The 71,680-nt window shown below is 46.9% G+C and overlaps 1 protein-coding gene across 1 annotated transcript; it reads left to right on the top strand.

Annotated features, from left to right (window-relative positions):
• The first annotated feature begins 20,870 nt into the window (after positions 1 to 20,870).
• KL (klotho) lies at positions 20,871 to 70,750 on the top strand. Its single transcript, XM_004449662.2, has 5 exons — positions 20,871 to 21,683; positions 61,215 to 61,725; positions 62,489 to 62,757; positions 67,110 to 68,211; positions 68,645 to 70,750. Exons 1-5 carry the CDS (start codon positions 20,871 to 20,873, stop codon positions 68,980 to 68,982), a joined length of 3,033 nt encoding a protein of 1,010 aa, XP_004449719.2. The 3' UTR covers positions 68,983 to 70,750.
• Positions 70,751 to 71,680: the final 930 nt, after the last annotated feature.

Raw genomic sequence — 71,680 nt, 5'->3', positions numbered from 1 at the left:
GAAAAGATCAAATTATTTCTATAGTTAAGCTTCTATGGAAAAGAAGAGAATGACTACAACTGAAAGCAGGAGGATTGCATCCAGCATCCATGTGGAATCTAAGCCCCCTCTTGACATAGATGTGGAGTGGACACAACCATTCCAAGGTCCACAGGATGAAGGACTAGATTATGGATGAGAGTGGACTTACTGATATTCTATTCATGAACTATTGTGGTTAATAATCGAGAAAATGTGGCATTGGTGTGGAGAAAGTGGCCATGGTGGCTGCTGGGTGTGGGGAATGGGAGGAAGAGATGAGATGTGGAGGTGTTTTTGGGACTTGGAGTTGTCCTGGCTGGTGCTGCAGGGACAGTTACCGGATACTGTATGTCCTCCCATGGCCCACTGGGTGGAATGTGGGAGAGTGTGGGCTATGGTGTGGACCACTGACCATGAGGTGCAGCGGTGCTCAGAGATGTATTCACCAAATGCAATGAATGTCTCATGATGATGGAGGAGATTGTTGCTTTGGGGGAGGAGTGGGGTGAGGGGGGTGGAAGGTATATGGGGATCTCATATTTTTTGAATGTAATATTAATAAAAAAATAAAGACAAAAAATAAAATCAAATAAATGAAAAAAAAAAGATTAAATTAAATTATGTATAAAGAGAACCTGGCATGTGGTAGGCCCTCAATAGTTTTTACTTCTAAAAAAAAATAAGAAAGAAAACCTTAGAGGTGTATTTTGATATTTCCCTTTGTAAGTTCCAAGTTACCCCAAACTCAAGTCCTAATAAAACTAATCTTTAGTCTTCCCAAATGATTAATTCAACAAATATTTACTAAACGTCTGCCATGTGCTGGATATTGAGGTTCAATTGCCATTATTACACCATAATTTCCCAATTTGTATCTCTACCCCAGACTCCTCTGAATTCCAAACCAAAAATCACACAGCCTTCTTTATAGTACTGCTTGACTGTCTCAAAGTTTGCTCAAATGTTCAAAAACAAACTTGTGCTTTATCTCGCCACCCCCACTTCTTCTTTCAGTGTTTTCTCCCAGAGGACAGCTCCACCATCCGTCTGACCGCCTGCTGCGCACCGAGGGCACCACCCCCGAGTCCCTGTCTATCTCTCCCACGTATCTTTTCCATCACTCGCTGAGTCTGATGATTTTGTATTTTAAATACTTCTCAAATCCCTCCACTCTCCTGCCCCTGCGTTACTGTCCCGGCCCAAGCACCTATAGCTCTTGTTCATGACTGGTCTCCCCTGCCAGATCTGCCCAGTCCTCCGCCCGTTCTCTACACTGATGCTAAATCTGCTCATGTCACCTCCTGCCCCTTCCCCTCCCTTAAAAATCTACACCTCTTCAACTGAGACCAAAATCTTTAAGGGGACCAGTGATGGGCTCACGGCATGCTTCCACCTCTCCTTCTAGCCTCGTCTCGTCCACCTTCTTCCTCGCTCTCTCCCCTTCCACGCTGCCCTCCGGTTCCCTTACACCCACCTTGCCCCCTGCTGCCGCAGGAGCGTGGCACAAGCTATCCCTGCAGCATCGAAGTGCTTGTCCTTTCTCCCTCCTTGCTCCTCTTTCCTCTTTTTTCCCCTAGTTCATTCATTTACACAGATACTTATTGAGGAACTACTATGTGCCAGGCATGGAGCCAAATGTTAGCAATTTGGTGATGAAATTAACAAGGTCCCTGTCCTCTCGGAGCTTTCGTTTTGGTGGGTTGAACTCTGGCGAATTAAATCTGACTTCACTCAGCATCCTTTCTCCAGAGAAATATGATCCCCCAGACAAGATTGGTTCTCCCGGTTACGAGTTCTCAGAACCCCCTTCTCCTTCCTACTGAAAAGCACCGCTTGTACTTACGCATTTACTTGAGGGTTTACTGGCTTAGTGCCTGGCTCTCCATCAGGGCCTGGGAGGGCAGGGTGTGTCTGTTTTCACTCATTGCAGTATCCTGGGAACCTGTCACACTGCTGTGGAAGAAACTCGTACAGAAAATATTTGTTGGTTGAATAGAATGTGAAGAGGAAATGGCCGCCGTGCTAAGGCTAGTCTACTCCAGGCCTCGACTCCCTCTCGGCACCTATGGGGTTGACCAGATGCCCGAGTTGATCTGTGGCTTGTGTCCATGGGTCCTTCTGAGGTACCTCAGGAGAGTGGCCGATCAAGGGGTCCCCCAGCTGCCTGGCATGGCCTTTCTTTCTTGACATCCTGGGGGACTGGACCGCCGAAATGGTGCTGGCATGCTAATTTGGGTGACTGTCACTCATCTGATGTAGGCCCAAGAGCCTTCATGTGCCCTGACTGGACAAGAGACAAACATTCTTCTCGACCCATTTTTCTAAATTTGTATTGACTCACTATGTCTTACCAGGCCCATGAATTTTGAATAAATTTAAAAATCAAATTACTTGCATAGACCGGGCCCCAAAAAACTAGTTGCCTGGCTAGGCAGCCTTGGGTGAGGGTGTTGGGAGATGGGAGGCGACTGGTAAGATACTCAGAGAGCCATGGCCAAGTGAGGTGAACATTTTAGGGACCAAAAAGCTGAAGGTTTTGGTGTAATTTAAAGAGCTTCAGGAAAGTGGATGTGGCTCAAGCAATTGGGCTCCCATCTACCATACAGGAGGTCCAGGGTTCGATGCCCAGGGCCTCCTGGTGAAGGCAAGCTGGCTCAGGTGGTGAGCTGGCCCATGCAGAGTGCTGGCCTGTGCAGAGTACTGCCCCACGCAGGAGTGCTGGCCCACACAAAGAGCTGGTGCAGCAAGATGACGCAACAGAAAGAGACACAGAGGAGAGACAGCAAGAGATGCAGCAGGTCAGGGAGCTGAGGTGGCGCAAGAGAATAATTGCCTCTCTCCGACTCCTGAAAGTTCCAGGATCAGTTCCAAGAGCTGCCTAATGAGAAGACAAGCAGACACAGAGAACAGACAATGGGGGGCGGGGGAGGGATGAATAAATAAATAAAAATAAAGAGCTTCAGAACAAAGTTATAGGCTTGTCGAGGGAGAGCATTTTCCTTATCCTATAAACTACTGTATCAGGTGCTCCAGGGAAACAGAACCAACAGGATATATGTATAATTACACAGATTCTGGCACCTTCCAGAATGTGCCAGAAATGCCCACTATGATTTCATGCCCGTCGACTCCAGTGCTGACGGCACCTTCACCCCTGACGTCTGCAGGGCCCCTTCGTAAGAACAGCTCTCTGACCACCTTGGAAGCTCCAAGCAGATATATATTTTTTTAATCCAAAATTTTTTCCTTTATTTTCTTTTAAATGTTACATTCAAAAAATATGAGGTCCCCATATTCCCCCTACCCCCCTTACCCCACTCCTCCCACATCAACAAGCTCTCCCATCATCGTGGCACATCCACTGCACCTGGTGAATACATTTTGGAGCACCGCTGCAGCACATGGACAGTGGTCTACACTGCAGTCTACACTCTCCCCCAGCCCACCCAGTGGGCCATGGCAGGACACACCAGATTTTTAATTTAACACTTTTTTTTCCCTGATGGTAAAAGTATGAATCTGGAAAGCCTGGAAAATATAAAAAGAACCAGGAAAAGATTAAATTACTTGTAATGTCCCCGCAAAGAGGGAAGCACTGTTAAAGGGCTGCTGGTTTCCTTCCAGTCTTTTGGTTGAAACACACGCGCGTGTAAAGGCAGACGTGTACGGAACCAGGGATCCCGGGGAGCCCAGATGGAGCTCTTCCGATTTGGGCTGTTTGGAAATCAAAGAGGCTGCAGGGCTGGGCACGGGGGGCACAGCCTGTGGGGGCGGGCTGCATCTGTGTGCGGGCTTGGAGGCGAATGAAGGCCCCGGTAAGGACAAAGGCGGTGGACGGGGCAAGCGCCGACCCCTCCGCTGGCCTCGGGTTAGGGGGAGAGCATGGCAACGGCGGGCAGGGCCGTTTGGACGAGATTCTGAGCTTAGGGTCGCCAGGGTGCTGCTTCGGGCCTGGGAGACAGCGATGGACTGGGCAGGGGCGCGTCTCCCCGGGGTCGCGCGCACCCGGGCCCTGCCGCGGCGGTTTGGGGCCCCTGCCCACTTTTGGGCTGACACTGGCGGTCCGCTATGCGCACACGCGGGGCCCCTTCTGTGGGGACCTTTAAAGGACACTCGGGGCTCTGCACGTGCAGTGGGAGCAGAAGTAGACCGTAGGGCGCCCCGTCCCCGAGCGGCGGCGCTGCCGTGGGCAGCTGCTGGCATCCCGGCAGGCCAGCGGCGCATCTCTTGGTCTCTCTCAATCACACGTTCTCTGTTAAAATAGAGATACGGTCTGTATATGCTATTTTGTATCCTGCTTTTTCTCACTCACTAGAATAACTTTTCCCATACCATTAAATGCCTTTAAAATTGTTTTTTTTTTTCAAAAAAAAAAAATACCCCTGCCCCCACCTGAATAAATTACTGGATTAACTAAAAAAATAAAATAAAATAAAATAAAATAAAATAAAACTGTTTTTTTGGAGAAATGGTAAGCATATAAAGCAAGTATCAGAAAAAGCAAGATGGTCCCTTCTGGTCATCGGTCCAGACAGAAGGAACTCTGCATCCCCAGACCCGGGGACAGGGGAGGACAGTGACGGGAGAGGAGAAAGCGAAGACCCCTGCTGGTTAGAAAGCACCCGACGTTCGTCATCGGTGAACTGAGTTGTTGGATTCCCACCCACAGAGCCTGGGGGGGCGGGGAAACAAGGTAGAGCAAGGAACAGAGCTGGTCTTAAGAAACTCCAAACCAGGTTGGGGAGACAAGATGTGAACTTCAAACAACTAGGTGAAAAATAAAGAGTTGAGTGATATTCGATGGCGCCGTGACACAGCCGGCAGGAGCGTGCCTGCTCCGACTGTGAGACGACAGGCGTGCTGCGGGACGCTCTGCGGACCTGGGGCCCCCCCACGCCCCCTCCGACCTCGAGATGGCTGTGCGTGATGGATCTGGCAGGCGGTTGTTTGTCGGGCTCCTAGCTGAGGACTTTGCATGTGGGAAAACATGTTTCAAGTGCCCAGTAAAGTTTGTGGAAATAAAATTGAATGGCACGTGCCATGCACACCTTTGTACCCTGCAGTACTTTACAGTAATGCATGATAAACCCAGGAAGGAGGGAGCAAACGAGCACCGGGGGACGCCGTGGGAGGAGGGAAGAGCGTGTGCTCCGAGGCTGGGAAGATGCCGCTGGGTGTTGCTCACACTGATCCGTCAGCAAATGGCCCTGGCCCCCACAGCCAGCGTGTGCGGTGGCTGTTATTAATTCCTAGCATCCTGTAGGCTTATACGCGTTGGCCAGCCTGAGTCCTAGACCCACTCAAAAACCCTACCTTTCCTTTCCTTTTCTCTTTAATGTCATTTCATTATTGTCAATTCACTTTATTCCACCAGCAAAAGTCTATGTTACTTTAGGGCCATTTTGAGCTTGGATAACCATGAGAATAGAGGTCACAATAATGGAAAAGGAGATACCCGTAAGGGAAGCTGGTTCAGGAGGAAGATCAGGAGTGGCCCAAGTACAGAGCATCTCATTACCCCCTTCCCCTCGTCATCCCTCTGAGGCATGTATTATAATCCCCATTTTGCAGATGAGACTCAGAGAGGTTGAGTAACTTCCTAGGGTCACACAGCCAGTAAGTGATTGGGCCACAATGCTCACCAGCCAGCCAGGCTCAAATCACCCTCATCACTTGCATTCACTATCCCTCAGAGGAAGGTTTTCTGAGTGTCACTATGCGGCAGGCCCTCTTCTAGGGGCTGCAGAGGTGGCAGGGAAGGAAACAGGTAAAAATTCCTGCTTACGTGGAACACATATTCCTGTGGGGAGGACAGGCCTGAGACAAGATAAGGGACGAACGGCATGTAAAGAGTGATAAGTGATAAAAATCAAGGGGGAAGAGGAAAGGAGGTGTTGGAGGGGTCTGGTAGGTTTGAGGATGCACCGCAGAAAGAAGCGTGCTTAGTCTTTATCCACTCCTGTGGGTGTGAACACTTGGAAAACAGGGTCTCTCGTGGTAGGGGTCTTAGCAATTTTAGAGCGGGAGGCCTCGCTGAGAAGGTGGCCTCTGGGGGCAGACCTGAAGGAGGTGCAGCCCCCGGCAGGGGGGAGGCGATGGTGACCAGGCAGGGGCCGGCGAGGTGGCGAGACGAGCTCGGGTCCGGGAGGTGTTTTGAACGTAGTCGGAAGGCTCCCGAGAGCCGGGATGTGTGGTCTGAGGAACAGGAAGAAGGAGAAGAGGGCGCGAAGGACTCAGCCCGACAGCGGGAGGAACGCGGCTGCCAGCGCTGGGCTGGGAAGGGCGCCGGCTTGGAGAGGAGCGTGGGGGCGCGTTCCGGGTAAGTCGCTGTTGAGAGGGGAGAGGGAGTCGGACGCGGCGGTGCGCGTGGCCAGGCAGGCTTCCGTGGAGGGGTCCGCAGGGCAGGTGGCTTGTCCAGCCTGCGCCCGGGGGCTGAGCCGTGTTTCGGGGAGCGGGACCTGGAGGGCCCATCTCTGCCTCCCTGGTGCCCTCGGGGACTCCCCTCTCTCGGAGCCAGATACACGGCAACATCTTGAACGAATGGATGGTGCCCAGTGGGAAATGAGAGAGGACCCCAGCCCACATTTCCCTCCTGGTCTGGGGGCAGGTGTTACTCTTACCCTTAGAACAAGAGCCTGAACCTAAGCCCACCCAGCCTGAAAACCTGGGACTGGTGTATTCCTAAATTTGGGTTTCTTCTGCTCCCTCTGGGACTTGGGTCCAGAGCACTCCAGGTTTGGGCGGAGAGGGCCCCCGAAGGCGCCACTTGCCCGAGCCCTTTGGGGGCCGACGCCTTTGGAATTCCATTGCTTCCACGGACCTGCTGCATGAGCTGGGGCAGGCACCTCGGCCCCGGGCCCGACCCCCGGAGCCGAGCAAGCGTCAGCCGGGAAGCGGCCACGGGCCTGGGCGGGCACCCCGCCAGCCAGAGGTGTTTCACCTTCAGTTTCCTCCAGCAACTCTCAGCACCACCCGCAGAGCAGGCACCCATCATTGCTTGTCCAACGAGTGATGGGTTTACGTAAGGAGGCCTCCAGGGTGTAAGAGGAGCATATATGTGAAAAAGGAAACTAATTGGTATTAATAAATCCATGCCAAATGGAATCAGTGTACATTGTCTCCAGCACAAAAGAAACAGGTGATGATTCGAAACGCGGATGCCAGCGGCTGACTGTGAACCCACGACGCGAGCAGCCCCAGACACAGTCCCGCCTCCAGAACCTGCTACTGAATCAGGAAACTTCCGCGGCCGCTCGAGCCTCAGCTCCTGGGAGACTGGTCTGCAGTAGAAGGTACAGGACTAGTATAAGATCACCAGCGATTACGGTGTTGTTGTGAGATTGCGAGAGCGTCATTACACGATCCCTAGAGGTTATTTTCTGCATTTAATGTATAACTACTAGATCTTTACCAGATATGAGTTCTCTCTAAACAGTGGTCAGTAATAGTTAGGGCTAATTACCTTTCCCATTTATATCCATATATTTGGTAGAAGAGCAAGACAAGAAAAAAGAGGAATCAACCTGGATGACCTATACAAACACTTGGGTTTAAGTGGAATTTTTGACATACCTGCACCACCCCCTCCCCAACGTCAAATAAAAATTTTGTGACCTAATTTGCTAGTAGAGAGAAGCCCATCGTCAGGCTGTATAGGGAACTTCGTGAAACGTTTTCCTGGACCAAATATCATCTGATAAAAGTGAACACTGCTATACTCATAAATATTGGAAGGAACACTCAAAAGCCTATTAATTTAATCATTTTATTTCAAGCATGACCCAAATCAAAGGCTAGGAAATCTAGGCTAAAAGCAACCTTGCAAATAAATGTGAGTGCTCTGGATATGACTTTGAGGAGAAAATATAATCATATGGAAATATCCTGTTGAAAACGAGCACACAGTAGGTCCTTTTAAAATAAAGTCATCAAACACAGAGGGCATACCTATTGTTGCCAACATCTGCAAGAAAAGTGAAAAGTTTAGGTGAACATAAAATTTTTCAAAATCAGCAATTTTAACACTGGTTGCATTAATTAAAAGATTCAGTGATTGTCTGGAGGCTGATTGTGAAATGATGGCAAATCTTAGTGGAGATGCTTGTAGAAGAGTTTTAATTTTCAAAACCCATACAGTTAACTAGCTTAAAATATAAATTCGTGAGGACCTTCAATAATTCGGTGTATATTAAAATAAATTGCTCATATTTGTTTCCAATTATGGGCTCCATTCTTTAGTCAAAGTCCTGTGTTCCCTCTGTTCTGACTTTTATTCATCACAAGTAGGTAAATGGCTGGAATGTGTGGTCGCGGGGGCCCTGGCTCTCAGCAGGGGCGGGCAGACTCAGTGAGACCCTCTCTCGCTTTTGATTCTCACCTGGGTCCTTTCCCCACCATTTCTGGTGTCCTCTTTCTCTTGGTCATCAACTCATGTTCTTTCAGGACTGGCTTCTAAAAAGAAAAATTTCCTGAGCAAATCCGTTCCATTCTTTTTATCACTCTCTCCTTGCTTTTTATTTCCTCGCTCCCTTTTCACTCTGTGTCTTTGACTCTTTTTTTCTCTCTTCTCTCTCTCTGTGTCTTGCTCTGCCTCTCTCTCTCTTCTATTTCGCAGTACATTTTACCTTAGTGCACACGTGCTTGTGTTTCTAAGTGTCTTTTTAGGGATGTATCCTGCTTCCTGGATCAGACAACAAGCTCTGTGTGCTTTTTCTTATTTTTGCACTTTTCTGCTCCTCAGAGGACACCCTGGAACACTCTGAGGTGCTCCCTTGCTGGATGTGTATGTGCAGTTGCCCCGCTGGCTCCCCCAGCGGTGAGTGGAGAGCAAGGAGGAGGCGCCATCATGGGTTGTTGGCCAAGCTTTCCGGCGATGGCTTCTGTAGCCCAAGGAGAAGGTCAGTTATGGAAGAGGTCCCTGTCCCTCACAGAGGACAGTTTGACTATGGAGAGACGAGTGGCTGACAAGATGACGAGTCACACCGTGGCCAGGCCAGTGCTAGAGTCAAAGGGGCAGGGAAGGTCCGCTCGGTGTGATGCCTAGCTCTGGATCCCATGCGGTATCCATCAGTGGAAACGAAGTAAGTTTCTCGATGTAGCTTACACCTCATTTTTAGAAGCTTCTGGAAAATGAGTGTAAGAAGCCACTGACCTACTTTCTTTCTCCTATTTTATAGTCTGAAGACAAGCAGAACTTTCGGGGGAGAGGGGCTTGGAAGGCACCACCTGCAGGGTCCTCTCAGAGCTGTGGGGGCCTTGGGCTCGGTCTAGTCCGTCTTGGGGTGAGATGGTGGATTTGGAAGTGGCTCCAGTGTTCTGGGGGCACCCGACAGCTGGCAGCCTGCCCGGCGTGACCGCTGCTGGCGGCTCTGGCAGGCACTGGATTGGCCTCCTGCCCCGTGGACTCTTCTCCAACCACTGCACCAACTTCTTGTGAGAAAGCCCTGAAATCCCAGAGAAAGGAAATCCATGTACAAATGAAAAGGCGGCTGTTGTATCAACAGCTCATGACACAGTATTTTTAGCTTATGCTTCATCCTCCTAATTACATTAGGACTTTCCTCTACCTCAGAAATTCATGCCCCTCAGTGACAATTATCTTCGTTACATGCAGCTCCTTAAAAATTAGGGTCACACAAATAGTGACATTGAGGCTTTCAGAGCCTCAGAGTTATGGGCCTGGGACTGACCAGGGATCTTTGGTGAAGCGGATGCAAAGATAGGTAAAACTTTCCCTACTTGCAGATGACATGAGCTTTTGTATAGAGAATCCTGAAAAATCCCCAAGAAAGGCACCAGACCTAATAAATTCGGCAAAGTGGCAAGGTACAAGATCAGCATGCAAAAATCAGCAATGTTTCTATACACTAGTAATGAACAATCCGAACAGGAGATTTTAAAATTCCATTTTTAATCGCAGCTAAAAGAATCAAATATCTAGAAATAAAATTAATCAAGGATATAACTTGTACACAGAAAATTATGAAACATTTCTAAAAGAAAATCAAAGATCTAAATAAATAGAAGGACCTTCTGTGCTCATGGATTGGAAGACCAAATATCATTAAGATATCAATTCTACCCAAAGTGATCCAAAGTGATTTACAACTTCAACACAATCCCAATCAAAATCCAGATAGCCTTCTTTGGAGAAATGGTAAAACCAATCATTAAATGTATATGGAAAGGTAAGGGGTCCTGAACAGTCAAAACCATCTTGAAAGATAAGAATCAAGTTGAAGTACTCAAAATTTTTTTATTTTAAAATGTATTACAAAGCTCCATTAATCAGAATAGCATGGTACTGGTACAAGGACAGACATATAGAACAATGGAATCAAACTGAGAGTTCAGAAATAAACACTCACATCCATGGCCAATTAATTTGTGACAAGGGTGCCAAGTTCACTCAAGGGAAAGGAACACTCTAACAAATAGTTCTGGGAAAACGGGATATCCATATTCAAAACAATGAAAGTGGGTGCAACCTTATACCATATACAAAAAATGAACTCAAAATAGATTAAAGACCAAAACTACAAAATTCCTAGAGGAAAATGTAAGTAGATGTGTTCAGAAACTTGTGTTAGGCAATGATTTCTTAGACTTTCCACAAAGAGCAAGAGTAAGAAAAGAAAATACAGATAAATGGGACTACATGAAAATAAAAAAACATTTGGGCATCAAAGGACATTATCAAGAAAATGAAAAGATAACTAGCAAAATGGAGGAAAATATTCAGAAACCATGTATCTGGTAAGGGTTTAATATGCAGAATATATATATAAAGGGGCAAAAGACTTCATGAGACATTTCTCCAAAGAAGATGCACAACTAGCCAATAGGCACTTGAAAATATGTTCAACATCATTAGCCATCAGGGAAATGCAAAGTAAAACCCTGATGAGATGCTATTTCATATCCACTCCGTTTTAGGCTATATTTTTAAAAAAATGGAAAACAAGTGATGGAGAGAATGTGGATAAATAGGAAAACTGGTTCATTGGTGGAATGTAAAATGATGCAGGCTTTGTGGAAAATAATTTAGTGGTTCCTCATAAAGTTAAGTACAAATTTATCACATGACCTGGCAATCTTACTTCTAGGTATATATCCCAGAGACTTGAAAGCAGGGACATGAACAGATATTTGCACACTGATATTCATAGTCACATTCACAATTGCCAAAAGATGGAAGCAGTCTAAGTGTCCACCAACAGCTGAATGGATAAGCAAAATGTGATATATACATACAAGGGAATATTATTCAATCATGAAAAGGAATGAAGTGAAATAAGGCAGACACAAAGGGACAAATATTGTATGATATCACTGGTATAAAATAATTAGAATAAGCAAATTCATAGACTAAAAACTAGAATACAGGTTACCCGTGGCCTGGATAGGGCAGGGAATGGTAAGTTAATTTTTAATTGTACAGTTTCTGTTTGGGGTAATGGAAATGTTTTGGTAATAGATGGTGGTGATGGTAGCATGACAATTGTAAAGTAATCAACACCAGTGAATTATATTTTTGAAGGCAGCTAAAAGGAGGAAATTTTAGGTTGTGTGTGTTACTAGAATAAATTTTTTAAAAAAGATTTAGTTTTATTTATTTCTCTCCCCTTGCCCCTGTTGTCTGTTCTTTGTGTCCATTCACTGTGTGTTCTTCTGTGTCTGCTTGTGTTCTTGTCACATGGGACCAGGAAACTGTGTTGCTTTTTTGTTGTGTCATCTTGTGTCCATTTGTTGCGTGTTCTTCTTTGTCCGCTTCTGTTGTCGTCAGCGGCACGGGACTCTGTGTTTCTTTTTTGTGTCATTTTGTTGTGTCAGCTCTCCATGTGTGCGGCGCCACTCCTGGGCAGGTTGCACTTTTTTTGCATGGGGCTGCTCTCCTTGTGGTGCACCCTCCTTGCACATGGGGCTCCCCTATGCGGGGGACACCCCTGCATGGCACGGCACTCCTTACACAGCAGCACTGTGTGTGGGCCAGCTCACCACACGGGCCAGGAGGTCATATTCATTCTTTGAAATGTCATTTCTGTCCTTTAGAGAAAAGGAGGACAAGTGAAAGGTGTCCTCCTGACCCTGATGCACCATCTATGCCCAGGGCTGGACCTAGGGAGGGGAGTGGGGCTGCTCAGGGGGACTTCCGGTGGAACCCGGGAGCAGCTGGCCAAGAAGGTGTGTCTCCCATCAGACCTGGAGGCAGGGACTGGGCCAGACGGGGCAGTGGCTCAGTGCCAACCTAGCGTTTAGACTTTGACCTCCAGGTAAGGAAGGTCACCGAAGGCTTTTCAGGTGAGAGCAAAACATGGTTTTGGAAGATTAGCCAGCAGAGACTGCAGCGAGGAGAGAAAGAAGGCAGGGAAGCCTGCTAGGTAGCTTTGGCAATAGGTACTAGGACTTGAAGTGGGAGAAAAGGTATGGAAGGGAGTAAGAGATGAATGTAGGAGGTATGATGTCTCCCGATGTTTGAATATGGGAGACAAGGGAGAAGGAGCAATAAAAGATGACCCTAAGTGATGCAAGGACCATCAGCACCACTTAAACCAATAGGGAAATGAGCAGGTGCATGGAATTTGGAAGCAAGATTTTTTTCTAATATATTTTTTTATTTATAAAAGTAAAATGGCACCATTGGGGAAACTTAGGAAATGCAAGGAAATAAAAAGAAGACAATCATTTGAGGCATGTAAAATTTGGATGTGTATTTCTTCAACTATGTGTGGATGTCTGTAGTGTTAAGTATAAATTAAATCATGCTTTACCTATTTCATAACATGATTTTTAAAAACTTAATAATGTTGCAAACTGTCTTTCACTTTCCTTTCTCAACAACTCCCAAACTCACCATTCAATGGGATTAATTACATTCACAACATTGCAGTACAGTCACCACCATTCATTACTAACGCTCCCTCATCTCCTCAAACAACCACTATGCATTAATTTCTCTTTTACCTGGGTCCTCACTCCTAACAACCTGTACTCTAATTTCTGTGTCTATTAGCTTATATATTCTCCAATATTTTCTATGGTAGTTACCATGGGGATTTAATATCCTAAATCTGTAACCATCTCATTTGCTTTGATACCAACTTAACTTCAATACTATACACAAACTATGTTCCTATACCCTTCCATCCCCCCACCTTTATGTAGTTCTTGTCACAAATTACATGTTTATACATAATGAGTCCAAAAACCACCGATTTATCGTTATATTTTATGCATTTGCCTTTTAGATCCTGTAGGAAGTATAAAAAAAGTGGGTTAAAAACCAAAAATACAGTAGTCCCAGCATTTATATTTACCCATGTCTTTATCTCCACTGGAGATCATCATTTCCTCATGGGGCTTCAATCTATTGTCTATTGTCCTTTCCTTCCAACCTACAGAATTCACTTTAGCATCTCTTGTAGGCTGGTCTAGCGGTGATGAACTCCCTCAGCTTTTGTTTATCTGGGAATGTCTTAATCTCACCTTCATTTTTGAAAGGCAATTGTGCTGGATATAGAATTTCAGGTTGGCAATTTTTTTGTTCTTGGCACTTTAAATAACTTATCCCACTGCCTTCTTGTCTCCATGATTTCCAATTAAAAATTGGCACTTAGTTTGATTGAGGCTCCCTTGTATGTGACACATGCCATGTCTCTAGCAGATTTCAGGGTACTTTTTGTCTCTGGTACTTGACAGTTTGATTGTAATATGCCACAGAGTGGGTCTATTCTGTTTGGAGTTAGTTGAGCATCTTGGATATGTGTATTCATGTATATGTCTTTTGTTAAATTTGGGAGTTTTCAGCCATTATCTCTTTGAATATTCTTTCTGCTTCATGCTCTTTTTTTCTCCTTCTGGGACTTCCACAATGTGTATTTTGGTATGCTTGGTGGTGTCCCATAGGTTCCTTAGGCTCTGTCCACTTTTCTTCATGCTTTCTTCTTTCTGTTTCTCAGATGGGATGCTTTCAAGAGCCTTGTCTTCTTGTTCGCTGATTGTTTCTTCTGCCATCTGCAATCTGATATTGAACCCTTCTAGGGAATTTTTATTTCTGTTACTCTAGTCTCCAGCTATGTTTGGTTCCTTTACATAGTTTCCGTCTCTCTATTGATAATCTGTTTGTGTTCAGCTATCATTTTCCAAATTTCCTTCATTATTTGTCCATTTTTTCCTTTAGCTCTTTGAGCATATTTAAGACCATTAAAAAAAAAAGTCTTTGGAATGTTCCAGGTCTGAGACTTCTCATTGATGGTTTCTAATGCTGTAATCTACTCCTTTGCCTGGATCATCACTTCTCATTTCTTTATGTTTTGTAATCTTTCGTTGAAACCTGGATGTTTTGATATCTTAGTGTGTTATCACTGAAATTTAGATAGACTAGGAGGCATCTGTTCCTTAAGCTTGGATCAGCTAGTGTTATGAGTTTTCCTTGAAAGAAGGAAAAAAAGCAAAAACAAAAACAAAAGAAAACTTTGTGAGCTCCTTCAGGGCTTAGTCACACAATGAGTTTAAAGAATAGGTGTCTTTGTGTGTATGGCCCTAGGAAATCCCCCACTTACATGGTTCCAAATGTCCCCGCTTCTCTAGGAAACAGTTTTCTCACAGTTCTAGGCACTGCATTGTTTATGTCCAACATCCTGCCATCCCTTGCCCCAGGTAGAACAACTTGAATTCTCTCCCATAGTGCTCTGTAGGAGAGCCCGGTGAGCCACCTTCCACATGCAGGGCAAGTTCTGGGATTGTGAGTTCCTCTGGCTACCACCAGGCAATTGGGGCTAGACAAACATGCTCCCAGCATGTGCACAAGGATTACTCTGCTCCCTCCAGCTCTGGGACCAGGATCTACAATGGAAGAGAGGACAGCTTGGTGTTGAGATGCTGAGGGGTTGGGGAGGGTAAACCAGGACATCACCAGATTCACCACTTTTAAGCAGCCTTTTTCTTGATTGGGCACTCACCTTGTTACTGCAGTCCTTTAACTGTTTTCTGGAGCTTAGAAAGATGTTCCTGCCATTTCTTGCTGGATGTCCAAAGCCCTGAAGACTCTCCCTCCTCCATATTAACAGAGAGAGCAGTGTCAGGCTCTCTCTTGAAGAGGACCAAAATGCTGGGGGTATATCATCAGCATTTTGGGGGTGAGGATTTGCAGGCAACTCTGTCATCACTGGGTCAAATTTTCAGATCCCTGGCCCAAGTTTTATTAGTCACCCGTGGAGAGGGGTGCACTCTGTATTATTTTTCTATCATGGTGATACATTCCAACTAATGAATTTGCTTTCTGCCCCAATCCATGTGCCTGATGACTCAGGACACCAATTTCAAGGATCAGGGTGACAATCTGTGGGAGTGGACCACAGGAGGGATGCTAATCTAAGCTCTGAACTGTTGGCCTTGGCTCCAGGCAACAGACGAGACTGACCATATTCAAAGAAACAGCAAATTTGTCTTGGTGCTATGTGATAAGTACATCTGTTTGTTATCTCAGTGAAAAAGAGGTCACCCAATTATGGATTTTAAACACAGGTATATAGACAATTTGAATTACTGTATAAGATATTTGAGATAAATGTGTTTTTTCTAGACAGTTCCTTTAAAAATACAAGCTGTGTAGCTTCAGTCCTGCTGGGTAGTTTTATTCCTATCACCTTTACTGACTATTCAGGAAATTTACTTTAGTGGCTGTGGGAGGTTGCGTTATGTACCTCAGAAAAATAGGTTCTTACCTTAGTCCTGCCCTGGGGGCATGAACCCATTGTAAACAGGACCCTCTGCTGTGCTGACTTCAGCTGAGGAGTGGCCAGCAGGATCAGGATGGGTCTTCATCCTCCTACTGGAACCTTCTAGAGAAGCCCTCTGAGCAAGCCACAGGGAGGCTGGAAGTCACCAGAAGCCAGAGGAGAAAGGAAAGGGTGTTGCATGTGCCTCGCCATGTGACGGAAAAGCCAAGGACGCAAGGGTCCCCAGCAGCCAGGAGAAGACCCCAGGCTGAGGAAGGCAGCCTTCCAGGCTCGGAGGCCGTGAGCCATCCTGCTGAAAGCCGATCCACTGTGAGGTACTGGTCTTAGCAGCCAGGAAATGAAAACAGTGGCTATTTCACTTTTTTCATGCTCATTCAGCTTGCTGTCTTAGCAGTTGACCAACCTTTTATTCTAAGGAAGATATGAATCATTAGATTTAAGTGTTATGCCTTTCCCTCACTCCCTCTTTTACCCTCTCTTCTCAAAATAGGTTTGTCTACACCTTCAAATGCCTCCAACTGTCTCAGTAATTCTACCTACTCCTCTTCCTTTCTCTTCTCAAGAATATATAATCTTTCCTCACTTTGGACCAAAACTTGTTGACATGTATTTCCTGTAACTTTCACACAATTTAAAAAGTCAAATAATGTTGAAAGTTTTATTAAAAAACCATCAGTCCCCCAGCTCTGTCCCTTTTGGCTCTTGTAGCTGCTGTTATTTTTTTCTGGGTATTTTACCTTCTTAATTTAAAAAATAATATGCATGAACCATTTTCTCTTAAATCGTTAATGTGACTCCCCAGTATAGTTATAATCATAACTTCTATTGAAAAAAATAAATCATATTATAATATGCACATTTTATTCAAGAGAGATAAGTAGTGTACTACGATAAATTTCCTTTATTATACAACTTTCAGTTTTTCCCAAAGAAGTGATTACCTTCTTTTTTTTTCACTGTTCTTTGAAATGCTGGCTAAATTTTCTTTATATATTCCCCAAAACTGTAAACTCTCTCTCAATAAAATCTTTAGATAGTCTACCTGCTTCTTTTGTTTGTTTGATTCCTGGAGACATTTCTCTTGAAGCTCTGCATCTCCTGAGCCAGTCTGGAAGGCACATGTTCTAAGGTGGCTGCACCCCAGGATTTCTTGTGGTTCAATCTCAGGGATTCCCTTTGTCTTTCCTCACCTGTATCCCCTGTGTCATACAATCCATGTCTTCTTCCTTTTTGGTGTGTTCCCTCGTTTTGGTAGAATAAATTCTTCTATAGCTTCAGAGAAAGTGTGCAAAGAGGATTCTTTGAGCTCTTTCATGTCTGAAAACATCTATTCTAGCATCACATTGGATTATTAACTTGGTGGGGTGCAGAATTCTGGGTTGAAAATAATTTCCATCAGAATATTGAAGGCATGGCCCCATTTTTCTCTAATTTTCAATGGTGCTTTTGAGAAGTCCAATGCTATTTTGGTTCTTTGTTGTTGTTGCTGTTGTTTTAATATGTGAACATTTTTCCTCTGGAAGCTTTAGGATTTTCTCTTTATCTTTGGTGTTCTGAAACTTTACAGTGATGTGCCTGATGATGTGTCTTTATCATTTATTGTTCAACTTTGACCCATTTAAATGGAAAATCGTGTCCTTCAACTCTGGTACATTTTCTGTTTTCTATGTTCTCTCTCTCTTGAATTCTATTAGTTGGATGCTTGGTCTGACCATTTTCCATTTCTTTATTTTTTGTAAGAGTTTCTAAGAGATTTTCTTAACTTTATTTTCCAATAATGTTACCACATTAAAATGTTATTTTTACTTATCATATTCTTAACTTTTAAGAGTTTTTGTTTGTTTGCCCTCTGGTTCCTATTTTTCATTCTCATCTGTTCTTGTATCCTCAATGCAATATCTTCTCTTACCAGATGACATAAATGATGAGTTTTATACTCTCTTTCACGAGGAGATTCCCCTCATGTCTGATTTCCTTGGCGGGTCCTTCGTATTTAAGAATGAATCACTACAAAGCCACCTGCAAGCTTTGTGCACATCGACAGGCCTTGCGACAGGTGGAACTTGACAGTCAGGTGCTCTGCTGGAGTCCTAGAGCCAGTCTGGGGAAGAGAGATGGGGGTCTCGCAGCTTGCCATTCAGTCTTGGATTTAATCTGATGTTCAGCCTCATGCCTCACCGATGTGCTCCTCAATATCTGATGTCCCCAGCTTGGAGCCTCCTTGGATCCTTTTTTCTAGAGAGAATAATTCTCACCTCCTGTGGGGCTAGGGAATGGGGAGTACCTGGCTATACTGAGAGAGGGTAGAAAATTGGGATCTAACTGTTCCTGTTTCCAGGCCTCCTATCTGCCCATCTTCTTTCACAATCTCTCATCTCCTGAAACCCCCTGGAGGTAAGCCAGGCAATCGTATTGCTTCTCACTCTTATCTCCCTTGCCTAACTCACTTACCAATACTCCATCTTTGCTTTTCATACACTAACATCTCAATTTCATTGAAAATAGATCTCTTATTCTCCTCATTGTGTTGGGGGGATTTTTGAGAGAAGCAGGGAGTAGAAACATCTCAACTCCAGTAACCTGATGCCTTAAATCCCTGGTGTGAATTCTCCCCGGTCCTGGATAAGACCTTGTATACAACGTGCCGGTTGGTGTCCAGACCAGTTTCCGGCTGTGGCTGCGGCAGCATGACTTAGGAGGATTGGGGGCGGGATCCAATCCCTCAAGCTCTCTGCTCCACTCAGGAGTCGAGGCCTCCCAGGACCAGGCCAGTTCCACAGGCTGCAGAGGCCACGAGAGCCCGGTCTAGTGACTCCACCGTCTGCTTCGGCTCCAGAGAGCTCCAGCCCCACCTTCCTGGGGCCCACCTGCGGTTGTCTTCAAGCCGTTAGGGAGCTCCCTCTTGTCCACCTCTTCGGCAGCCTCCGTCCATCACCCCAACGTCCTTGCTTACACCCCTTCTCCACCAGTATAACACTCTGGCTGGATGTGCTTGTTTCTTTCCTTACCTCTATTTTTAATGTCTTGGGACCTTAAACCATGGACAGATCCTTTATAAACACCAAGATTTTGAAATTAAGTTTATCACGTAATCTGTATCATTGGGTTCAATGAGCTGTCTTCTGGAAACTTCTCTGATTGCTGAAAGCTTTGATGTTCACCTTTGGAGATGTGTCTGCCTTATTCAACCCTCCCCCCTCCCCAAGGTGAATTTCTAATGTGAAACAACTAACCATCTTGGTCCTTCTTTTTAATCACCGCTCTAAAAATATCCTTTAAAAAAAACCGGTTGGTTAAATATATTTAGCAATAGATACCATCTGCCCTTAGCAATCAGACCATACATCAATAAGTGAATACTTAGCCTAAGCTATTTTCCATGAGACCCATGGAGCATTTCTAATTGAAACTTAACAAGCTCCGACCCAGCAAACGCTCTAATCTTCAGCCCTAGAAGGGAAATGTGATGCTGCCGGCAGACATAGAAACCTTTTAATTTAGCTGGAGAAGAGTGTGACTGCCGTTGTGTGGAGTAACTTCTTTAATTGCTGAAGCGTCATTATTTATTCCATATTTATTGAAAAATGTAAATGCCACATTTAGCAGAAGAGGAAAGTCTTTGTTCCGCTCTGATGGTTTAATCTTATTAATCACGATAATGTATTGGAGCCAGAGTTAGGGCTATTTAATAAAATATGGGAACAAATCTGTTGTACTTACATTTTACAGGAATTAATAAAAGTACCTTCACTGGAAACACTTAAAGCTTTGCTGATTTTAAACTGGCATAAAAGTGCAGCCGGCGCCGAGGCACAAAGAGCTGCGCCGGGTGGTCAGGATAGGAGCTGGACCTTTCACTTGTCTGGGGCTTTCCAAGTTTGAGTGGCTTTGTGCGCTTTCTCTCACTTGACCTTCACAAGCTGCAAGCTTGGAAGACTGCGGGGCAGCCACAGCCACGCCCATGTGACCGACCAGGAACTCCGGGCTCAGAGATCCAGCTGCCCGCGGTGGTCGAGGGTCTCCCCGGGTTTCCCTCCTCGTGGAAGTGTTTATCGGTTATCCACAATTCTACACACCTACCGATGGGCACAACTTGGGTCAAAAGGGCTGCCTGGCAGCTGGGAAAATGCCACGGCTCTGTTCTGTTGTAGGTGGGAGGGGCTGGGTGGCCTCCCCTCGCTGTCCGCCTTCCCCTCACTGCTCAGGTGGCCTCTGCGGGACCCGGGACCCCTGCTCCTGCCACTGCAGCGCACAACTTCCCACGGATAACTGACTGGCTAAGTCGGAGGGAAAAGCTAACACACGTGATCATTCATAAAAGGGAGGCAAAGGGCCAATAAATGTTCTTTTTTTCTTTAAGAACAATCAACAAGTGTGATGTGAAGTTCTCCCAGATACAAGCAAAGAGCAAACCCCGTTCTGAAATAGTTCAAAGATAAGGGTCAGAGGGGAGCAAAGCACACATCCGACACGACCCCTGGCGTCCCTCGCCGTCCTCCCTCGCCATCCTCGAGGGCTTCCTCGCCGGGGGCTGCGCAACGGCCCCGTCGGCGCCACACCCGCCCTGCGGCCCGTCAGGGTCCCTCCGCGCCCCCTTCCCCCTGGCCTTCCCTCTGCAGCTTCAGCCCGGCCCTGACCCGCGCCGGCGACAGGGGTCGCGAGCCTGCCTGCGCCCGCGGCCGGCGGAGCGGAGCGCAGGTGCCTCCCGCGAGCCCCGGCGGGGCCGCTCTGCCCAGGCGCGCCGAGGAGCCGCGCCACCCGCAGGCCGTCGGCCCCGCGCCCTGCCCCGGAGGGCGCACGGCTAGGCAGGAGAAGGCGCTCGGGCACTCAGGCGTCGCCAGGCGCGCCTCGGCGGCCCCCGGGAGCGGCGGGAGCAGGTGCCCGGCTCGGAGGCCCGGGAGCGCCGGCCCGGCCCGCGCCCGCGCTCGCGCCCCCTCTCCGGGCACCCCGCTCCGCCCTCCCCGCCATTCCCGGGCGTCGCTGGCTCCCAGGTAATGATTGCCAGCGGGGCCCGCGGCGGACGCGGGGGTGGGCGCCGGGGGTGGGGTCGGCGCGGGGATAAAGGGGTGCCGGCGCGCGCGGCGCTCACTGCGCCCGGCTCCGCGCACCATGCCGGCCCGCGCCCCGCCGCGCCGCCCGCGCCCGCCGCTGTCGCCGCCGCCGCTGCTGCTGCTGCTGCTGGCCCTGGGCGGCCGCCCGCTGCGCGCCGAGCCCGGCGACGGCGCGCAGACCTGGGCCCGCTTCGCGCGCCCGCCCGCCCCGGAGGCCGCCGGCCTCCTCCACGACACCTTCCCCGACGGCTTCCACTGGGCGGTGGGCAGCGCCGCCTACCAGACCGAGGGCGCCTGGCGGCAGCACGGCAAGGGCGCCTCCGTCTGGGACACGTTCACCCACCGGCCCCCGGCGCCCCCCGGGGGCCCCCCGGCCGCCGCGCGCCCGTCGGGCCCCGCGCCGCCGCCCGCCACGGGGGACGTGGCCAGCGACGGCTACCACAACGTCTTCCGCGACACGGAGGGGCTGCGCGAGCTCGGGGTCACCCACTACCGCTTCTCCATCTCCTGGGCGCGGGTGCTCCCCAACGGCAGCGCGGGCGCCCCCAACCGCGAGGGCCTGCGCTACTACCGGCGCCTGCTGGAGCGGCTGCGCGAGCTGGGCGTGCGGCCTGTGGTCACCCTGCACCACTGGGACCTGCCGCAGCGCCTGCAGGACGTCTACGGCGGCTGGGCCCACCGCGCCCTGGCCGACCTCTTCGCCGACTACGCCGAGCTCTGCTTCCGCCACTTCGGCGGCCAGGTCAAGCACTGGATCACCATCGACAACCCCTACGTGGTGGCCTGGCACGGCTACGCCACCGGGCGCCTGGCCCCCGGCGTCCGGGGCGGCCCGCGGCTCGGGTACCTGGCGGCGCACAACCTCCTGCTGGTGAGTGCAGGGGCGCGCCCCGGGGCGCAGGGGCGGGAGGGCACGGGGCTCTGCGGCGCCCGTCGCGGGGCCCCGGGGAGGCACAGCCCAGGGGGCCACCGAGCAGCTCCGGCGTCCCCGGGCGGGCAGCCCTGCCGCGCGCGCGGGCGCCAGTGCCCCCCCGGGACCCGTCTGTCACCAAGAAATGGGAGCCGGGCTCGCGGGATTCTTGCCCTGGGGCTGAGGGCTTCTTGGCGGTACGAGGCGGGAGGGGTCCCTCGGGCAGCGAAGGGGCGAGCGTGCGGAGGGCCACGAGGAAGCCAGCTTGGGCGGCCGCCGTGCCCAGCGCGTTGCTCTTGGCCAGAGCTCGTGGAGATGTCACGAGCGCAGCGCTAATCCAATCAGCTCTGTCGCGCTGGTGGCACAAGTTCACGTGGCAGCCAGTGGGAAGGTGTCAAGAGCGCAGCGCTGGAGAGCGCTGTGCCCCGACTTGACTTGCGTGTTCGCCGGCGCCAGGGTACCGCTGCGTCTAAGACCAGGAGGGGAGGGACTCGGCAAGCAGTCTCAAGCGGAAAAAGACAGAAACCAAGGGGATGATGATCGTGTGCCCTGACAGCTGGTCTCTTCAGTTCAAAGGGTTCCAGATGTAAGAGATGATTAGCCTGACAAAACTAATTTCAACCCCCTTGTGCAGCAGTGTTTGTGAATTTTGACAGCAGGAAATATTCATAAGTCATCATAAAGTTGTCCCCCAGATCTTTCAGTTTCCTTTTCTCCTTTACTTAGCACATGGTGTCAAGTGCACATGGTGTCAGGTGCTGGTACACATTTAACGGAAGTTTGTATCACGGTAAAATATTTTATGTCCATGTGTAAACATCTGAATAAAAGTGTTTAAACGTGTGATTTTTTGTACTGTATTTTGGTGAATTGTGGCCCTATTGGAAGACCTCTTTTTAAAGTTAGAGTTAAACCACATACTTTTGAACAAATTCAAAGACCACTTCTAAACACTTTCAAACAAACGCTTAGGTAACTGAAACAACAATACCGGGTTGTGGAAGAGTTGGCAACGCTCTGAGTTGCTGGGCATCTATGAAGTGCTGGCACCTGTCGCTCTGATGGCCAAATTAGATCCGATGTCAACTCCTCAAAAGCTGTGACCCACCACTGGTCGTAAAAGAGTCTTGGATTTGTCTGATAAACACATTGTGATTTTATGTTCATCTAGATCTCATTGTATTTTAGAGAAATGACTCACGAGGCTTTTGAGTCTGTAAATCTCTTCAAGGGATCAAAAGACCCTAAAAATCGCCTCTATGCCTATAATATGAAAACTATGAGAAATGTCCCAACTTTGGAAGAAAACCATAAATAGGATCAAGTCATGTCAGAAACAAAGAAGAGATTCATGGATCACCTGGGGTACCTGGTCGAACATTCTTGCAAAACCCCTACTTTATGCTTAAGTAATAAGAGTTTTATTTTTAGAGTGCTTATAATAAACTCCCTAAGTACACAAAAGTAGTCAATCATTGCTACAGTGATTATCCAGCCATTTCATGTAGAAGATGAGAGATTTGGACTGCATGAACCCTCACTCGGATATTTCAAATAATCATCAGATTTTTGGTCCTTTGCACACTCTTGGCTCTCTGATTAACTCCTCTGTTATATATTTTTGAATCCTGACACAAAAAGAGTTTGCCAAACACTAACCATCTTTCCCAGAAATGCAGTGGACTTTGAGTTCATAAGAAATAAGTAAGAGGTAGACCCTTGGTTTTGCTGAGGCTGCAAGCAAAATGTTACTTGCTGTAAAATATTAATTATGCTTTCACATGTCTTTGGGTTTGGAACTGAGTCACTGTAGCTTTCAAGGCAGGTGCTATGAGCAGAGAAGCTTATCTTAAATTACTTCCTGTTGTTTTGACTGTCCCTTCTTGCGGGGAGGGAATAGGAATTTTCCACCTTATTTGAAATGATATTCTGCGGATTTTGGTGATAGGAGATTTCACCTGGGCAGAGCCCTGGAGCTTGGATACTGCTGCTGTGTAGGCCCGGGTGTCCTCAGTCCCAGCAGGTCCCTCTGCATTTGGGAATCTGAGGCTGGTGAAGAATAAAGCTGCTCCCCCACCCCTCTCTAATTTCCACTAATTTAAAAATGGGCTCAAGATTCCCCCTGGGAGACCGGAAATTTGAAATACCCCAAGAGTCAAGGGTATGTGAAACCGTGCCTGTGGTCTGGAGGACAGGAGGCAGCCAAATTACAGGAAAAATAATGGGGGGGGGGGGATCCTGCTCAGAAAATAATGGGGGTTGAAATGCTCTTTTGTGGGTTCCTGATGCTGAGATGAGACTTGACGAAAATAGCCTGTTTGTGTGGTGAAAGACAGAGAGAGAGAGAGCATTTGAGGACTGAAAGAAAGGCCCCCAGAGGAGCTAAGACCTTGGAGTGGGGCGGTTTGTGGGGTCCCTCTCTCCTCCGCGTGTAACCTCGAGGGAGGACCCCTGAACACTGGCATGCCCGCCACCCTCCTGGGGTCACCTCTATCCCTGTTGGCCCAGGCGATCTCCACGAACACACCGTGTATCCCAGCAATTCCAGCTTTTGCATCTCCAGCCGGGACTTCTGCCTCAACTCCAGATTTGAATAGCAACTGCCTCTTCCACCAGATGTCTAACGCGCCTGTCCACTGACCACATCTGGAAACTGGTGCCTGCTTTCCCCGTCTCAGCTGTGGCGACCCGCGTTTTTTCAGGGGTCAGTCCCCAAGGCCGAACTCCTCCCCTTTGGGCACACCTTACCCCCAACCCATCACTGTGCCCTAGCTCTCTGTCTGCCTTATAAGGGGGCCAGAATCCCACTGCTTCTCCTCATTTCTGCTGCTACAACTGAGGACCAAGCTGGCGAATAAAAAATGCCCTGTCTGGGACCCCTACTGTGTGCCGAGACAGCTGTTCCCAGGGAATCATTGTTTGTGAGCAAGGAGATGTCCCTGCTTATTAAAATCACCTGCTTTCCAAGAACCAGCTCAAGGGCTCCCTGGCCCCCTCCTCAGTGCCACCTCTTCCATCGTGAGCCCATTCCGCCGGCCACTACCACGTTTTCTTCTCTGTAACCAGTCCTCTCCTTTCACGTCTCTATAAGCAGAGCAATTCGTTAAGGGAAGAAACTGTTCATTTCCTCTGAGGTCCCCTAAAATGGCAGCTTGCCCCCGGCAGGTGCTCCAGAGGTGGCTTCCGGCCATCGAGAGCCTGGATTGGCCTTTCTAACCCATGTTCCTGTGGCTTGGCTCTCCTCTTCCATGTCCTTGTCACTTTCGGAGGGTCAGGGAGCACAAATCCTAATCCAATGTGGAAATCAGTCGACCTAATGGGGCAGAATCTGACGTTTTCAGTGAATATATATGGCTCATCGTCAAATTTAGGGCTACCTACACCAACAGCAGGAAGGCATTTTCAGAATGAGGGTCAGCAGAGGCTTATGTTGGAAGACCTTGTTATCTAGAAGGATTGTATTTCCCCAGTTAATAAGGGTAAGCAATTACCAACTAGATGTATGCTTAAACTACACATGATGTGCACTTTTAGAAAACAATTTTCTTCTCACTGAAGTGTATCAGGTACACGGTTAGAATTATCACCTGGGTTGTAAGTTAATGTCTTTCATTGAATAATTCAGAATTCCATAGTGTGTTTAATCAGAAATAGTTAAAATATCTCCCAAAAACCTTCACTCACTCCTCTTTGGATATCTGATTGAACAGAGTGTTGTTTCTAGATCATGGTCAAGCCCCAGGGGAAAAAACTAAGGACAGGAAAAGAACTAATAGGGTAAATTCAAAATCAAAGCAATGTTTTAGTGATGTAAATTATTTTGAGTTAAAGAAAAGAGGGAAAATGCAGACTACTGGGCATCCAAGGAAGCCCAAAACAAAGAAACACCCCTTTGCTACCTGAATGCAGCGTGAGCAGTGGCTTTTGCACACAGACGCTTTCTGAGGTATCAATTTTTCAAAAAATGCAATTGCTTTACGTTGGACTTTTATTGTAATTACTTGGTTGCAAAAGGTACCTTCCTTTCAGTGACTATTCTCTTCCTGTGGCATGTGGGGAGTTTTAGGGATAGAAGGAGAATAGAATACATACCCATTGGGAGGGCAAGAAATAAGGAGTGGGTGAATGAAAGAGACTCACTGTTACGGAATCCTCCAGACCCAGACTTTCAAGAAACTCCAAAGTTTTACTAGTAACCAAGCCTTAAAGAGGTGAGCATGATCACCTTTTAAAAACTATATCCTGACATATTCTGCATATAAACTTAAGCTGAAGGACCCCTCTATTTGCTTATCAGCAAAAGATGTTGTAGGATTAAAATTAAATCATATATGTCAACTTATTTTGGAAAATATGAAGTATTAATTTACTGTCAATGATAAAAAAGAGAGAAAAAGTACTTCTGGAAGGATCTTCTGGAGCTATTTAGGATTTAAATGATTTAGAAATTGTGGCTCATTTAACTTCTTAGTTGGCAACTTATAGACTTAAAGTCTTCTTCAAAATTATCTTAAGAGCATTGGACCAGAAATTTTCAAATCATTTTGAAAGAGTCTATTTTACATAAAACTTATTACCAAACATATTTTCTGTGCCTAGCTTGATGTTAAAAAGAAAGATACTAAAGTTTATGACTGATGTAATTTAACAGATTGACCAAACTAAAGACAATCATTTAGTGAATTTTCATGGCCCCCGAATGAATACTTTTTTTTATTAATAACATTACTGTTTGAAGTGTGGTTAGCAGATCATCATCCATGAACAAGTATCATCATAGTTTGATAAACTACACAAAATAAACAAAAAGCAGTTACGTGCATTGTTTCAATATAATGGCTAAGGAAATAATACTTCCACGTCTGTATGTACTTTATTCAATAATTAAAATTGTAGAATTAGAAGCGACCTGAGAAACCCCAGGTGCAAATTTTTATGAAGACAAACTCCTATAGAGCATCCCTTTTCTCGACTGTTTTCAGCCTGAGGAATTCAGTTCCTCCTAAGTCCGTTTTCGTCCTTTGAATTGAGCTGAAACCTGCCCTGCAGAGGCCTGCTGTCCCTTGGCTCTGCCTGCCCACACTCAGAAAATAAAACTCCTCACTCTTCTTGAACAGGCTGCTAAGTTCTTCCTGAGTGTTTCCTCCTCAATGCTAAGGACCGCTCTGAGAAGAATTTGAGGGAGCTGGGCACGTAGTCAGAGACGTTTATTGAGACCCTACGGTGTGGCGGGCAGGAATGGCCACTGTCTTCGTTCCCTGGCTGCTAAGACCAGTACCTCACAGTGGATCGGCTTTCAGCAGGATGGCTCACGGCCTCCGAGGCTGGAAGGCTGCCTTCCTCAGCCTGGGGTCTTCTCCTGGCTGCTGGGGACCCTTGCGTCCTTGGCTTTCCCGTCACATGGCGAGGCACATGCCATGCCTTTTCCTTTCTTCTCTGGCTTCTGGTGACTTCCAGCCTCCCAGTGGCTTGCTCCGGGGGCTTCTCTAGAAGGTTCCAGTAGGAGGATGAAGACCCATCCTGATCCTGCTGGCCACTCCTCAGCTAAAGTCAGCACAGCAGAGGGTCCTGTTTACGATGGGTTCATGCCCCCAGGGCAGGACTAAGGTAAGAACCTATTTTTCTGAGGTACATAAGGCAACCTCCCACAGCCACTAAAGTGAATTTCCTGAATAGCCAGTAAAGGTGATAGGAATAACACTACCCAGCAGGACTGAAGCTACACAGCTTGCATTTTTAAAGGAACTGTTTAGAAAAACCACATTTATCTCAAATACCTTATGCAGTAATTCAACTTGTCTATATGCCTGTGTTTAAAATCCATAATTTAGTGACATCATTTTCACTGAGATAACAAAACAGATGTACTTATCACATAGCACCAAGCCAAAATTGCTGTTTCTTTGCATATGGTCAGTCTCTTCTGTTGCCTGGAGCCAAGGCCAACAGTTCGGAGCTTAGATGAGCATCCCTCCTGCGGTCCACTCCCACAGATTGTCACCCCGATCCTTGAAAGTGGTGTTCTGAGTCATCAGGCACATGGATTGGGGCAGAAAGCAAATTCATTAGTTGGAATGTATCATCAGCATAGAAAAATAATAGAGTACATCCCTCTCCACGGGTGACTAATAAACTTGGGTCGGGGATCTGAACTTTTGACGCCATGGTGACAGAGTTGCCTGCCAATCCTCACCCCACGGATGACGTGCCCCCGGCATTCTGGCCCTCCCTCCATTCGAGAGAGAGCCTGGCCCTGCTCTCTCTGATCAAGCTGGAGAAGGCAGAGCCTTCAGGGCCTCGAACCCCCGGCAAGAAATGGCAGGGAAGAAGGCCCCTGAAAAGCAGTGGCTCTGCCGGGGCCCTGGTGGGCCCCTCCCCAGCCCTCGCCGTCGGGGACCGAGTGCCCCCTCTTCCAGGGCCGGCCCCTGCCCCCGCTGAATCCCGAGGCTGCCAGTGGCCTCTCGCGCAGGCCCCTCTGTTTTCTGACGCTTCTCAGCCGGGCAGGCTGTGGTCTGGGAGGGAAGGCAGGAACCGTCGGTGGGATCTGCTTCCGCCCCACCCTCCAGGATGACTCGGGAGGAGATCCCAGGTCTGGACCCACCTTGAGCTGTAGGTGGAGGTGGGCAGGGGGTGGGGGGTGCCCGGTGCCTCCAGGCCAAGGCCCGGCGGCTCAGCCCTGCCCGGCTGGGGGAGGCGCCCCTGCCCACCGTGCCTCCCGTCCCTCCGGCTGCCTCCTCACCTGGTCCTCGCCCTTCAGCCCTTCCCCGCTCTGGCCCTACCATGCGCCCAGCGCCCCTTCCCTCAGTGCCCCTGCAGGGGTGCGAGGACCGCCGGGCCTTTCGCTCTGGGCTCAGCACCCCCTCCCTGAAATCATCTGGCGTCAGACACAGCTCGGATCCCTTTATCTTCTTGCTTTCGGTATTTCTTACCCAAAGCACGCTTCTTGGTCTACCCAAGGATCCCGTCTCCCCCAGGCCCCTAGTTTGGGCTGTGCTTACAGTGCACAGGTAGCTGGTTCTCTTCACCCCTTCATGTCCAGGGCCACATTTCAAAGTGTCCCGTGTGACAGAGGCCAAAAGGCTCCCCTCTGTCCTGCAGGCTTGCCCCTAATTGTGGTGGGGGCTGGGGGGGGGGGGCTCGTGGCTGGCGGCTTGGGTGGTGGAGCACTCCCGTGTCACCATTTCCAGGAAGATAGGACCCTGCCCACGTGTCACCTACAGATTCGTCAACAAATAAGTCCTTTGGGGACAGTGGGGGAGCCAAGGAAGGGGACTGGGAGGTATTGGGGCTACTGGGTGGGGGAGCAGCCAGGGAGCAGTGCAGTGCAGGGCTGGCAAACTTTTCAAGGCCAGGCTTTGGGCTGCGCGGGCCAGGCAGTGGCTGTGGCAACTCTGTACCGTCCTTGCAGCACCGACGCAGCCACCCCCCAATGCTCCAAAGATCTGGCATGGCCCTGTTCCAATAAAGCTTTATTGGCCAAAGCAGGGGGCAGGCCGTGATGCTTGGGTGGGGGTGTGCCAGGCACCTCCAGAGTGGAGATTTTTACTTTCTGGAAAACAGAACAGGCTGTGCAAAGTCAGGGCAGCCGCAGCTGGTCACAGCCCGGTGAGGCCTTGGGGAAGGAGGAGGAGCGTGGACAAGCTACCTCGGGAAATCCGAGGCGTGGAGAGGAGCTGGAGGCGGCCTTTCTCGGCCTGGCTGCTTCGGTGTGTCCTGAGACCCCGCCCGGCGCCCCTGGCCTGCGTGGCGCTGCGGGCTTGCCGTCGCTTGTCGCAGCTGAAACCTCAGGCTTTGTTGCTTTTCCCCGGGACGACTGCTGTAAGGCCAGACTTCCTCCGTCACCTCTTTTGGTAGTTATTTCTGAAATTTTAATCTTATTAAATTTCATCTTCCACGTGCAAAGACAGAATGTTAACCACCTTTGTGGGTAATCCTTAGAAGCTGGAAATAATGTGCAAATATCAGAATAGGTGATGGGTTAAAGGAATTGTGGAAAGCTCCTGCAGTGGAACACCAGGTGAATGATGAAAGGTCGATTTGTGCTCATTAATGCAAACTCGGTGTATTGTTCAGAGAAAAAAAAGGCAGTTATCTTGAGCTTTTTACACTTCTCTTCCAAGTACATAAATGTGCATAAATACTGCACACGGTAGCTTGTCTGGCTGGGCAGGCCCCTCCGGCCTCTGGCCTCTCCTGCAGGACACCGGCCCTGCCCTCCTGGACCTGGGTATGCGGCTGTCATGAAACCTTGTAGTTCCTCCAACATTATTGAGACATTTGTCTTCCCCCGACAGGGCCTTGAGCTTTGAGAAGCCAGAACATGCACATCGTGCTTTGTTTCTCATTCCCAGAGCCTCACTGGGCCTGGCGAGAGGAGGCAGGCAGATGTTTGTTGCATCAGTGAAAGAGTGGACACACTCCTTCCCACCCCTTACACTCTGCACACATAGGCACACATGTCCACAATGCAAAAGGAAATAATGAAACAATGGAAATGTTAACTACCAGTGGGCATTTCAGGGTAATAGAATTACAAGTGATTTTTTCCCTTTCTGGTTGTCTGGTTTTTCCAGGTTTTTCTAAACTACAACGTATGTTCCTTTTGTGATGAAGACATAATAAGTAGTATTTCTGAAAGGGCAGATTGAATTCACCCATCAAATTTTGTTCCCTCTTGAAACCCCGATGAATGTCAGTAAAGAAACTATTAAAAGGAAAGAAAGAAGAAAAGAAGAGAGAGAGAGAGAGAGAGAGAGAGAGAGAGAGAGAGAGAGAGAGAGAGAGAGAGAGAGAGAAAGAGAGACCTACAACAGTGGAGAGACCAAGAGAAGAGAGAGTAACAACAACATTTTGGAAGCTGAAAAAAATATGTGGACAAATATTGCTGGCTTAGTAGTCCCGAGGAAGCGGATTGCTAGGTCCACAGTGCCGGAGCCCTGTTGAGATTGCGGAATCCTCAGGAAGCTGAGAGTAGTGACACCAGATTCTCTGAAACTGGGGCAAAGGGAGTGAGTGGTTGAACTCTAGGGACTTGGTTGAAAGCTACTTAAGGAACCATTGGATTTCTAGATCTCTTCCTCCAGTCCTCACTGCTGGGCACCTGCCTCTCCTCCACTCAAGGAGAAAACTCCAAGTTAATTCTTTGGAGAGGATGATGTAGGTTGTCTGGACTGGGGGGCCAGGCACACTTGGAGCTCAGGCACCACGTCAAAAAAGGGGAACAGGTAAGCACGTGTGATTGAGTTCTGAGGGCCCAGCCCTCTTCTCCCACCAGGCTCTCCGAGTGTTGGCTATCCTACTTTTTATTCTCCAAGCAAGGAATGAAGAATCTTCTCCCAGGAACCTGATAAACTCATGAGGAAAGACCTAAGACACTGATTTTAGAGGTTCCCCAACGAATGGCCAAGATAGATCACTCCGCAGCCAAGCTTAAGTCAGCCTTCCCCACCACAGGCTCAGAGCTTCCGAGCAGTTTTCAGTTTCTCGCTGTGAAATACGAGTGGACAACCGAGGGTCCCAAGACGTCTGAGGAAGCCTCTAAGGTAAAGGCTTGAGACCAACACAAAAAGACAACAACAACAAAGCAACTTGTTTTGAAACAGATTCTTCTGGGAAGAGAACAGCTTGGAAAAAACCCACAGCAATCATAAGAGAAAATATCACACCTAGGAAATAGAAACAGGATAATAGAACAGAACCTTCAGAGGACAAAAAAGAGCTCCTGGGAATTAAATACAGCAGACGTGAAAAGCTCAATAGAAGGGTTAGAAAAGAAAGTGGATAAAATCTCTCTAAAAGTAGAGCAAAAAGACAAAGCAGTAGAAAATAAGAGGAAAAGAAAGAAAGCTGGAGGCCAGCCAGGAGGTCCAACATTTGAATAAAAGGAACTCCAGAAAGAGAGTGGAGGAGTGGAGTGGAGAGTGGAGGAGTGGAGTGGAGAGTTACACCGGTGACGCCCCCACGCCCCGGAGCCTCTCGGAATTCCTGTAGTTTCCTCTCACACGGACCCGCACTTGCCGGGGCCGTGCCTGGGCTAGGCTGGCTGAGTGAGTGCACGCGAAATTGTTCTCCTGGGTTACTCCCTCCAAACAGCCAGCCGCAGTGCTAGGACCGGATCACGGAAAGGCCAGCGGCCTTGTGGGGAGAAACTTCGGCGGGTCAAAGGCCATCTTGGACATCCCGGCCCTCGCGGGCTCCGCTTGGCTTGCTCTGCTACGCTGCAGCGGTGCATCAGAACCACCCAGCCCAGCCCCGTTAACCCCCGCGATCCTGGGAAGGAACGTGTCATTGTTGCTTCAGGCCCCCAAGTTGGGTCGGTTTGCTTTATAGAAATAAGTAATTGAAACACAAGAGAAAGGAAATCTAGTTCAGGAAGTTTCCCTAGAACTGCAGGGCATGCATCTCCATAAGGAAGGGGGAGGCCTGGGTGTCGCTGCAGAATGTACCTGCCGTGGTGCTGCAGGGTCTGTGTCCCCAGCCTCCCTTGGGGGAGTCACGGGTCTGGGAACTGGGGGAGCATGGCTTTTTTTTAAAAAGATGTATTTATTTATTTATTTTTAAATTTCTCTCCCCTACCCCCCCACCCCCGTGTCTGCCCTCTGTGTCCATTCACTGTGTGTTCTTCTGTGTCCACTTGTATTCTTGTCAGCAGCACCAGGAATCTGTGTCTCTTTTTGTTGTGTCATCTTGGTGTGTCAGCTCTCCGAGTGTGTGGCACCATTCCTGGGCAGTCTGCACTTTCTTTTGTGCTGGGCGGCTCTCCTTGCAGGGCCGATTCCTTGTGCGTGGGGCTCCCCTACATGGGGGACACCCGTGGATGGCACGGCACTCGTGCGTGCATCAGTACTGCGCGTGGGTCAGCTCCACATGGGTCAGGAGGCCTGGGGTTTGACCCTGGACCTGCCATGTGGTAGGCGGATGCTCTATCTGTTGAGTCAAATCTGCTTCCCTGAGCATGGCTTTTTTTTTTTTAAATTTTTTATTCATTAAAAAAAAATATTACATTCAGAAAATATGAAGTCCCATTCAACCCCACCGCCCCCACCCCCCACTCCCCCCGCAGCAACACTCATTGCCATCTCTTCCCCGTTTCCACACTCGCCGCGGGTCTTGGCAGCTGTGTCCACTGTCCCGGGTGCTGTGGCCAGGTCTCTGTCCCTTCAGGATCCTGCCATCTGGGGGAGGGTGGCAAGGCCCGCAGGGGACGGCCTCTGCCGAGCTACTCCCACAGTCCTGATGGCCGTGATGGACGGAGCGTCCTCTGGGCCTTCTCGTGGAAACAATCCCCTCAAGACTGGTGGGCTCGCCGGGGATCAGCCCAGCATGCCCACCCTCAGCCTCCTCCCTCCTTCCTCCACCAGCTGTCGGCGCAACTCCAGCCTCTAGTCTGCGCTCAGCGCTGGCCTCTGCTTTCTTGGGGCCTTAAGAGGCAGCAGTGGGTTTGCCCCTCCCCGGGGTCCTTGCCTGCATGTTAGATCCTGTCTCCAGAGAGAGCCCCTAGGCCATGAATCCTTGCTTACCCGCTCTTATCTTCCAGCCCGTTGGTCAAGTGACCTCAAAATTCAATTTGACTCAATAGATAGGGTGTCTGCCTACCACATGGGAGGTCCAGGGTTCAAACCCTGGGCCTCCTGACCCATGTGATGAGCTGGTCTACGCGCAGTGCTGATGTGCACAAGGAGTGCCCTGCCATACAGGGGTGTCCCCTGCGTAGGGGAGCCCCATGTGCAGGGAGTGCACCCCACAAGGAGAGCCGCCCTGCGAGAAAAAAGTGCAGCCTGCCCAGGAGTGGTGCTGCGCACACGGAGAGCTGACGCAGCAAGATGACGCAACAAAAAGAGACACAGACGCCTGGTGCCACTGATGAGAATGTAAGCGGACAAAGAAGAACACACAACTGGGGATGGGGGTCGGGGTGGGAGGAGAGAAATAAATAAAAATAAATCTTAAAAAAAAAATTCAATCCCAGTCATCCCCCACCCCAGGTTCTTTCTAGCACGTGCTAATACTCTTGAAGCTACTTTGGGGTGTAATTTCTTGCCTTCTTTATCATGCGCAACGCATCTGCCATGGGGGGTTACGATCGGCCTTAAAGCCCTGACTGGCAGCCTGGCAGCCCCCGAGGGGCCCCACTTGTCACGGAGGGGAGCGGTCTCTCCAGCCTGGGGCAGACTCTCCCTTACTGGGAATGGGAGGCAGTCCTGCAAGCTGCAAGGGCTCACCGGTGTCTGAAGGGCCACCTCCTTGGGTTCGGTCCTATGGGAGCAGCTTATGAGAAACTGACCTCGGCTGGAGAGACGGTGGATGGGGGGCGGGCAGCGGGTGCCATCGGCTTTCTACTCTGCCCAGCGGAGACCCAGGCAGTGCACTTTCACAGAGAGGAATGCCGTTGAGGCAGTGAGCGGAAGTTATTTCCAACTGCGCACTTGGTATTTATCTACATTCCCCACCACGCACGAGCGTGGAATAAGGACATTTCCAGACACTCAATGTCTCAAACACGGATCCTTCATGAACCCTTTCTTGGGAAACTCCAGAAGGACAAGCCCACTCACGTGATGGAGGCAAGAAGGAAGAAGACACAGGATCGAGAAAACAGCAGTCCTGACTCAGGAAGCAGTGATGAAGTGTAGACCCAGGAAGTCAGCAGTGTAGACCTCGGGGCAGCCAGTCCAGGAGGGTGGGATGGAGGATTCCAGGAGACGCAGCTCCAAGAAAAATATGGGCTGCTGGTGTGGCCTTGTGGGAGTCTGTGCTGAGGCTAGTGGAGGGTGTAGGAAGGTAGCCACAGGCTCAAAGGAAACTGAGCACATGAACAAGCAGTGTCATTATTTTATTTTTTTAACAAATCAATTTTATTGATACATATTAATAAAGCATACAATTCATCCAAAGTGTACCATCAGTGGTATGTGGTATAATCACATAGTTGTGTATTCATCACTTCAATCATTATTAGAGCATTTTCATTATTTCAATAATAAACAAAAAACAAAGAAGCAAGAAAATTCCTCACCTTAGCGGGATGCCAACTCCCACATCCACTACCAATTTGTTAGACATACAGTTATACCACATCCTTACAATATTTGATATTGTCTATCGTTTTCATTTTAGCTATTCTAACTGAGCCAGGGTACACGACAGAGGTTTTAATTTTTATTTACCTGAACACCAATATGTTGGATAACCACTTCTATGAAGTGTCTATTAAAATCTAAATGTGGAATAAGAGGTCAGTTAAAGAACCATACTTAAAAATACTTGCTTTTCTGCAATTTGCAACTTATACTATCCAACAAACTTCATTGTCACTGTCATTTCAAGTCAAATCAACACAGAGATGCAATGCAGTCTTTTTGTGTGAAACCACCCGTCTTTTTTTTTTTTTTTTTTTTTACAGAAATGGAAAAGCCAATTATCAAATTTATTTGGAATGGTAAAGGGCCCAAATAGCTAAAAATGTCTTTATTTTTAAAAAAATGTTACATTAAAAAAATATGAGGTCCCCATATACCCCCACCCCCCTCACCCCACTCCACCCACATCAACAACCTCTTTCATCATCATGGCACATTCATTGCATTTGGTGAATACATTTTGGAGCACTGCTGCACCACATGGATAATGTGGTTTTCACTCTCCCCCATTCCACCCAGTGGGCCGTGGCAGGACATACAATGTCCAGCATCTGTCCCTGCAGTACCACCTAGGACAACTCCAAGTCCTGAAAATGCCCCCACATCATATTTCTTCTTCCCTCTCCCTACCCTCAGCAGCCACCATGGCCACTTTCTCCACATCAACGCTACAATTTCTTCCATTACTAATCACAATAGTTCCATAGTAGAATATCAGTAAGTGCACTCTAATCCATACTCTATTCCTCCATCCTGTGGACCCTGGGATATTTATGTCCACTCCACCTCTATATCAAGAGGGGGCTTAGATTCCCATGGATGCTGGATGCAATTCTCCTGCTTGCAGCTGTAGGCACTCTTGGCTCCTGGTGTGGTGGTTGACCCTCTTCACCTCCCTGTCAGCTGGCCAGGGTAAGTCCAAGAAACCAGAGGGTAGGAACCACAAGTCTGCTGAGGCCCAGGGCCTGGCTGTCACATGGACAGTCCAGAGATTCAGGTCTCCTGAGTATATACCAACCCCAGCACCAACCACAGGTCTGGTAAAAGTAACAGCATGTGTAGAAAGGTCACATCTGAGTCCAACTCCATCACACTGAGGGACACAAACTCCAAAGTAGGGCCAACTTACATGGCACTGAATTCCAGAGCCATCTGCCATGATTTTAGAACCTGTGGGTCTCTGTATCCATCAAGAGAACAAGTACCTGGGCTTGTATCTACTTTGGCTGTCTCTGGGACCCTGCAGAGGCATGTGTAAGTGTGACCCCTCTGATGACCTCCTGACTTTTGGAGACTCATAGCCATATAAACGCTTTTGTCCTTTCCATTTCCCCCCTTTTATTCAAGGTCAAAAAGCAGTTTTTAACACCTGATATTACATGTAGGCTGAGATAATCTGCTGGTCTGAGTTGACCCTTTTATTCAAGGTCTTTTCCTAGTTATCATCAGCTGGTGCTTGGTAGTAATCCCTCAGCACCAGGGAGGCTCATCCCTGGGAGTCATGTTCCATGCTGGGGGGAAGGTAATGCATTTACATGCTGAGTTTGGCTTAGAGAATGACCACATTTGAGCAACATGGAAGCTCTCAGGAGGTAACTCTTAGGCACCCTGCAGCTCTAGACCTAGTTCATATTTCAGGCACCCAGGCTCATAAGCATAATCATCAGTATCCAGGACTCATTGTTGGACCATCCTTCTTTATTGGTCTTTGCCATTGCACTTGGGGGATTATTGCTGTTCCCCTGGGGAATGTGATAGAGCTCCCCTGGCTAGGAACTCAGCACTCCTTCGGTTGTAGCAGTGTCATTATTGACTTCAGGGACAACAAAATAAGAAAGCACAGTCTTTATTGCTACATCACAATGCTCATCTGTGAATTATGTGCATGTTTGCAAACTACTATTAATTAAATCAACAGTTGTTTTAGAAATAAATTGACCATGCAAGAGAACTAAATCCTCATCTACTGTAAAATGAAGTCAGTAGATACTGTCTAAAGTTGATGACTCAAAGCTCATATCATTTGGAAGCATAGAGATGTGTAAATTGCAAAAGAAAAAGTCATAGTAGTTGAAATTGGTTGCCTCTGGGGAGATTGTAGGGAGAGTTGGAGCAGGTAATGGGGATTTTTGCTATCAGTTGCTTAGAACTCTGTACTTGACATTAAACCATGAATATAGATTAGTTTCATAAATGTAAAAATAACAAAGAAATAAACTTTTACCATCACTTTAAAAAATAATCTTGCTAGTTATAGCACATATTTGTAACATTCCAGCTTTTATAGATACACTCCTCTATGCCCCTTCCGCCATCTCCTAGTAACCTCTAAGCTACTTTCTGATGTTTCTATTTCACATTTGCTATTTCTAGGCATCTCTTATAACTGACATTATGTAACATTTGTCCTTATGTGCCTTGCTTATTTCACTGAGCATGATGCTTTCAAGGTTCTTCCCTGTTGCAGTGTGTCTTATAACTTCATTCTTTCTTATGGATGAATATGTTCCATTGTGTGTATCTAGGACATTTTGTTTATCCATTCACTTGTTGATGGACACTTGGGTTTTTTCTACTTTCTGGCAATTGTGAACAATGCTGCTCTAACTATTGATGTACAAGTATCTGTTTAAGACCCTGTTTTCACTTTTTTTGGAATTGCTGGGTCAAATGGTAATTCTGCATTTAACTTTTCTTTGGAGAAATGTCTATGTGAGACCTTTGCCCATTTTATTTTATTTTTTATTTTTATTTTTATTTTTTTGTCATAATCTTTTAAAAAAATTTTTTTTATTGACTTTGTAATAATATTACATTAAAAATATATATGTGAGGTCCCATTCAACCCCACCCCCCCACCTCACCTCTCCCCCACCCAGCAACACTCGTTCCCATCATCATGACACATCCATTGGATTTGGTAAGTACATCTTTGGGCACCTCTGCACCTCATAGTCAATGGTCCACATCATGGCCCATACTCTCCTCCATTCCATCCAGTGGGCCCTGTGAGGATTTACAATGTCCGGTGATTGCCTCTGAAGCACCATCCAGGGCAGCTCCATGTCCCAAAGACGCTTCCACCTCTCATCTCTTCCTGCCTTTCCCCATACCCATCAGCCACCATGTCCACTTTTCCCAATCCAATGCCACCTCTTCTATGTGGACATTGGATTGGTTGTGTCCATTGCACCTCTATGTCAAGAGGAGGCTCAGATTCCACATCCTTTGCCCATTTTAAATTTCTTTTTGTTGTTGTTGCATCCTAAAAGTTCTTTATATATTCTGCATATTAAGTCTTTATCTAGTATATGGTTTTCAACTATTTTCTATCATTCCGTAGGTTGCCTTTTCACTTTCTTGAGAATGTATTTTGATGTACAAAAGTTTTAAATTTTGATAAGACCAAACTTATTTATTGTTTCTTTTGTTGTTTTTGTTTTATTATCATATCTACGAATCCATGAAGTTTTGCCCTTACGTTATCTTCTAAGAGTTTTATAGTTTTAGCCCTTATATTTAGGCGCTTTATGTATTGTGTGAGGCAGGGGTCTAACTTCATTCTTTTGCATTTGGATATCTAGTTTTCCACGCACCATTTGTTGAAGAGACCATTCCTTCTCCATTGTATGTACTTAGTACCCTCGTTTGTTGAAAATCAATTGACCATAAATGTGTGGGTCTATTTCTGGACTTTCAATTCTGTTCCATGGGTCTACATGTCTATTTTTCTGCCAGTACCACACTATTTTGATTACCATAGCTTTCATTATAATTTGAAATCAGGGAATGTGAGTCCTCCAGTTTTGTTCCTTTACAAAATTATTTTGACAATTTATGGCCCCCTGTAGTCCCATATGTAGTTGAGAGTCAGCTTTTCCATTTCTGCAAAAAAGGGCTGCTGGAATGCTGAGATCTTTTTGAATCAAGCTTTGATACATCTGAAAATTAATGTCTTATGGGATTTCATTCTTTTGATGATAAAAATGTTAAAAAGGAATAGAGCCATGAGTCGACTCTGCGATAGGGTTAGTCACCTTCCCTCGGGTAGATAACGCCCAGTAATCAGCGATTCAAACGTCTGTCAGTGTTTGACACTTAATAAACAGTCAGTGAATATCTGATGAACGGACACTCTTAGGATATAAGGTATGGTTACCGGACAGCAACGATACTATCTAGTATATAAGCCAACATAGATAAAGAGAGGGGCACCAGTGGAGCTGACCACATTTTGTAAGCCGGAATGAGTGGAGGCGAATAACTGATGTGGGCAGGCAGAAGACGCTGTCACCTGGAGAGTAAGGGAGAAGAAGAGAGCTGAGTGGACTCACAGAGCCCTGGAGAGGTCCAGGTGCTGGCCGGGGCCACGTGAGTGGGGAGGACAGGGGCGTCACGTGGAGGTCTCCAAACAGAAGCGGCAAATCCTCAAACACTGCCCCCACTTCCAGGGCCAGGACCCTGCCTCCCCACCCAGACAAGAAGTTGGAGGCTTACTCTCTGGAGGAACTGATGTATGGAGAAATGGTACTTTGGGGCCCTGCATAGAACAGAGGCAGGGAGTGAGCGGCAGGTGGGAAACAGGCTGACTTCCTATAGCACCTGTCTCTCTGGTAGAAGGAGGAAAGGAAAGGATTTCCCTTTCTGAAGACCCCAGGGGGTCCAGAGTAGGGATCTCACACACTGACAGTGGGGAGGGGGTCCCCTAATGGAGTGACAGGCTTCCTAAGGAGTCAGCATGGGGCGTGGTTTGTTCTCCATATGCTGCTTTGATGCTAACGGTTTCCAGCCAGTTTTTAGTACCTTTCTCTTAACTATGAATGGACAATCAAAAGATATTTAATGACATTTCCCAACATGAAAGAAGAGAACAAAATAAAACAGAAAGCAAACTGAGGAAAGAGATCATGTAAGAAATTTAAAAATCACACACACAAACTGAAAAGAAACAACCAGAGAATATGAAAAAAATTTTGGGTATAATTATTAAAATAAAATGTTTTGGAGAAAGAGTGAAAGGTAAAGTAAAAACAATGCCTCAACAGTAGAACAAGATGACAAAGAAAGGGAAAATATCAAAGAAAGGAAAAGAGAGTTAAAGGACCAGCCACAAAGGTCCAACATCAGACTAACAGGAGTTCCAGAAAAGGAGAGTAGAGAAATGGCACTCAGGAAGTTATCAAAGACACGCTCCAATAAAAAGTCCAGGACTGAGGAAAAGAGCTTCAGCTTTAAAGAGCCTGCTGGGGTCCTAGCACAATAAAGAATAATAATAAAAATCTATATCCTGGGACACCGTTGTAAAACTTCAAAACATCAGCAATAAAAAAAATGTTTTAAGACTTTGCAAGGAAAATAAAAGGTCACATGGCAAGGATCAAGAATCTGAGTGCCTTTGGGCTTCCCATCAGCAACACTGCACTGTTTCCTGGGAAGCTAACTAGACACGTGAATAAGCAAAATTAGAAAGTAAAGGAAGAGGAGGAAACAGGACCTAGAGAAGTGTGGTTCCAATCCACAAGCGAGAGAAAGGAAATCCCTGGGATGAGAGGAACTCTGGAAGCATGGAGTTCAGATTAGACCAAGAGGATGGAAATTTCTAGTAGAGAGGGGAGGTCTCTAAATGAAAAAGTAGGCTCAGTAGAATAGATGGTATGGTAGATAATATGATAGAAAATCCCCAAAGCGTTTTATAAAAACACATATAGAATACTATGCAAGTTTATATTTATAATAACATTTCCTTTTAGGGGCAGCTGTTTGTTTTCCCTTGAATAAATAATCACCTCATTATTAGCTCTTCAGTGAACAATATTTATATAAGGATGACGATGTAAACTCTGATTAATGTTTTAAATTAGAATAGTTATTTGGGAGATTGAGGAAAGAACCTCAGGGGATGTAAGAGTTAACACATTATTCTGACGAGTCACTGAATTTCAGAATCAACATCTTCAGGAATAAGGAGGTAATTACTAGACGTATCAGCTGCCTGGGGAGCAGGCCGGGAGGTTGGGGGGCTGGGAAGGCACTGAATGTTTTCATGATATGCTTTTGGCCTACCTGATTTTAAACTATACGAATGAATTTTATTATAAATGATTTTTAAAACTTCTACCACTGAATAGTTTACAAAGTGATTTCATGTATTTTGTGTTTTAGGCAGGTAAGTAGGTTGAGGGGTTCAGAGGTTCAGAGAGTTTGGCTGACTTTGTGGCATGAGAATCCGGATTTCCGGAACCTGTTCCCAGCGCTCATGCCAGCTCTCGGCGCCGCCTCCTACACGCCGTGCTGGGCCACGCGGGCCACAGTCCAGCCTCTTGCCCACGCATCAGCGGAGCTGAATGTCAATCCTCACCGGTCTCCAGCATCTTTAACCTGCTCTAACATCTGACTCAAACCATTCTTAATTTAAAAGAACAAAACAAACAAAAAAACAAGATCCAGACTGTTGGTTCCAGTTACTACCGCTGTGTCCTACAAATGGTCCCCAAACTTAGAGGCTTAAACTACCATTTTCTTTTGCCCGCCTTGTGGAGGGGCAGGGGCAGGGAAGCCGCGGCCTCCGAGGCTTACCTGGGTACCTGGGCGCCCACCTGGCGGGCACCGAGGCTGGCCATGGGCGGGGCGCCTGCACCTGGCCTCCCACACGGGGTCCCGGGCTAGTCGCAGCTTCCCAGCTCCGGGTCCCGACGGACCTGGGTACACACTGTCTAGACTTGGCCGAGGTAGCCGCAAGCCCTGCAGATTCCAGGGGAGGCCCCTGCCCCGTCCCTGGTGGCAGGAGAGGCGAGGCCGTCCCCGGACGTGGCCACTGTTGGAAATACAGCCCTCCAGGCAGCGCAAGCTTTCCCACCGCCGGCCAGGCTCTTTCCCACCGTCCAGTCTTTCAGCGCAGGTCTTAAACTGCCTCCCCCTACAGGAAGCCTTCCCGAGGTACCCTCAGCAAGAAGCAATCGCCCTTCCTGCCAGGCCACTGCGTTTGTAAAAAGGCCCCTCTTTGGGCACTTCCACTTTCAGTCTTGTGTCATAATGATTTGGGGTGCCTGTGTTTGGTCCCTCGCAGTGTGCTGCAAAAGAACGTGCGCTTCTAAGCATTGGGTAAGTGCTCACTTAAGAAAAACTCAAAGTTATCTTTGAGTTAAATGATAGCTCAAATCACAGTCATGAAGGAGTTCATTGCAATTCATTCTGGTCTCTTTTTTTTTTTCCCCTTTGCAATTCTCATTTCTGAAAATGAAAGATGCCACATGATCTGTTCTGAGGACTTGCAGTGGGAACTGTGTGTGCCCGCGTGCTTGTGTGTACTGCTCTTTGCTTGGTGAAATAAAGGAGATAGGAAGTAAAACACCGTGTGTTTACCATTTGATTAAAAAGCCTTTTGCTGGTTTTAAAATTTTTTCTTCTTCTTTTTATTGCCTTCGTCGCAGTTTTAATATTTCACTTTGTCACCGGGGAAGAAGGGCCAGAGCTACTCGCTGCTGTTTCCTGCCCTAGCGGCATCCTCCAGGGCGTAGCAAATTGGTCCTCAACCACGGAGACACGTGGGGCCTTTTGACACACTGCTCGCCCTACCTGGAAAGTTCTCCCACCCCGTGCCGCACCCCCTTTCCAGGGACCCCCTTTCTCAGCCTCTTGCTCAGAAGTCACTCTCTCACTGAGCCACGCCTGCCTGCACCTCTTCACTGCCGCTCTCAGAGGGCTCGTCCTCCTCTCGGCAGGTGGGAAGCGCAGGCGGCCCAGCGCACCTCTGGGAGAGAGCTGCCCACACCCACAGGTAGCTGCTCAGGAAGCTGATGGGGCCGGCTCTCTCGGTGTGGCTTTTTAGCCTCAGGATAGCAGAACCAATAAAATGAAGCAAAAGTCTTTGGTATAAAGAGGCTATTGAAATGCAACCTGAGACCCTTCAATCCCCAGACAGAAGTTAATTCTTTGGATTTAGAGGTTGCTCAACACGGAGGGCGGAGAGGCTTACGAGTTCGCTAACACCCCGGATGATCCTTTGTGTGTGCAGCGCCACAAAGCACAAGGCTTTCTTGTGATAAAGAATAAGGAGATTATTTAAGATCACGAAGGGGGGTGGAGGGGAAAATTTTCCTGAACTTGGAAATGGGGCCGAGGGTTTACTGTGTCCTTGCTGAGGCGGGTTAATCCCATTTGGGGGGGTGTGTGTGGGGGGGTGGGGGTGTAAAAGTTGGGGGAGGGGTGGCTGCTGCCTTTGTGAGATTTGCTGCTAACTGTGGATTAGGGTCTTTTACACGCTAAAGGGTGGATGTTAATCTGTAGAAACTGATAGCGATGGAAATGATTCCTGCGGAATAGGAGCACCAGTGAATTCTGTCCCGGGGAGATGTAAATGGGAAGATGACAACCACAGTGGAGGTTAATGAAAGGGAAATCAGGGTTCTTTTGAATGCCGTACAAAAAATTGCTTCTCACTCCTTGGCATCCCCATCTCCCTCTTCTTGTTCTGTATTTCCCAAAGCACTCACCATCTTCTAACATACTTTATAATTTAGATTTATTATGCTTATTGTTTATTCTCCTCCTGCTGAAACAGGACTTCTTAACAAGGGGTCCGTGAGCAGGAACTGAAATTCAAAAAAACATTGTTCTCGTGGGGACGTGTTGGTGTGTGGGTGTGTTATATTTATTAACTAATATACAGTGTAGTGTGGACTTAGTAAGGGGTCTGTGGTTTTCACCGGCCTGGCAAAGGGGTCTGCGGAACAAAAAAAAGCTAAAATGTAAGCTCCACCAAGGCAGTTACTTTAATCTAATTTGTTCACTGTTGTATCCCAAAGCATGGAAACTGGCAGAAACATAGTAGAAGCTCAATAAATACCAGCAGGATGAAAATGTCCCTTGACTTGGATGAGACTTTGAAATTCTTTTGACCTTGACTCACAAGAAGAAAGGCATTTTGCATCTTGACACATACACAACTGAAATGAAAGCTTCATGAAACAATACTTAACAAAAATCCTCCCAAGTCATTGTTGCTATTTGGTTGACAAAGTATCCAGTTTGTGACTGGAGTTTGAGTACAACTTTTCCTTTAATCACAACTTTGTTATAGGAGACTCAGAGGAGCCCTGATTCCTGTTTTTGTGTCTCTGTTTTCTGCTAGCAGTGGAATGAACAGTGAGGGAAAGGCAGGGAGACTTTAGGCTAGATGAGAAAATGAGCCAAGAAGATAAAGAACTCAGGTTAAGTGATGGACTTTCAAGGCCAGCAGAAGTATCCCATGCTTCACGAGGACATTTCCGTAAACATTTATTCCTATACTTGGCAAAGTAATTCTATAATATGCTCATGAAATGGCTGCTCTGATTTCAGCAAAACTGAGAAGTGTTTTTCTTCCGTGATTGTCACTTTTTCTTTTTAAATGGTCTACCTCACCTAATTTTTTGGCTTTGATTTATTCATGGTCAGTATCTCTAGGACCTAGGCTGATATCAGTACCTAACAGATGCTTGATAAATCTATCATCTTATTATCCACTTCTCAAAATGAGCACATGCCCTAGTTTCTTGAGAATTCTAAAAGAGACTGTATTAGCCAAAGGGGCACTGATGCAACCAAAAATTTGTTGGTTTTTATAAAGGTATTTATTTGGGGTAGAAGCTTACAGTTACCAGGCCATAAAGTGTAAATTACTTCTCTCGTGAAAGTCTGTTGCCACGTATTGGAGAAAGATGACCGCCGACATCTGCCAGTTTTCAGGCTTCCTGGGTTCCTCTCTTCCTGGGGCTCCGTTTCTCTCTGGGCTCAGTTGCTGTGCTCTCTCTACAAGGCCAGCTATAGACAATTAGGTGAACAGTTCTGTCTCTCTCCCTGGGGCTTCTGCCGTGTCTAAGGAGCCGTCTCTGTTCCTGTGTGTTCACTTCCTGGGCTCCATCTCAAAACTTCAGCATCAAAACTCCAGCTCTGTCCTTTGCCATATCTTTAATCTGTGAGTCCCAATCTACCAAGGGGTGGGGACTCAACACCCTACTGATGTGGCTTAATCAAAGCCCTAATCATAATTTAATCATGTCCAGGTACAGACCAGTTTACAAACATAATCCAATATCTATTTTTGGAATTCATGAACCATATCAAACTGCTACACTCCACCCTCTGAATTTCAAAAAGACATCACAAAAAACAAACAAACAAAAAACACCTTAAATCAGTACAATGATAAACACAGACTCATATCACAATCAGATTAAAGAAAACACAGTTTGTCTTGGGGCAAAGTCGCATCTGCTATAGAACTGTGACACTCACAAAACAATTTATCTGCTTCCAATACACAAATAGACAAAGGATAAACATTTTCATTATATAAGGTGAAATTGGAAGGGAAACATCAGTTATGGGTCCAGAAAAGTTCAGTAAACCTGCAAGGCATCCTCCATTCGATTTCAATGTCTGAGAGTTATTTTTAAGACGATGGTTTCTTCTCCTTGGGGCCACCTGGGTACTCATCCTTTCCACAGGCTTGCCCAATGGCCATTTTCTTAGTTCCACCCTCATCAAACATCTGGGTGATGACCCAGCTCCAGACCTCACCTTCAAAGAGCATTGGGGTGATGGCCACACCTTACCCAATCTTTGGGTTAGAGTCTTAACCCCCCTGGTACAGTGAGGTGAAGACAACATCTTCCCTAACCTTTGGCATATAGGCCCAACCCTCTCAGAGTAACGAGTTGACCACCTGGCCTTCCCTCATCCATGGGGGACAGGTCTGCCCTTCTCAGACCTGTGGGGCGTTGACCTCAACCTCCCTAATCCTTGAGGAGTATGCTCCACCCTCTCTGTGCCCTGGGGTGGCAAAACTCTCCCTGAACATTGGGCAGGAACATCCACCCTCTTCAACTGCTCCAGCAAACTCACCCTCTCTGTACATCTCTTGGCCCAAGATGATATCTTAATTTCAGATCTCAGCTTCCATGGTTTTCCTTTTAAAGCTGTTTCTTCTTTAATCTCTCCTTTCTATGTCCCTTTTAGTCCAAGCTGACAGTGGCTTTGTTCATACAGCTCTCTCAAAAAGCTTGTTGGTTTAGCATGCAGGAAGCAGGGGTCCAAGCCATCAGACAGGAAGACTTTCCACAAGTTTTTCCAAGATAACTGCATCTTCAATCCTGATTTATAAGTCTGAAGTTTAGTTAAGTCCTCAAATGGGGCATTATTGTCACCAGATTTCATTTAGGTTCTTGGCTATGATGGAGAAATGAATTTCAAGAGCATGGTGGGTGAATTAGGCCAGTAATTTATTCAGGTAGGGAGGGAAGAAACGGGAGAAAAGAGCAGAGCAGGGGTTCCAGGTAAAAAGGAAGGGGTTAAAAAGTGATAAAGCAGACTGATTTACAGCTACAAATTCCCCATTATAGGTTATAAATCCCCATGTTTTACTTGCGTGGCCACATGGCAGAGGAAAAATGGCAAGAGTGGTGCACAGAGGGCAGGAATGGGTCCAGAGGCAAAACAGCAGAGAGTGAGAATGCTCGTTCAGGCCCCACTTGGCTTTTTGAACTGTTAATTATTCCACCCCTTTGCTAATGGCAGGGGAGAGGTTCCGGCTGTTTTGATTGAATACCCCACCCATAAATTCCCCATGAGGGCCCAAGGATAAAGTCCCTAGGGAACATCCAGGGCTTTTCCTAGCTTCCAGAAGAATTCTTTGTTCTGGATAGCAGAATCTTTGGGGTGGGGGTCTTCCAGCAGCCATCTTGGGGGTTATTGATGTCCACATGGACTCTCTGCCAGGTTCCAGATCCATCTATTGATTCCCTATTTCACTAGCCTGCTTCACTATTATCTGGGAGCTCGATTTCCAGAGGCTTGGAATTTCTGGAATCAGTTTCTGCTTTCCTTGTGCTCAACAGTTCAGTCCTCAGTGTATTTCTCTTGTCTAGTATTTTGCTATAAGCTGTAAGGAGAAGCCAAGCTGCATTCTCTGGGTTTACTTTGGAAAGTTCTTCAGCTAAATGCCCAGGCTGGCCATTTTCAAATTCTGCATTCCATAAATCTTAATCTTGATAAGTTCTCTGCAACTTTAAAACACAGATTGCTTCTCCTCCAGTTTCCAATAACAGTTTCATCATTTACTTCTAAGACATCATAAAAAGTCTCTTTAATGTCCATATTACTAAGAGTCTCTTCAAAACAAGCTAGGCCTTCAAGCATCCCCCAATTCCTCCAAAAAATACCCCTTACCCATTTAGAAAACTGTTCCAACATTTGGTAATTGCAAAAGCATGACCCCACTCTCCAGTACCAAATTCTGTATTAGTCAGCCAAAGGGGTGCTGATGCAAAATACCAGAAATTGGTTGGTTTTTATAAAGGGTATTTATTTGGGGTAGGCACTGATAGATACCAGGCCATAAAGCATAGGTTACCTCCCTCACCAATGTCTATTGCCTCGTGTTGGAGCAAGATAGCTGCCGACGTCTGCCAGGGTTCAGGCTTCCTGGGTTCCTCTCTTCCTGGGGCTGCATTTCTCTCTGGGCTCAGCTGCTGTGCCCACTACACAAGGCCAGCTGTAGACTGTCAGGTGAACAGCTCAATCTCTCTCCCTGGACTTCTGCCGTGTCTAAGGCGCAATCTCTATTCCTCTATGTTCTTCTCCTGTGTGTTCACTTCCAGGCTCCAGCTCAAAACTTCACCATCAAAACTCCAACATCAAAACTCCAACTCTGTCCTCTGCCATGTCTTTTATCTGTGAGTCCCCACCTACCAAGGGGTGGGGACTCAACACCCTACTGACATGACCCAATCAAAGCCTTAATCATAATTTAATCACATCCAGGTACAGGACAGTTTACAAACATAATCCAATATCTATTTTTGAAATTCATAAACCATATTAAACTGCTACAGAGACCTAATCTCAAACTTTGGGGCAGAATAATAAAGAGTTTCATCAATCACATGCAGCACTAGGTTCATGGCAGCCATCTCAGCGGGTCAGCAATGAGACGTTATGCCGTGGAGCTCCCCCGTGCACCAGAGCTGGGCGGGAAGGCCTTAAGGTCAGGACATCTTTTCTTTTTGGGTGTTTCGCGAAACTTCGGGGTTTGTCTTTCTGTCCCTGCTATGTTGGCAGTAAGTAACGACATGTGTGGATCTCCTTGAGGGCAGGGGCTTTTTCAATTTCCGTATTCCCAGTACCTGTGTGTCTGACACATGGTAGGCATTCAATAAATATTTGTTGAATAAATGATTAAATTTCTTGGTCTGGGACCTAAGCCATCCACCAAACTGAAACTAGTTACCTGCAAAATCAGCAAAGGCTGTTGAAGCTGTGGTTCCCGAGGAAGTGGGGCAAGTGGGCCCGAGAGGCACGGGCGTCTCCTTGGGCAGGCTCCGTCTTGGTCTAGCTCCCACCCCACGTGGGCAGTCATGCGGTGCTTCCTTTTTAATTGCCTAGACATGGTCCTTACAGCGGGATGTGGATTGATGGCGCCGATGGCTCCAATTTCACTGCCAGCTTGCAGGGTCCTTTGCTGTGGGCGGCACGTCCAGCCCCGTGCTGGGCTCCGGGCTCCGCCAGGGACCCACTGTAGCTGTCAGAGTGCAGCCGAGCACGGAGAGGGGCAGTGGTCCCTGCCTGGTCCCCTGCTCCTCAGCAATTGCCTGGGAAGACGTCCCAGCTGGTCGACTGCAGGAGGGGACCCGTGGGGCCCAGCTAAGTGGAGCCAGCATCCCCCCCCCTCCACTGTCCCGGGGCAGCCAAGGAGGCCAGAAACAACGCACGTGGCGCCCGCCCTGGCACAACATGCGAGCTACGTGTAACAGATGCACAACCCTCCTTCCATTCTTTCCTTTCAAATATCTCCCAGAGTTTCCTTTCCCTTCCCTTTCCACTAGCCATCCCCTTTGTCCGATACTTTTATCACAGCTACCTTATGGGAGCATCGTTCCAACTTTCAGCATCCAGCTGTTCACATTGGAATCCACGCTGCCGAGGGCTGTTAAATGGGCCCTTCTGTAATAGGATTTAGGTCATCAGTGTCTCAGAAATTTATGCTGATCCCTGGTGATCTGTTCTATCACATCCAAATAGCCTTACGTTAACACGCCTCATAGTGTGATTCCATATGTAAAGTTATTTTCCTAAAGTCACAAACTATTAACCTTCCACTAATTAGGCTGATCTCATTATTTTCACCACACTTGAGCAAATGCTTCTCTCTCTGCCTTTAATCCTCTTCTCCACATGTAGACACCCCGTCACCCTCCCCAGGCGCCAGCCAGATTCCTCAAGGGGAGATCTCCCCAGTCCTGTGTGATCGCCCCCTCGCCCCCGTCTTCCTCAGACCTGGCATTGCAAGGTCAAGATCATCAGTCTGCAATGAGGTCCGAAGTCTGTGACATGGCCCAGGCGAGAAAGCAGCTCATGGTTTGGCTTAATGCATGGACCTTAGTGCTTCTGTGGAGAGTTCTGGATGCTCTGATGAACTGCAGCTTGCTCAAGGGCATTTTTTCCTTTTCCTACAAATTTCATGTGCTTTTTATTCATTTATTTTGTTTTGTTTTTTTGTTTGTTTTTTCTTCTTCCTTTTTTTCCCCCATATAACCCACTCCCCACCCCCCACCACATCATTTTTGTAAATTGTATTTTTTTGAAGACATATACATCACATAAAAAAAGTTACATTAAAAATTATAAGAGGTTCCCATATACCCCCCACCCTCCACCCCACTCCTCCCACACCAACAACCTCCCCCATCATTGTGGCACACTCATCGCACTCGTTGAACACATTTTGGGGCACTGCTGCCTTACATAGATAATAGTTTACCCTGTAGTTTGCACTCTCCCCCAGTCCATTCAGTGGGTTATGGCAGGATCTATAAAGTTCAGCATCTGACCCTGCAATATCATTTAAGACAACGCAAAGTCCCAAAAACGCCCCCACGTCACATCTCTTCTTCCCTCTCCCTGCCCTCAGCAACTACTGTGGCCACTTTCTCCACCTCGATACTATAATGTCTTCTATTACTCGTCACAATAGTTTTATAGTAGAATATCAGTGAGTCCACTCTAGTCCATATTTTATTCCTCCATACTGTGGACCCAGGGATGGTGATGTCCACTCCACCTCTAGATCAAGAGGGGTCTTAGATTCCACATGGATGGTGGATGCAGTTGTAGGCACTCTTGATTCCCTAGTGTGGTGGTTGACCATCTTCACCTCCCTGTTAGCTGACCTGGGTAACACCAATGCACCAGAGAATAGGAGTCGCCACTCTGCTGAGGCTCAGGGCCCAGCTGGCACATGGCCAGTCCAGAAATTCAAGTTCCCTGAGTATGGACCATCCCTAGTGCCAACCACAGGTTCAGTAAAAGTGACAGAAGAAGCATGTGTAGAAAAGTCACATCTGAGTCCAGCTCCATCACACTCAGGAGCACAAACTCCAAAGTAGGGCCCACTGACATGGCACGGAACTCCAAATCCATCTGCCATGACTATATACCCTGTGGATCTCTGTAGCCTTCAGGAGAACCAGTACCTAGCAGATACAACAAAGTTGTATCTACTTTGGCTTTTTCTGGGGTTCAAGGGCATTTTAATGGGGATACTTTTGTCAAGCAGACCACTGGGCTAATAAAGTCCAGTTACTGCTCGTTTCAGGGTTAGGAACTTTGAGGCTCCAGGAGTATTTAAGCATTTCTAACTATTTGTTTCATTAATTGTCAGGCTAAAAATGTAAGAAACTGTTCTTCATGTTGGTAACATTTTGGGGCAAATGAAATTAACTATAGGAGATGAGCAGATCAATACACTACTGAATATTGAACCAGTTGGAACGATTCATTTATTCCATTCCTGAGCAAAAAATGAAAACAGCTATACATGGAGGCAGGCATCATCAGCCTAAAAATCAACATAGTCAATAATATGAAGTAGAAAATTTCCTAAACTTAAAAATCCCCATTTTTTAAAATGGTTTATTTTACTTCTTCTTAGAAAAGCAATGCATGCTCATTTCCTAAAAGTCAGAATACCAGGGAAGCAGAAGAATATATATAAAAAAAAAAAAAAGCCTGTAATCCCATTCGATAGCGTAACAACTATCAACTATTATCCCTTTGTTATAAATCCTTCAAAATCCTGTTCTACATGATATCTATATATCTATCTATATCTATCTATCAATCATCTGTCTATATCTATCTATCTATCTATCATCTATCTATCTATCTACCATCTTTTTTAGGAGGCACTGGGACCTCCCATGTAGGAAGCAGGTATACACCCGCTTGAGCCACATCTGCTACCCCTGTGGGTATTTCTTTTCTCTGTGTACATCTGATCCCATAAATTGCATAATACTACATCTGCACATGCGTTACCTGTAGCCAACTATAGTTTATTAAATTGACTTATGATCATTTGTTGTTAATGAATTTGTCCTACGTAGTCTTCATTCCTGGATTATTTCAACTTGTCCCTGCGGTCGGCCCTCTAGGCTCTTCCAGCGAATCGAAGCATTAGGGCTGGCACACAGCAGCTACCAGAGGAAGAAATTAACCACTAATGCCATGGCGCTGGATGTTTAAGCGGTTTCAACGCAACCCTTTTATTGATGGCAAGGACGGTCCTGGCGCAGGAGACAGCAGGGGAGCTGTGAAGAACGTCTGCACCAGCTGCCTGGGGGGGACTGGGTGGCCTTTGACAGAGTGAGAATTTTACAGCACGTGAGTGGGGGATATAGTACTGAGCGAGAGTGAGGGTCACCGGGAAGGGGCCAGCCTCAAACAGAAGGCCGAGGGGGAGAAAGAACAGAGGGAAGCTTGTGTTCTTGCAGGGTTGGAGGGTTTCCCCCCAGGTAGGGCATGAGAGCTCGAGCTGTCGGGGTGCTAAAGTAAGTTTGTACCACCCTCCACCCCTCTCCCTGTGGATCAGCGGGAGGCTGCAGGGAGAGGCGCCGCTGGGAACAACTGCACTGATTAGATTGCTGAGACGCGGGAGGAAAGGGCAGCGAGGCTGGCGGCTGCCTGTTCCTCTCCAGCTGCGTGGCTGGGCGCTGGGGACAGGGAGGTGCTGGACACAGGGAGATGGCCCGGAGGTCGGTGCAGGCCCCAGCCAACTTAATGCTTTTGCTTTTTAAGGTAATAAACTTCATTTTTCAGAGCAGTTAGGTTTACAGAAAAATTGTGCAGCTAGTGTGTAGTTCCCAGAAACGGTCTCTCCTCCCTGCCTCCGGGTTCCCTGTTATTAACCTGTACACTCGTGTGGTGCATTCGTTACATCTGACAACCCAATAATGATACGCAATTATCGAAAGTCCACAGTTCCCATTAGGGCTCGCTCTTGGTGTGTACAGTTCTGTGGGTTTTGTCAAATGCATAATGCCACGTAGCCACCATTACGGCATCATGCAGAAGCGTTTCACAGCCCCAGATGACCTGGGTTCCATCCGCTCATCCGCCCCAGTCTCCCCACACCCCTGGCAACCACTTATCTTTTTACTATCTCTATAGTTTTGTCTCTTCCAGAATGTCCTAGCGTTGGAATCATCAAGAATGTAGCCTTTTCAGAACGGCTTCTTTCACTGAGTAATATGAACTTCGTGTCTCTCGCTGTCTTTTTATTAGCTCATTTCTTTTTATTGCTGAATAATATTTTATTGCCTGGATGATCCACTGTTTGTTCAGCCATTCATCTGTGGAAGGGCCTCTTGGTTGCTTCCAGTCTTCTAATATTTGGCAATCATGAATAAAGCTGCTGTCAACTTTCATGGGCAGGTTTTTAAAAATATATTTTTTACTACAGAAGTTATGAACTCACAAAACAATCATGCACAAGTGTGGAATTTCCTCCACTAACACATTACGTTATTGTGGAACATTTGTTACAAATTATGAGATAATATCATTATACTATTACTGCCAACTATGATCTATAGCGTACATTTGGCATATTTTTTCCATAACTCCCCTATTATCGACACAGTACATCTTTGGCATTGACACAAGAATATTACATTAATAGTACTGCTGTTAACCACAGCCCATAGGTCACACCAATTATATTTTCCCCATGCTTCTCCACATTCCCACCACCTTGCAATAGTGACGTGCATCTGCTCTAGTTCACAGAAGGACACTCTTCCATCTGTGCCATCAACCACAATTCTCATCTACCTCTGGGATCACTGTGTTATTCAGTCCCTAGATTATTCTCTAGCTTTCTTTCAATTGACATTTACTTCCTCAGACTACACTTTTCAGCCCCAATCCCATTTATAAACTAGCTGCTCCTCACTATAATGTGTTACCACCAACTCTATCCATTGACACATTTTTACAGTCAAGTTAATTAAAACTTCTACGTACATTAAGCATCAGTACCCCTTCTCAGCCCTTCTCTTATCTCCTAATAACATACACTCTAGGTTTTAACTCCATTCATTTACTTTTTGTATTTAGTTCATTTTAGTGAGACCATGCAATATTTGTGCTTTTGTGTCTGGCTTATTTCACTTAGCATAATGTCTTCAAGGTTCATCCGTGTTATCATATGTGTCCCACAGCACCGTAGCATTCCATCGCATATATAAACCACATTTTGTTTATCCATTCATCAGTTGGGGGACACTTGGGTTGCTTCCATCTTTTGACAATTGTGAATAATAACGCCACTATGAATGTCGGTGTACAGATGTCTGTTCATGTCACAGTTTTCAGTTCTTCTGGGTATATTCCTAATAAAGGAATTGCTAGATCATATGGCAGTTCTATATTTAGCTTTCTGGGGAGCCACCAAACTGTCTCCCACAGAGGCTGCACCATTTGACATTCACACCAACTGTGAAGGAGTGTTCCTATTTCTCCACATCCTCTCCAGCACTTACTGTTTCCTGTTTTTTCAATATAATGGCCATTTTATGCATTGTGAAATGACAGCTTGTTATTTTGGTTTGCATTTCCCTAGTAGCTAGTGGTATTGAACATTTTTTCATGTGCTTTTTTGGCCATTTCCTCTTTGGAGAAATGTTCATTTAAGTCTTTGGCCATTTTTAAATTGGATTGCTTGCTCTTTAATTATTGAGTTATATCATCTCTTTCTATAGAATGGAAATCAAACCCTTCTTGGATATGTGATTTCCAAGTATTTTCTCCCATTGAGTAGGCTGCCTTTTCACCTTCTTGACAAAGTCCTTTGTATCACAAAGTGTTTAAATTTGAGGAGGCCCCATTTATCCATGTTTTCTTTCAGTGTAAGGTTTTAGAATCCACCACCTACACCACCAGGTCGTAAAGATGTTTCCCTACATTTTCTTCTCGGAGATTTATGGCTCTAGCTTTTATATTTAGGTCTTCGATACATTATGAGTTAATTCATAGTGTAAGGTGTACGATATGGGTCTTCTTTCTTTCTTTTAGCTATGGATATCCAGTTCTCCCAGCACCATTTGTTGAATAGACTATTCTGGGTTTGACAGTGTAGCAGTTTGGTATAGTTATGAATTCCAAAAATTGATATTGGGTTATGTTTGCAAACTGATCTTTTCCTCTGGGCAAATTAGATTATATTAGATATATTTTGTGCTAATAGGTGTTGAGTCCCCACTCCTTGGTTGGTGGGGACTCACAGATAAAAGACATGGCAAAGGACAGAATTGAAGGGTTTTTGATGTTGGAGTTTGATACTGAAACCTTAGGCTGGAGCCGCGGGAAATAAACTCACAGAGGAAAGAGAAGCCAGCCCCAGGAAAAGAGGAACCCTGAGTCCAGGAAGAAGCAAGCCCTGGGCAGAAAGGAACCTTGAACCCAGAGAGAAGCAAGACCCTGGAAGGGAGGAATCCAGGAAGCCTGAGCCCTCGCAGACGTTGGCAGCCATCTTGTTCCAACACATGAAAATAGACTTTGGTGAAGGAAGTAACTTATGTGTATGGCCTGGTATCTGTAAGCTCTTACCCCAAATAAATACCCTTTATAAAAACCAACCAATTTTTGGTATTTTGCATCAGCACTCCTTTGGCTGACTAATATAGACAGCCTGGTCAAAAATCACTTGTCCATAGATGTGAGGGTCTGTTTCGGAACCATCAGTCTGGCTCCATTGGTCTATGTGTCTGTCTTTATGCCGGTACCATGCTGTTTATACCACCGTAGCTAGGTGAGATGATTTAAAGTCTGGATGTAAGAGTCCTCCAACTTCACTCTTCCAAAAGAATGTTTCTGGCTATTCAGGTCCCTTACCCTTCCAAATAAATTTGATAATTGTGTTTTCCATTTCTTTAAAAATGCTGGTGGAATTTTTATCAGGATTGCTTTGAATCTGAATATCATTTTGGGTAGAACTGACATCTTAACAATATTTAGCCTTCAAATCCATGAGCATGGAATATTTTTCCATTTATTTAGGTCTTTAAAAATTTTTTTTAGCAATGCATTGTAGTTTTCTGAATACAAGCTTTACATCCTTGGTTAGTTTTAGTCCAAAATATTTGATTCAATAATTTAGTCATTATTGTAAATGGAATTTTTCCCTGACTTCCTCCTCACATTGAGCATTCCCAGTGCATAGAACGCTACTGATTTTTGCATATTGATCTTATATCCTGACACTATGATGAAATCGATCATTAGCTCTAGCAACTTTGTTGTAGATTTTTTGGGGCATTCTAGGTATAGGATCATGTCATCTATAATAGTGAAAGTTTTATTTCTTCCTTTCTAATTTGGATGCCTTTTACTTCTTTTTCTTGCCTGATTGCTCTAGTTAGAACCTCTAGCACAAAATTGAACAATAGTGGTGACAGTGGGCCTCACTTATTCCCAAAATGAAGAGGAAAGCTTCCAATCTTTCAACAGTGAATACACTGTTAGTTCTGGGCTTTTCATAAATGGTCTTTATCATTTTGAGAAAGTTTCCTTCATTTCCTATCTTTCATAATATTTTTATCAAGAAAGGATGCTGCATTTTGTCAAATGCCTTTTCTGCATCAATTGATAAGTTCATGTGATTTTTCTTCTTTGATTTATTAATGTGGTGTATTAAACTGCTTGATTTTCTTGTGTTGAACACCTTTGCATGCCTGATGTAAAACCCACTTGATCATGATGAATAATTCCTTTAATGTGTTGGATTCGATTAGCAAGTATTTTGTTGAGGATTTTTTTTGCATCTGTATTCATTAGAGAAATGGGTCTGTAATTTTCTTTTTTTGTAATATCTTTATCTGGCTTTGGTATTAGGGCGATATTGGCTTCAGAGAATAAGTTTGGTAGCATTCCTTCTTGTTCAGTTTTTTTGGAACAGTTTGAGTAAGACTGGTGTTAAATCTTCTTTGGCTGCTTGGTAGAACTCACTTGTGAAAACATCGGTGTGGGCTTTTCATTTTGGGAAGTTGTTTGATGACTGTTAAAATCTCTTTACTTGTGACTGGTTTGTTGAGGTCTTCTGTTTCTTACAGGGTCAGTGAAGGCTGTTTGTATGTTCCTAGGAATTTTTCCATTTCATCTACATTGTCTAGTTTGTTGACTTACAGTTGTTCATAGTATCCTCTTATGACCTCTTTTACTTCTGTGTTGTCAATAGTTATGTCCCCATTTTCATTTTTTATTTTATTTATTTGTATTCTCTTTCTTTTTTTGTCAGTCTAGCTAAGGGTTCATTGATTTCGTTAATCTTCTTGAAGAACCAACTTTTGGTTTTGATCATTTTTGCTACTGTTTTCTTGTTCTCAATTTCATTTATTTCTGTTCTTATCTTTGTTATTTCATTCCTTCTGCTTGCTTTGGGAATAGTTTGCTGTTCTTTTTCTAGCTTCTCCAGCTGTGTAGTTAGGTCATTGATTTTAGCTCTTTCTTCTTTTTTGATGTAAGCATTGAGGGCTATAAATTTCCTTCTTGGCACTGCCTTCACTGCATTCCATAGGTTTTTTAAAAAATTATTTTATTTTTAAAGAAGGTTTAGATTATATAAATTTTACATTAAAAATATAGGGGATTCCCAAATAGCCCATCTCTTCCCCCTCCCCCACTTACCCATATTAACATCATCTTTCTTTAGTGTGGTACTTTTGTTACAATTGATGAACACATATTGAAGCATTGCTACCAGCCATGGACTATAGCTTACATTATAGTTTACACTTTGCACCGCACAATTTTATAGGTTATAACAAAATGTATAATGGTTTGTATCCATCATTGCCATATCATGCAAAACAATTCCAATCCCCCAAATGCTCCCATGTTACACCTATTCTTCCCTCTCCCTCTCCTCAGACCCTCTGGTGGACACTGCCTTTATATCAGTGATAGTCATTCTTCCATTGCTAGAATAATAAATCTATAATAGAATAATAATAGGTCTACTTTAGTCCATTATTCATTCCCCAATATTGAGAATTTGGAGATGGTGATGCCCTCTCTGTTTCTAGTAGGTTTTGATATGTTGTTTTCTCATTTTCATTCATCTCAAGATATTTATTGATTTCTCTTGCAGTTTCTTCCTTGACCCACTGATTATTTAAGAGTGTGTTGTTCAATCTCCATATATTTATGAATTTTCCCTTTTTCTGCCTGTTGTTGGTTTCCAACTTTTATTCCATTATGATCAGAGAAAGCGTTTTATATAATTTCAATCTTGTTGAAATTATTGAGATCTGCTCTGTGGCCTAGCATATAATCTATCCTGGAGAAAGATCCATGAGCACTCAAGAAGAATGTACATCCTGCTGTTTTGGGGTGCAATGTGCTGTATATATCTATTAGGTTTAGTCCATTTATCATGTTATTCAAGTTCTCTGTTTCCTTTTTGATCCTCTGGCAGGCAGGTTTTAATGGACATAAGTTTTCAACTCCTTTTGAAATACCTAGGAGTGCAATTGCTAGATAATGTAAGACGATGTTTGCCCTTGTAAAAACTGCTAAACTATCTTCCAAAGGGTCTGTATCATTTTTGGGTCCCCACCAGTAGTGAATGAGATTTGTTCTGCCGCCTCACCAGGCAACTTTTAAGGAACTGCATATGGAAAACCAATGAAGAGTTAGAAATAGCAATTTTTGAGAAATCACATGTTAGATTTTATGGATGGCTGCTAGCAGTTCTACCTTAAGGAGCCAGTTCCTAATCCAGGAATAATTTGCTCTAAAACCACATCACTGGGTTCACGGGCATACTTCCATAACAATACAGGGTAGCGGTGACTTTTTAGGAAGTTGTCCTCAGACACGTAATTGTGATACCTGTTCTTGAAGTTGTGGTAAAAGGATTACAGAAAGAAAAAACAAATCTCCAGTCCCTTCTGAATTCTTCCAGTCCTTGGACCTTTGTCAAGAGTGCACCTTTAATTTAGAACTAAAGTTCTTCTTGGGTAGGGAGGAAACACAAAGTAACTGAATCATTTGCTGTTTATAAGCTGCACTTCAGTTCTGGCACCACAGGTCTCAGTCAATTTAATTAAGATACTCATAGGATTATATTAATCCTTTAAGAATTATTCCATTTCAATTTTTAAAAAATAATCAAGGGAATGATGAGAAGGGACCCATTCAGCGTTACCTCTGAAACATATTTCAGGGACTATCGATACCATCCATGTCTTCGCTGCCTTTAGACTTAGATGCCGAGATGCCGACCCAGCGTCCATGTGGGGGGGAGGCCGCGGTAAAGATGCTGCACCTGGATGGCTGCCATTTTGGCTTCTGTAGAGAGCAGCCAAGTGGCAGATCCAGTGGGGGCTTGGGGTGGGGGGGTTGAGCCCAATGTTATCTAAGACATCGTCCACTGCTGCAAACTTACTCCTCTAAAATAACCAGCTCTCACTTGCATCGTTATCGTTCATTCCTGGCCACATCCCTAACAGATACCCTTCCCACTTGTGCAGAGAAGTAACTGCGGCTCACGCAGGTGACAGATGGAGGAGCTGGTGCCCACTCCTCAGTCTCTTCTGCTCCCAATCCCAGGTCATATCCACTACACTCACGGCTGCCGGTGGTGTTTCCTTCACCTGGACTGCCTCTCCTTTGGTGTGCCCACCTCTTAGGGCAATAATGGAGGGCCTGCTGTGTGCATACTCTGTGCTAGGAGTTTTACAGAAATTACCTCCTTAATCCTCACGTCAGCCCAGAGAAGAGGCAGGCGTTGGCTTGCTGGAGTGAGTGAGTGGCCAAAGGCACACAAGGAAACAGCGAAGGGCCTCAGGGACCAGGCGTGTCCTTCCCTAAGGCCCAGCCCACTCACTCTTTCCCACCACACCTGCCCTGAGCCCTAGAAGGTTCCTGCAGGTTAGAAGAGTCTCTGCCACGACTCTTACCCGGGCCACCACAAAGCTGACTCGGCCGAGTCCTCTGGCCTGGCTCTTCCACAGGCGGCACTGTCGGGTTCAGGACTGACGCCCTAAGGCCTCAAGTCGGGCCGCCACTGGCGGAGTCGTGGACCCGAAGGGTATTGGGAATGAAAGACAAAGAGAGATTGGGATCAAGGGATCTGAGAGCATTGAAGCCTCAAGCTCATCAGACAACTTTATTGATTACAAGGGGCTCTTTATATACCCTGGTGTACATGTAAAGAAGTAGGTATAGGTAGCCTATGTGCCACGACGCACAAATACTAGCCTACGTGCCACTAAGGAGCAACACGTATTAACTATCAGCATTACCTACAGTCTAAGAAGTTTAAAAAAATCTTATCTCAAGGTACAAAGTCTAAGTGTCCTATTCACTACAAAAGGTATAAGCTCATCTTGTCTTTCAGCCTTTAACAGCTTCATCCCATTTGCCGGGAATTCCCAATCACCGCATCCCTTAGGTTGCAAGCGTAGTCATGGAGACAGCACGTCTCTCCTTGAGAGGCCACTGTGCCTCAGTTTCCAACAGCAAGGCCCCTGGGCGCTGACTCCCTGTAGCAGCGCCGGGACTGCCCCTTCCTTCCCTAGTGCACTGTTCTAGGACATCATGCAAGTTCCTGGGGGTGCGGTGGGAAGGTGGGGGGGTCACCACAAAGCCAGCGGATGCCCCAATGATCAAGCCCCGGGTTAGGGTGTCTGGGTCACCTCGGCAAGCACCGCTGTTCTTTCCATCCACATTTCATTCTCCATAGCCTTCTTAGCAGGTAGATCGCTGCTTCCGGTCATGGGAAAAAAATATGCTTGGTGAAATGAAACATGGGAGATACGCACTAAGAAACCAAAAATGAACTTCAGACAGGCAAGTTCTTATTCCACTGAAACGTTTGGCTGGACTCCTATGAACGGCGATGAGGCCGTTCTCAGATGCCGGCGCCGCAATGAGCCCCAAGAAGAATATTCAGGGAAAGTGAAGAGGCTATCTGGCATGCTAGAGGAAAAAGGCCTGGGGAGTGCCTGAGAAAATGAACATTGGCCTGCTCCTTCTGGAGAATATGAAGAGTCAGATAGAGGATTAGAGAGGGGTTTTCAAAGAGGATACATTAGCAGGAGAAGGCTGAATAAGAGTGCTTGAACTCCTATGTAGAGAAAAAAGAGTAAAGCCAGGAATTCAGAGGGAGAGAACAATCTCATTTAAATAGGGGAAGAAAAAAAATGATAACACTCACTATTCTTAGGAAATAAAAAGGAAATAAGTGAAAATGAGCTGTCATAAGTCAGTACGGTTTTATGGGAGTATGAAGCTGGTTTTATGGAGGCAAACTGGTCTCCCTGCTGAGGGAATCCCGGCTGGTGCCCACCGATGGTGGCCCCCCAGGTCCTGCCAGCTGCCACCAGGTGTTTTGTGCCCTTGGCTCGTACCTTCACGCTGTCGCAGGAAGCCAGCGCTGGGGCCAGGCTCTGGAGGGGATCCAGGGTGAAATGCTGCACTTGGTCTTTTAATTCAATTTTTTTTTCACGGATTCTTCTTAGGGAAGAGAAAGAGCGTGAGGACACGTATTTGAATTGTAGCCATGGGAGATGAATGTAAAATATTGACTCCACTAATGTGAGTCAGTTTGAAAACTCCCAGTCTCTTAGGATAGAAAATTTCATAATCCTATTTAGAAATTCCTGGCAGGCTCACAGATACAGACTTGAGTCAAAAACCCATGAATTTAAAAGTACATAATCCAAAGTCAATTAAATAGATATTATGACCAATTCTTATTAACCTAGCAAATATGAGTCATAACTAGTTGACACCAAAATTCACATTTTTCCACTGGTTACTGAAAAATAAGGGAACTAATTCCAGTCATGGTGGTCGCCCAGGATGGGGATACCTACCTCCAAAATAACTGGCTGCTTCCAGGGGATTCTGACATTGTGGGGTGAGTTGCTGGTTAGACTGGCTGGGAAGAGCTACAGCTAGCGTTGGGATTCGAGGGTGCACTCCATTGCTGCTCACAGTCAGAGATCATTTCACGTGGTTTTTTTCTTTGCAGGCTCACGCCAAGGTCTGGCATCTCTACAATACATCCTTCCGGCCAGCTCAGGGAGGCCAGGTGTCCATTGCCCTAAGCTCCCACTGGATCCGTCCTCGAAGGATGACCGAACATGACATCAAAGATTGTCAGAAATCGCTTGACTTTGTGCTAGGCTGGTTTGCCAAACCCATCTTCATCGACGGCGACTACCCTGACAGCATGAGGAACAACCTTTCTTCTCTCCTGCCGGATTTTACTGAGGCTGAGAAGGAGTTCATCAAGGGAACCGCTGACTTTTTTGCTCTTTCCTTCGGACCAACCTTGAGTTTTCAGCTCTTGGAGCCCCACATGAAGTTCCAGCAGCTGGAGTCTCCCAGCCTGAGGCAGCTCCTCTCCTGGGTCGACCTCGAGTACAACCACCCTCAGATATTCATTGTGGAGAACGGCTGGTTTGTCTCTGGGACCACCAAGACGGACGATGCCAAGTACATGTATTACCTCAAAAAGTTCATCATGGAGACCTTAAAAGGTAGTAGTGGGCAAAATCCTAATTTGCTGCCAAAATCCATGGTAAGGTGATCCTTAAGATGATCAAGGATAAGCCAGGAGAGTTTATGCTATTTAAGCCTGATGTAAAAATTCATTTCGGCAGTAGTATGAGTGCATTCATATACCACCTTTCTAGGAGCTAAAATTGATTTTTAAAATTCATTTCGCAAATGAGAAACAGGGCTAAGATATGTGAAATCACTTGACTTTCTGAATTCCTAATTTAGATTTTTTTTAGATTATTAAGCGTAAAATAAATTCCAAGATATCTAAGTTACTGTATATGTTTTCCAATTCTTATTGTTTTGCACCGAATACAAACACATTTTAAAGAAAAAGGAATAACTCTATTTCCCGGAGAAAACTATCAGGAAGTAGTTTATACTTGTTTAAAGGCTTTATTCATTTACCACATCCAACAAAAAGCTAGGAGTTGAGGATAGAAAGTGGAACAAGACTTCTTCCCAGCCCTCAAGGAGCGCACATTGGAAATAACGAAATACCCAGTGTTGGTGCTGGGGAAGCCAAATAAAAACACACTGGAGAAAAGCTTATTGGTGAAGACATTCCTGTGTAGATTTACCAAGTGTGAGTGCAGCCTTTTGTGAATAAGAAACACCACGGGTTGACCAAACAAGCATTAGACTTAATGTATTAAGTAGCAAAACCCTCAAACGCTCTCAGATCTCGCGGCCGATGCCCGGCAAAGGTCACGTAGTTCTTGTCCCGTCTTCCCTCTGCAGCCATCAGGCTGGACGGGGTCAACGTCATCGGCTACACGGCGTGGTCCCTCGTGGACGGCTTCGAGTGGCACAGAGGCTACAGCATCCGGCGGGGGCTCTTCTACGTCGACTTCCTGAGCCAGGAGAAGCAGCTGGTGCCCAAGTCTTCGGCCTTGTTCTACCAAAAGCTGATAGAGAACAATGGCTTCCCTCCTCTGCCAGAAAACCAGCCCCTAGAAGGGACCTTTCCCTGTGACTTTGCTTGGGGAGCTGTGGACAACAACATTCAAGTAAGTGGCGTGACAAAACCCGACGCGCAGTCTCCCCGCGCCCGGTCGCTAGCCGGTGGCGCCGCACTGGTGGGCCGCTTGCATGGCGCCGTGTCCAGCCTTGGAGCCGAGGACAGTTCTCACTAAACTGAGTACAGTTCTCTCCAAAAATCTTCCTCAGTGTCATCATGCACTTTTAAATCAGACCCAAAGGGAAATAAAATGGAAATATATGAAATTTAAGATCTGATAAAATTAAAAGATAGAATTCTCGCTTTTAATATGGTGGTCTTCAAAGCTTTTTAGAGCAGTTGAGTTTCTGTGGGCACGACAGGGCTCCACAGGCGCTGAGATCCCAGTGGAGCTCCTGAAGCTGAGGTGGGAGCTTTAGGCAAAACCCACTCGATGCATAACTGCGGGCTGCTCCCCGTGCCCCCAGCTTGCCAGCACACTTCGGAATGAACACCCTTGCTCTGAGGACTCATTATTTGGAAAGCCTTTTTTTTTTTGCAATAGACAATTTATTTTAATGAGATTAATTTATTTGTAATAGACTTATTTTATTTATTTGTAATTAATGTATTTGCAATAGACTTTATTTATTTATACTTAATTTATTTGCAATAGACTTTAATTAATTTCATTGAAATAAACTGTCTATTGCTTCAATGATTTGGAAATTCTTCATAATAGTCAACCACTATTTACTGAGTACCCGCTACATACTTAGCCCTCAATATTATTATTATTTTTTAAAGATTGATTATTTTTGTTTCTCTCCCCTTCTCCCCACCCCCATCATCTGCTCTCTTGTGTCCATTCGCTGTGTGTTCTTCTGTGTCCGCTTGCATTCTTACGAGTAGCACCTGGAATCTGTGTCTCTTTTTGTTGCATCATCTTGCTGCATCAACTCTCCAATGTGTGGTGCCACTCTTGGGCAGGCTGCGCTTTTTTCATGCGGGAAGGCTCTCCTAGTGCGGCGCACTCCTTGTATATGGGGCTCCCCCATGCGAGGGACACCCCTGCATTGCACAGCACTCTTTGCACGCATCAGTGCTTCGCGTGGGCCAGCTCATCACACGGGTCAGGAGGTCCTGGATTTGAACCCTGGACCTCCCATGTGGTAGGCAGATGCCTTATCCATAGGGCCAAATCCACTTCCCTCAATATTATTAATTTCCTGTATTTTAAAGGGCTTTGTTTTGGAAGGCTTGCTTGGACCGTCAGTGAGCTCGGGTGTCCGGAGCCCTGGGTCAGGGCTGGGGCTGCGTGGTAAGGGAGCTCAGGTCGTGGGCACGCGGGGCTAAGATTTTGCTCCTGCTTTCAAAGGTGCAGAGGCGGCTCTTGAGGGAAAGTGACGGCTCCACGGATAACCTAAGGGAGGGAACCACGGGGTGAGGGTAAGGGATCTGGATCTGGGCGGGGTGGGGTGTGGACGGGGCACGCTGCTGAGCGTGCACACGTGCCCCCAGCACACCAGGCCAGCGTCCCGGGCGCGGCGGTGGCAGGCAGCGCCGGGCTCTGAGCCGACCGCCGGCCCCGAAGGAGCTCTTTCAGCAGCAGCTGGGCAAGGGCCTTCGCTTGAAGCGGTAGCTGGTAAATATCACGCTGAACACTTCTACTTACAGGAAAGCAAACCCTCGTCCTCCTTAGTGCTTTTTTGTGCTGGTTTAGGTGATTTTTCTCTGACTTAAACCCCTTCCCTCGGCTTCGTAGACCACCGAGGACCCTTGTCCCGCAAGGACAGCCTGCTGGGCTTGGATGTCCTTCTCCCTCTCCCCGTTCCCTCACCCATGCCCTCTGGAACCTCCCTGCCCTAACTTCTCTCCCCAGGATGGGCTGCGCGGTGGGACCCAGGTGGGATCTGGGTGGCAGGGTGGTGCTGGAGAGGGAGGCGGGCGAGCGAGGGGGAGGGGGCACCCCGTCCTTCCCCCCCCCCCACTGGGGGCCCCTGTCCCTGGTCCTGGTCCTCTCTGCCTGCCCTGCTGGGCCCTGACCCGCGCCCACCCCACCCCATGGCAGGTCCTCCCCGTTCAGTGCCCCCTGCAGCTCTGTGCGGGGAGCGTGGCTGTGTGAACCGGGCGGGGGCGCTGGAGGGGCCCTTGTGCTCCTGCTCCGAGCCCCGTCACCCAGGGACCCGAGTCTGCCGGGCACAGCCTCTTTCCTCCAGAGAGGAGACGGGGGTCAGGGGCAGCGGGCGGCGGCCGCGAGGGGAGAAGCCAGTTCTTCCTCCCTGGAAGCCAGCCTTGGGAAATCTGACGCTGCTCCTGTCCTTCTCACCTTGCACCGAACTTTCACCTCCTAACTCACCCGTCAGAGCTTGCCCGTGGGGCTCCCTTAGGCTGAACCCTCACCCCCCCGCCCCGGGGGGTGGGTGTCTCTGGACGCTCTCTAGTGGGAACAGCCCTTGCTGTTTGCTCCTTCCCCACTCCCCCTGAGCTTTGTGTGCTATTGCAGTGGCTCCCACCAAGCTAACTGCCCAACGACACAAAGTAAGCTCCTTAGGTCACTGCCAAGAGGCCAGCGTGTTTGAATGAGTAAGCAGTGCTCTACATTTTTAACACATTGTATTAGAGCGCTGAGAAGTGGTTTTTAGACCATGGAAAGTCACTGTTCCCTTAAGGTTGGGTTAAGCACAACCCGCCTGAAATCCAACCTTCAGCAAGGTCATGGGCTTGCCGCCCGTTCTTGGACCTGATTTCTCAGCCAGCAGCTTTGCTTTCCAATAGCTGCTGATGCACACAGCAAAGAGAGGCTCGGAGCCTGCTGCACACGGAGGAAAAGAGCTTCTTTAAAACTGGCCAGTGAGGAGAAAGTTTCTTCTATAACACATTAAAGCCTGGGGATTAGTTTTCTACCCATTCTTTCTGAGCGGAAGGAAAGAATTTGAGATCCAAATTCATTAGTTTTTTAGTGAAAAAAAAATCCAGCAAATTAATGGAGGTCAGATGGAATTTTGCATAAACACTCATCTTTAAGCATCATGTAATTTTTAAAAATACAATATTTTTCAGAAATTATGCCTAGTTTCTCATATTTGCTCTTAGAAGGACCAAATAAAAACTGTTGGGGACCATTATGGTAGCAGAATTATAAATTTAGTCAACCTGGAACTCTATAATACAACCTGGAATTTTATAATACAGTATTATAAAAATACTGAAATCCTAATATTCCTTCAAGCTATGAACACTTTCACTTCAAAAGAGCATGCAAATATTCTCCCTTGTAAGGCCAAGGAGACAGGGTACATCACGGGGGAAAATACGTTTGACAGCACTCCTGCGGAAATGCACATGCAGGTGAGCTGCAAGGGCTGGGGTTCTACAAAAAGCAACTTCCCTCTGACCTGCTGGTTTTTTATTACTTTCCTTTATAGACACAGCACTGACTCTTCCAGAGAAACAGCCGCTAATTTGCAATATCCCCATAAAACGCAGCAAACCCCCTGCTAACTGATTCAAAACTGGGATTTCATCTGATCCCTGCTCTTACCCAGGGGGTCAGGCAAGGAGCCTCCTGGCAGGGGACGACTGCAGAGGTGAAAACGGCTCCGGCAGCTCCGTCTTCTGGATGAAGTTTAAGTTTGCGTTCTCTGAGGAATTTGTAATTTTGATTTTATGATTTGCCGACCTTTCCTAAATACCTATTTTTATTTTGGAGGCTTACATCCCATCTAATTCAGAACCATTACTGTTCATGATCATCACCGGAAAATAATTTAAAAATTTTAATAAAATTACATAAAGAACATCCCACTATGGGCAGATGATAATATGATTCCTTTCCGACAACTGTCCGGCTTAATTTGTTACATTCTGTCATTAGCCCTAATGCCAGTAAGAGGCAGCAGTTACACTGACCTATGTCTCCTCGATTTAGAGGAGCTTGAGAACCTCAGTTTAGAACGAGATTTTAATAAGCACAATTTAATTTTGAATATTTCATGTTCGACTCTATCTGGGGTTGCACATTTTTTTTCTTTTGTGCCTAGTGTTCTTTTTTCTGTCTTTATTTATTTGAAAGTCGCTATAACATGGGCGGCTTTTTATATTAAAAGGAAAACACCCCAACAGTTTGGTTGGCTCCATACAGATGGGTATGTGAGAATCGTGAATGCCTGTCACCCCAAGTGACCAAAATTTAAGAAATTTTTTTTTTTTAACATTAAGTCACGTTCAAGTGTTAGAACCGTGGTCACAACAAATGGGCAGAAAAGAAAGGGAACCTTGACAGTTCAGGAAAGGTCTTTCAGTTCTCAGCCGGGAAGAGTCGGGCTGCGCGCCCCTTGCACCCCGCTGAACCGCGTCTCCGGCATTTGGGGACCTGCCAGGGCCGTCCAGGTGACGCTAACGTGCGCTTCGCCCCTCCAGGTGGACCCCACTCTGTCTCAGTTCACGGACCCCAACGTCTACCTGTGGGACGTGCACGGCAGCAAGCGGCTGGTGAAGGTGGACGGGGCGGTGGCGCAGCAGCGCGCGCCGCAGTGCGCGGACCTGGCGGCGCTGCGCCCGCCGCTCGGCCTGCTGCGGGACCTGCACGCGTCGCACTTCCACTTCGCGCTGGACTGGGCGCTGCTGCTGCCCCAGGGCGACCCGGCCCAGCCGAACCGCACGGTCCTGCGCTACTACCGCTGCCTGGCCGGCGAGCTGGTCCGCGCCAACGTCACGCCGGTGGTGGCCCTGTGGCAGCCGGGCGGCCCGCACCAGGGGCTGCCGCGCGCGCTGGCGCAGCGCGGGGCCTGGGAGAACCCGCGCACCGCGCTGGCCTTCGCCGAGTACGCGCGCCTGTGCTTCCAGGAGCTCGGGCACCTCGTCAAGTTCTGGGTCACGGTCAGCCAGCCGCCCACGCGCAACCTGACCTACGGCGCGGGCCACCAGCTGCTGCGGGCGCACGCGCTGGCCTGGCGCCTGTACGACCGGCGCTTCCGGCGCGCGCAGGGCGGCCGCATCTCGCTGGCCCTGCAGGCCGACTGGGTGGAGCCCGCCTGCCCGCTCTCCCCCCGGGACCAGGAGGTGGCCGAGAGGGTGCTGGAGTTCGACATCGGCTGGCTGGCCGAGCCCGTCTTCGGCTCCGGGGACTACCCGCGCGTGATGCGGGACTGGCTGACGCAGAGGAACAACTTCCTGCTGCCCTACTTCACCGACGAGGAGAGGCGGCTGGTCCAGGGCGCCTTCGACTTCTTGGCTTTGGGCCATTACACCACCATCCTGGTGGACTGGGAGAAGGAAGACCCAGGGAAGTACAACGACGAGCTGGAGGTGCAGGAGATGACCGACATCACGTGGCTGAACTCGCCGGGCCACGTGGCCGTGGTGCCCTGGGGGCTGCGCAAGGTCCTCAACTGGCTCAAGCTCAAGTACGGCGACCTCCCCATGTACGTGCTGAGCAGCGGCATCGACGACGACGAGCTGGCTGCACAGGACCAGCTGAGAGTGTTCTACATCCAGAACTACCTCAACGAGGCTCTGAAAGGTAACGGGGCCCCCAGGTCCCCGGACACCACGACCCCCAGAGCAGGTCCCAGCCCAGGCCACGCTGTCACCCGAACAGAGCGCTGGCGTCGCGCGCTGAAGGGGCCCTGGGGAGACCTAGTGTTTTCCCAGGGACAAAGGCGCTTAGCTGAGAGTGGCTGAGTGTGTACGTTGTGCACCATGCTGTCTTCAAGGGCGGCGCGTCCTTGTACGCTTCATTATGGAGAACCCGCTGCTCTGTTTAGCCCAACGTGTGCCCCTTTGAAAAAAGCCTTTTCCAACCCAATCTCATTTAGCCTGAAGTTTTATGAAATAGTATTGAAAACGTCCCCAAGGCACTGAGGGCCTGTGAAGGCCATGTGTTGTGTGCAAACTCTTTATAACCATCCTCCTGTTCTTTTGATTCTGTCTGTTGTTCTTTTGTCTGTTTTTAGCTTACCTGTTGGATGGCATCAATCTCCGTGGATACTTTGTTTATTCACTGAGCGATCGCACAGCTCCAAAGTTTGGCCTCTATCGCTATGCTGCAGACCAGTTTGTGCCCAAACCATCCGTGAAACATTACAGGGAAATTATCGACAACAATGGTTTCCCGGGCCCTGGAAATCTGGGAAGATTCTGTCCGGAAGAATTCATCACGTGCTCCAAGTGCAGCTTTTTTCACACCCGAAAGTCTCTGCTGGCTTTCATAGCTTTTCTGTTGTTTGCTTTTGTTATTTCCCTCTCCCTTATATTTTACTACTCGAGGAAAAGTAGAAGAAACTACAGATAGTCCTGAAAACAATCCTGTTTGTTTATTTTGAAGTAAGTATGCGCCCGCATCGGCCTTGAACCACGTGCCACTTGTCGGTGTCGTGGAGCTGTGAATTCCATACATCTGACCTTTAGGGAACCTTTTCATGGCACAGACAAAGGTTTTGACATGGACACAGGTGATGATAAAATCCTGAATAATAGAAACAGTGACTGGACTTGTTCTTTCTGGGGATGATGAAAAACACTGGAAGGGGCTGTCACTTCTGGAATGCGAAATGCAAAAATTTCATAGAGGTGAAGGACAAGCTTGGGGATCTCTTTTATCTGTGCCCATTCCTAAATTCAGTGTTTTTCTTGAAGTCCTAATAGCAAGTGTTAGAATAAAAACGTCAGCCCCAGGTGAGCCTCTCTCGGCTGCCAGGATGATGCCGAGCGCCCAAGAGGCACGCTTCCCGGAGAAAGAAGATGGCGGGATGTGGGACGACGGACGGGAGGATTCTGCTGGCTGCAGCGTCTCTGTCAAATACTGCTCATATTAACGCACATAACTGGCACTTGACACTTAGCAGAGCAAATGACAGAACTTTATGTCTTAGATGGCATTTGAGGCACTTTCTAGAGGCTGCGTCCTTGAGGGCTCTGTTCCAGGCGCCCAGGAGACCGCCATTGAATGTCATGAGACGCTGGGCTCTTTGGGCACACAGAAGGTTCTGGAATGCTGTAGAGTGTGGTGCTTCTGGGGGAGGAGATGAAGGAACGTGCCTGCTATGAGCAACATTATGATCGATTTGACTGAAAAGCCTGTTATTTTGGAGCAGACCACGGCATGAGGCAGCTTGTCCTGAGTGAACACCAATGGAATAACTCCACCGCCGAAGGTGACCCCACTTCCTGTTCTTTGGACGGGGCTGTGATTTCTTCGACGCGACAGTTTCTTCAGTTCTTAGTAGGCTCAGACGCAGTCTGGACTGGGATCCCTGGAAGAATGGTTTTTGTGATCATCGAGGTCCATTTCATATTTTGCTACATCCGAAGCAACGAAACCAGGCTTTGAACTAGTTTCTTTTGAATTTATACACTGAAATATGTCACTGATTTCCAGAAAGAACTAATTAGGTATTATCCCATTTTCTATTACACTGCAGTTGGAGGTGATCCTAACATTTATTTATAGATAAGTCAGTATCATGTCAGGAAATGGTGTAATAACCGCACTGACATGGCGTTCTAGTGTATAATGAAACACTGTACTGTATTTTCTATCATTTTAGAGGGGGCATGATTTTTTTTCCATGAAAGATAAGCTTTTTGGTGGTCTTCTTTTTTAAATTGGACTTCTTAAAATTGGAAACTAGAAAATCAATAGCTTATTTTATGTATATATTTTTCTGATTATGAGTAATGTATGTTCATTAAAATATAAAAATATAGAAACTATATATAAAGAAAAGATCAAATGGAATATAGAAAACTACAGAAACTATATATAAAGATAGAAATAAAAATCTCACAACGCAAAGGTAGCCACTGTTAACATTTTCTATGTATTTTCTTCTACAGAGGGTCAGATCATATTGTGTGGTTTTACATATCTTGCTTTATTAATTTCTATGATGAGCATTTCTTTTGTCATTAATCTCTGAAAGCATGGTATTTAATAGTTGCATAGTATTCCACTGTATGACCTTGCCCCAACTTATTGAACCATTCCTGTCTGTTGGACTAGTTTCTTATTGCTAATTACTGTTTAAAATGAGCATTCTATAAAAATTATTTTCTTGCTACAGTGTTTCCTTTCACTTCCTTGAGCACGTAGAGAAGTAGTTCTGCACGTTGGCACTCCCTCCTCTCCTAAGCAGCTTGAGTGGTGGCTAGCCACGTTTCTTCTGAATTGACTAAGCCACAGAGAATCGAATCGTGGTGAGGAGGAAGAGGGTCCGCCTGCAGGAGGGGCAATCCTGGACAGGAAGGGGACAGAGGCAGGGAGGGAGTGGTGGTCCCCCTGAGAGAGCAAAACGGAGGGAGAGTCCAAGGGGACAAAACAGAGAAGCCGAGTCCCCCCGGGCCCTGGTGACCACAGACCGTTTAAGGGAGTCTAGGGAGAGCATCATGCTGCCTCGGGGTCCCCGCAGACCTGGGGAGGTCCCTGGCCACCAAGAAAAGGGAGAGAGAGTGCCCCTCGGGTCAGCCCAGGCAGGGGAGGCGTGGAGAGCGGCCGCGCTTTCTGTCCTCACCGTCGATGCTTTTCCCGCATGGTTTGGGGGCTGCAGAGGTCTAGAGCTCAAGGACACGGCTGCTCCTGGGTGGCCCACAGCTCTTCCTGCATTGTGGGGCCAGCCCCGGGGCTGCCTGGCTCCCTGAGCCCCGAGTGCACTGGCCGCTGTTCAGAACCCAGGCGATCGATCTCCTTGCACCTCTCCCAGTTCAATCTGCCCTGCTTCGGAAGGGTGGTTTCTCAGACTCAGGATGGTCATTTTTTCATTTTATTTTTGTCCTCCAGGGACAATAGTTAGAATCTGCTAATGCCGCGGAAGCTCCCTTTATACTCTTAATGCAGTGCTGTTCAACGGTGCTGAAACTCAAGCCACAGATTTAGCTTTAAAGTATCTAGTAGTCACATTTTTAAAAGCAAAAAGATGCAGATGAAATAATTTTAATCGTGTATTTTGTTTTTCCTAATATATCCAAAATATGATCATTTCAACCTGTGATCA

This window comes from Dasypus novemcinctus, chromosome 15 (genome assembly GCF_030445035.2).
Source record: "Dasypus novemcinctus isolate mDasNov1 chromosome 15, mDasNov1.1.hap2, whole genome shotgun sequence".
NCBI lineage: Eukaryota > Metazoa > Chordata > Mammalia > Cingulata > Dasypodidae > Dasypus > Dasypus novemcinctus.
This window is presented reverse-complemented; position numbering and strand designations above follow the sequence as displayed.

Excerpts from the sequence above, each read along its gene's own strand:
- KL (XM_004449662.2), top strand. The coding sequence starts at position 20,871 with ATGCCGGCCCGCGCCCCGCCGCGCCGCCCGCGCCCGCCGCTGTCGCCG. Across the intron at positions 21,684-61,214 it reads CGGCGCACAACCTCCTGCTG|GCTCACGCCAAGGTCTGGCA; the intron begins GTGAGTGCAGGG and ends TTTTCTTTGCAG. Across the intron at positions 61,726-62,488 it reads CATCATGGAGACCTTAAAAG|CCATCAGGCTGGACGGGGTC; the intron begins GTAGTAGTGGGC and ends TTCCCTCTGCAG.